Genomic DNA, 70,445 nt, shown 5'->3' with positions numbered 1-70,445 from the left:
AGGTGATTTAAGTGGTTCCTGCCGCTGTGGTTTCTGTGAGGTCCCCTTACTTGGCTTACAGTTATGGGGCACCCCTTTCCCCAAGTGTCTTTGAGGGCAGGTGAGAGCGAGCACCCTGACTGCCCATGCCAACCTCTGGCTGCCTCCTTGTGGCTGGAGGGCCTGAGGGTGAGCCGGGAGAGCCAGCCCTATGATGGAAAGGGACCCAGTTTATAGTTTGTCACCCCGGTGTCCTTCCATGACAAATGTTTTTTGGCAGACACGAGAACAAGACATGACTTCTGAAAGTCCTCCATGGCCTGAGAGAACATGGTCAAATCTGTGTGTGTTCTCAGCTGCTCTGTGGCCCACCCTTGTTGCCCTGGGTCACAGTGATCAGGAAGTAACTGGTCATTTCCAACCCCCTCAAGCTAATGACTTGAAGCACTAATGAATGGAAGTCCCAGTAATTAGAACTGGACCAGAGTAGGTGGTAAGGGTATGCATGAAGCCTCAGGCAAGCAGACCATTGTCTCCTCTAGGAGAACAAAGACTGGCCTTACCTGGAACCAGTCCATGGGATGCTGCACTCTGATGGAACAAGGACACTGGAACTGGTCCATGGGATGCTGCACTCTGATGGAATGAGGATGATGGAACCGGTCTATGGGATGCTGTGCTCTGATGGAACAAGGACACTGGAACTGGTCCATGGGATGCTGCACTCTGATGGAATGAGGACGATGGAACCGGTCCATGGGATGCTGTGCTCTGATGGAACAAGGAGGATGGAACCAGTCCATGGGATGCTGCAGTCTGATGGAATGAGGACGATGGAACCGGTCCATGGGATGCTGTGCTCTGATGGAACAAGGAGGATGGAACCAGCCCATGGGATGCTGCACTCTGATGGGGCAAGGACTCAGGAACTTGTCCATGGGATGCTGCACTCTGATGGAGCAAGGATGATGGAACTGGCCCATGGGATGCTGCACTCTGATGGAACAAGGATGATGGAATGGGTCCATGGGATGCTGCAGTCTGATGCAGCAAGGAGGATGGAACCAGTCCATGGGATGCTGCACTCTGATGGAAGGAGGACGATGGAACCAGTCCATGGGATGCTGCGCTCTGATGGAACAAGGACACTGGAACTGGTCCATGGGATGCTGCACTCTGATGGAAGGAGGACGATGGAACCAGTCCATGGGATGCTGCACTCTGATGGAGCAAGGATGATGGAACTGGCCCACGGGATGCTGCACTCTGATGGAGCAAGGACGATGGGGACGGGTCCATGGGATGCTGCAGTCTGATGGAAGGAGGATGATGAAACCAGTCCATGGGATGCTGCACTCTGATGGAACAAGGACACTGGAACTGGTCCATGGGATGCTGAACTCTGATGGAAGGAGGACGATGGAACCAGTCCATGGGATGCTGCACTCTGATGGAAGGAGGACAATGGAATGGGTCCATGGGATGCTGCACTCTGATGGAGCAGGGATGATGGAACAAGTCCATGGGATGCTGCACTCTGGTGGAGCAAGGGTGATAAAACATGTCCATGGGATGGTGCACTCTGATGGAGTAAGGACAATGGAACCAGTCCATGGGAGGCTACACTCTGGAGCAAGGACGATGGAACGAGTCCATGGGATGCTACGCTCTGATGGAGTAAGGACAATGGAACAGGGTCATGGGATGCTGCGGTCTGATGGAAGGAGGACGATGGAACAGGGTCCATGGGATGCTGCAGTCTGATGGAAGGAGGATGATGGAACAAGGTCACAGGATGCTGCGGTCTGATGGAAGGAGGACGATGGAACGGGTCCATGGGATGCTGCAGTCTGACGGAAGGAGGACGATGGAACGGGTCCATGGGATGCTGCAGTCTGAGCCCAGCCAGGGGCCACGTCAGAGCCTGCTGAAAAGATGAATGAGCACATGAGTGCCTCTTGACATATTAAGAGCCAGGGCTCTGGGAGGGCTGGGTGGGGGGAAGGCCAGGCCTGGGTTCACCTCCTCAGGAGTTATCCCCTTGTTGGCTCAGCTTGGGTTCTTATTTAATAAATACAGTGTATGCACGTGGAAGAAAAGGGAGAAAGAAGGAAGGACGGAGGGAAAGAGGGAAGGAAGGGGGGAAGGAAAGAGGAAAGGAGGGAAGGAAGGGGGGAAGGAAAGAGGAAAGGAGGGAATGAGGGAAGGAAGGAAAGAGAGAAGGAGGGAAGGGACTGAAAGCTGGAACGACGCACGCGGACTCTCAGAGTGCCTCCCACTTCAGCCCGCGGCTTCAGCCTGGCCCCAGGGAACCCGAAACCACCGCCCGATCTGTGTGTCTTGCAGGGAGATGTGGGTTTTCAGCATGCACACTGCAGTGCTACTGATATATGTCTAGACATCTCGAGCTTTTTGAAATCTATCGTATGGGGTCTTACTGTGCACGCTCTGCACCGGGTGGGTCTCGCATGCTCACACTCGCTGATCTGCAGATCTGCACTCGATGGGTCATCATTTATAAACTAGAGGCTCTGGAGAACATTTCCGGGACAACATTTGCATCACAAAAACACTGCAGTAAAGGCCTGAGATGCCAACCCCTCAGGTTTCTTCCACCTGAGAGGCTTTGGTGGCCGTGTTCCTGGGTGAAAGGGCACGTGCACTGGCGATTTTGGGGAGTGGCCAAGCCATTAGGATGGCTCTCCCAGAGGCTGTGCCCACAGACCCACGCGTGCCACAAGTGAGAGGCCGTTCTCGGGGCCTCAGGCTGGCTCACCCAGCTGGACCCTTTGCCAGGAGCATCGAGTGGTGCATTGTTACCTGACTCAGGTCTCTTTAATTCTGTGTGAAACTGACATTTTTATTTTCATATTTACTGTCTCTGGGCTGTTTCAATTCTCGTTTTTTTTCTGGACTGAGAAAGCCTCCCTCCGGGGCAGGACTATTTAATCAAGTTAATTACAGTGCCCAGAGACACAGCTTTCTGGGGTGAAGACCTGAGGGGCCTGTTTGTGGCAGGACCCCGGCGTCCCGCAGATGAGCTCCTCATGAACTTTCCTGGATGAGGCCTCAGCAGTTTATCTGGAATGAAAGTGCTCGGGGTCAAGGGCCAGCGCCTGGGCCTTCTGCTCAGACGCCATGGCTGTGTCCCCTCCTCTGGGGAACAAAGTCCCTCCTTGGTGTCCCCATGGGCCTTGCCTTTCAGGCTCCACCTCACCCCAGGGGGAACAGGAGACCCCTCCCCCATCCTTCACAACACCTCCACGCACTCCCATGGGGTGCTCGTGTGAAGGGTCGGGGCCCGGTCACCGAGGCTGGGGGCCACTCAGACCCCAGGAACGCACATCACTGCCTCACAGCAGCTCATCTCCAGGAACAGGAGGACAGGGGTGAGGCCTCCCTCTGGCTTTCTCTGCCTCCCACCTGCCCAGGCCCCACCCACCTGGACGGCTGGTGGAGAGACACCCCCCCTCACCCCCACCACTCCTGTTTGCTCAGGTCCCTCTACTTGGGTGGTGGGCCCCACCTCTGTCCCTGGCACTGGCTCGTCCCTCTGTGCAGACTCAGACCATGCGTGCCTGGCCTTCTTTTTCTTGGCCTCTTTGACGGCTGCCCTGCATTGCCCTTTGCCTGCCCTGTCCTTTCAGCAGCTCGCGCTCCCTGACGGGTATGAGTCCCTGATGGCGTCCCCGCTGGAACTAGGCTGTGCAGGGAGGCCTGGCGGTCTTGTGTCCTGTCCTCTGCAACATCCCAGGGCACAGAGAATGCCCAGGAGGCCGGGGCCAGGGTGAGGCCGACAGGGCGGCAGAAGGAGCAGAGGTGTCTGCCATGTGGGCTCCACACACGGGATCCAGGGCAGCAGGCTCGCAGCTGGATGGGGGGACTGTTATCACGGGAGCTCACGTGCACTGGGCGCTGCCGCGGGGCGTAGGCTGAGCACAACATGTGTGATCACGTTTAAAGGTGGCCAAGCCACCAGGAGAAGGACACGGCAGCCTGGTCTACGGAGGAGGAAACCGGGGCCAGGACAGAGGAAGCCCTGGGAGTCCCCCACTTCCGGCCCTGGAGTCCCCCACTTCCGGGCCCGGGATTCCTCCACTTCCAGTCAGCCCCGGGGCGTCCCTCACTTCCGACCCCGGGTGTCCCCCACTTCCGGCTCCCCACTCTGGCCCCAGGAGTCTCCCACTTCCGGCCATGGGGGTCCCCTACTTCTGGCCCTGGGATGTCCCCCACTTCCAGCCCCCCACTTCAGGTCCCGGGGCGTCCCCCACTTCGGGCCCCGGGTGTCCCCCACTTCTGGCCCGGGAGTCCCCCATTTCCGGCCCCGGGGTGTCCCCAGGGCCCACAGGCTGATTTCAGCAGAAACCAGGAGCTTTCTCCGTGGGCCAAGGCTCCCTCTCTTTGGAATCATGGAGGCGGCTTTCAGGCTGGCCTTCTGACGGAGGGGTGGGGTGAGGGTGGGAGGCGGGAGAGCTGCAGTTAGCCCCCCTACTCAGTGTTGAGCCCCTGGGCTCTGTCCTTTGCACTGGGCACCAGGGATGGTTCTAGAAGGCCAGGAATGCACAGGCCTGGGGAGGGAGGGGGTGCCCCCGCAGAGGGACACAAGACCTGCCCAGACCTGTGGGGGACGAGCAGCCCACCCCCTTCCAACATGGGAATGCGCCCCCCCCACCCCACACTGGAGGGCAGCCCTGCCGCCCCATTCATGAATATGCATCGGGAGCCTGCTCTTCCCAGCCCTCCCCCTTGTGCCACCCCTCCCCAGAGACGGCACTTATCTCTGCTGGTGAATAGGTTGCTATTGTGGACAGGGCTGCAGAATTTTAATGACTTGCAAAATATAGTTAATTATGTAAAAAGACATCTTCTGCACATTTTCATGTAAATGAGACAAATTAATTGGCGTGGTAGTTGTGAGAAGGCCCTAGTCCCAGGAGGGGCGGAGCAGGGGTCCCTGATGGTTCTGAAGTGGGTGCTTGCCAGAGAGCAAGGTAAAGAGGAGAAACAGAGAAGGGTAATTCTGACCCATCCAATTAATCCCATCCTGGGGCCACGCAGGCTGTAACCCAAACCGTGAGAAAGCGCGGCCCGCGGGTTCTCGCCGCTGCCACCATCACTGAGAAGCCAGGGGACCTCGGGGCTGCCAGGAAAGTGGCCTGGGGGCTCCCCAGGGCCCCGCGGAGGGCATCAGCTCCTCCCTCACCCCACTGCTCCTTAGCCAAGTTCTAGAAAGTGGCCCTAAGGGTTGGGGACGGCCTCGCCACTGTGGGGAGATGGGCAGTGTCCACACCAGCTCCAGGTCAGTCGGAACATTTTGAGTTGAAAAAATCTGCCACCTCAAAGGCCTGGAATAGACACGTCTCCAGAGAAGATACTCGAATGGCCCACAGCACGTGAGAAGTACGGGACAAGATGCTCAGCGTTGCTGATCATCGGGGAAATGCCAGTCAGAACCACAGCAACAGCACCTCATGCCCTTGAGGACAGCAGGAACCGAGCAAACAGGCCAGCGGGTGCTCAAGCCGGGCAGCTGGAGCCCGCAGGGTCCTTCGCGGAAGCCTGTAGAGAGCAGCTCTGTAGCTTCTCCGAAGGGAAAACACGGCCCCGCCGTGTGGCCCAGCGATTCCACCCCGGGCTATCTGCCCAAAAGAATCGAAAGCAGGTATTTGCACGCCCAAGCTCATAGCAGCATTACTCACAATAGGCGGTGGGTGGAGGCTGCCCAGTGTCCATGGTGGATGAAGGGATAAAGAAGACGTGGTCCGTCCACGTGGTGGGAGATGTAGTCCGTCCACACAGTGGAAGATGATCCAGCCATAATGACCAAGGAAATTCTGCACCAGCCACAGCACGGATGGACCTAGAGGACATCATGCTCAGTGACGAAGCCAGACACAGAAGGACAGATACTGTATGACGCCACTCATACGAGGTCCCTAGAGTAGCCAAATTCGTAGAGACAGGAAGATTAGAAGTTCCCAGGGACTGGAGGAGGGGACCTAGAGTTGGACGGCACATGGTTTCCGTTGGTGATGATGGGAAGGTTTGCAGTATAGACCCTGGTGAGGGTGGCATGACACGGTGAAGGTGTTTCTTGCCACTGGCCTGGACACTTACGACCGTGATCATAATTTTTATAAAAATATCTGCATTTGGTCAGCACTGGCAGAGATCATGTGTCCAGGCCTGTGGCCGGCCGGCCGTGCACGTGAGGGTGGACTCCTGGTCTGATTGTCCCATGGACGGCTTCTGGGTCCTCTCGGGGCCTCCGTCCAGGGCAGCTGGGCGTGAGCCTCCAGGAACCACACTGGCTGCAGGGGGCACCCTCGGTCTCAGCCCTTCCTCTTGGCTCTGCTTCCAGAAGCCACCAAGGGTCACTTAACCACATTCCCAGGCCTGAATCTAACCTGATCTGCCCCACTTGGCTCATCTTTCTGAGGCCCCCGTGGCTCCCCCAGATGAGCTGGGGAGCCCGGGCCCCCAGAAGCCTCGGCCCTCCCTGGGAAACGCCGTGGGAGAGCCACCAACAATGGGCTTCTATCTCCCGGGAGAAACCCGACCCGAGGCTCCACATCCACCAGCGCCACATTCTTATGGGGCCTGGCGGCCCAGCGAGCTCCACTTAGGAGGAAACCCGACCTTCCCTCGGCGGTCACCCGCCTGAGTCTCCCTGGCTTTGTAAACGAGAACGGGCCAACAACAGCCACCCCCTCAAGGCCTGACTGGCAGCGCGGCTCCCTGGATCTTTTCAGAAAGCGTCCGGAAGCCTCGGGGGCAGTGGTGGGGCCCCAAGGATCTGTGCGGTGGTTCATGCAGCTGATTCTGCCTCGCCTGGGGCACGCCACACCTGCTGCGGTCTCGGGTTTCCAGCCAGAGCTCCGGAGACCGCGTTCCTGAGCAGGAGGCCCTGCTGCCACCCAAACTCACAGACCTGAGCCCTGGACCAAAGCCGCAGTTGGCACCACGGCAACCAACGTGGACGGATGCAAAGAACCGCCCGGTGTGAGGAGCGGCCCCCAGCCAAGACCCAGGCCGCTGGACACGGGCCCTCCCCGAGGGGATGGCAGCTGCACCCCAGGACTGTCCTCTGTGCCTGGGTCCCGGCACCCAGCACCAAGCACTGCAGCCAGACCCGCTGAGGCCAGCAGGGCTCTACGTCGGGAGCTCAGGCCGCTGGAGGACCGCGCTGGCTGGGGCCTCCCGGGGCATGGCCCTGCAGCTCCAGGCTACCTGTGACTTGGTCTGTCCCAGCCCTTTCTGCTGCCCCAGGCTGGGGTCCCTCCTGCGCTGGGCAGCTCCCAGGGATGCTGAGAGACAATTGGAGGGGAGGCGCCTCCCCTGGCCGCAGCTGGCTCTGGGCACTGCAGCCCTGAAGACCATAGCTGTCCGTCCACCATCACAGCCTGCCCCGAGAGCCCGAAGGACGGACTGTGGGGAAGGGGCACCTCCTCTTCCCCCCCTTCCTTTCAAAGACCCCAAACGCATACCCAGACTGGCCGGGGGTGGGACACCTGAGCTCTGCAAGCCAAAGGGCTGCCGGGGCCAGAGGGGCCCACCCGGACCGAAGGTCCCCAGCGACAGGCCTGCTCTGCTCACATGGAGGGGTTTGCAAGTCTAGACGGTCATTAGCCATAATTGCACTAATTTCCTTCTGCATGATGCTCCTGGGTGTGAAATCACCAGCTCCAGGAGCCACAAATAGAGCATAATAAGGGACATTTACATATATGGAAGATGCTGGAAAGAAGTGCAGTTTCTGGAGTCCACCGTGCATAGAAACACAAGGACGTATTAGTGCGCTTCGTGAGGACAAGGAGGGGACCTCAGTGCCGCTGCTGAGGCCCATTTCTCCCCAAGATGCTCATTGGCCTCTTGCCCTTTCTCTTCTGTTAATGGTGGCCACAGATCCAAGGGGATTTGAATTCTGACCAATGTACAAAATATCATTCTTGGCTAAAAGTTAGCTTATTCCCGTTAAAAACAATTCCCACCAATGCCGATTACCTTCAGTGTGTTAATTAAAGGATAACTCGAGGTAGTTTGGATTTTGTTTTAAGCTTATGGAAAGCGGTGCTTGCCACAGAGATGGAGCTCTGGCCTGTGCACTCCCCGCCCCGCCCCCCTTAGGCACCCCTCCCCCCGTTGGTCCCCGTGGTCCTCCCTGGAGCACCTTGACCTGGAGGCTGAGGGGAGACAGCCCCTCCCTAGACAGACCCATAGCTTGGGGCGGGGGAGTCGTGGGCCTGTGTTCTGCAGGGGCCTGGGGCCCTCGGAAGCCTGCCTTGTGTCTGTTCATCCTGCTGTCACAGCCTGGCCCTGGGAGGCACCCTGGGAAAGGGAGAGGACGGGGGAGAGCTGTCTAGGAACACGTCTGGAGGGGTGTTGGGGTGCCCCGCCCACCCCCTTTCCAGCAAGGAGCAGCCTCTGGAAAGTCCCTGTGCTGCTCAGGCCGGGCCCCCTCCTCCAGGAAGGACGCTGGGCTGCCCCGGGTGCCTGTCCCAGCCCTGCCCGAGAGGGTAGCCGGTGGAGGTAAGAGGATGCAGACAATTGGGTCCCTGCAGAGCATGCTCCCCAACCCCAACTGCGGCTTGGTGGAAGTGAGAAGGCCTGCGAGTGAGCAGCCGCATTGATGGGGCCCACAGACACATGGTGCTGCCTTCAGCGCGGGGCCCCCGGTGTGAGCCCCAGCCGGCGCTGCAGTGGGCCATGTTGTCTAGCAGGTGGGATGCCTCCCAGAGCGTGCCAAGGGCTCACGCGGGGATGAGCAAAACCAACTGAAACGAGGGAGAAAAGGGAAGTGGGGTGCAGACCTGTGTGATATAAAGGGGGAGTGTCTCCCGCCCTGAGTTTCGGGTCCCAGGACGATGACGATACAAGTGTTGGGGGAGGGTCAGCCCCTGAGCCCCTGACCATCAGACTTTGGCCTGGAGGGCCTGACCTGCTCATCTGCCTGGGGCCACGGGGGGGGCCCACACACGGGGAGGCACAGGAGGGGCGCAGGGCTGCCCTGAGCCCCAGCCTCGGACCCAGACCCTATAGAGTGTGCATTCAGGAGGCCGTGGAAGGGCCTAGAAGCTGCCCCGAGGGCTGGGATAGGTGGGACGGTGATCCACCGTCCAGGTCAAAAACCAAGGCTCGGAGCCAGGCTGGAGGTCGTAGGGGCGCAGCTAAGAGGGGCGTGTGCTCACAGCAAGGTCCCTGCCCTGCAGGAGTGCGTGGGGTGGAACCCTGGGCCACCCCGGGGGCTCCCCGGCCCTCCTGCCCCGCGGAGGCTCCTTAAGAGGCCGGCTCCTTCTCTGCGGTGCATTTACTTACGTTTCAGGGTGTGCGCTCCTAAGTGTAACCTTAGTCTACGTCAACAGTCATGCAATGCCTACGTGTGTTGGCGCTCTTTACGCCACAGCGTCGGACAGGCCCGCTTTGTCAGGACAGACCTCGCTCATCCGTGTTGGCCCCCCACGGGCCGTGGCGCCCGTGCGCCCTGACTTCCTGCCGTGGGTGTTTGCCAGGAGGCGCCACGGGCACCCGTTCTCCGTCAGTCCTGGGGAGCAGCCTGGGACGTGAGCTCTGCCTGGTCGCCAGCCCCGCGGGGTGTCCCTGCTGCGTCCCCCACGCGTCGGGCACTGTCCATGATGGATTTGGCTAGAAGCTGCAGGCCGCGTCTCCCAGGCCGTAACTGGGCTCTGGGGGGGCCCGTGAGCACCTGCCCTGCACCTTGGCCCACAGCGGCCTGCACTCCAGCCAAGCCCCGGGCCTAGCAGGGTGGCTCCAGCTGCTTCTCCTGGCTCCCAGTGAGGTTCTGCATTTTTCCGGATGTTTCCGGGAGGGGGCCTTTCTCCCCTGTGAGTTGCGGCCTCATGTTCTTCGCCACTTTCTTTTGAGCAATTTGTCCTTTTCTCAGTGATTCGAGGGAGCTTGCGTCCTCCGGGTGCGGATCGTTTGTGTGTTGGCCCTGCCACTGACATTTCTCCCCCCACCGCACGAGGAAATACTCCTTTTCCATCCAAAATACTCACTTGCAGGGGTTTCTCGTCCTCTGGAGGCTGCTAATCTTCACGGGGCAGAAGTCTCCTGGCAGTGGGATGCCTCCTCCCAAGGTCACGCCTGTGCTCCCCACTGACCCCCACTCACCCCACGGCCTAGAGAAGACAAGGCACCCACCCCTTACCAGCCCAAGTCCACCGGGCTCCCCTCTGGTTCTGCACACCCTGACCCCCCTCAGCGACGGTCCTCCTCCCGGGCTGCCTGTTCCCGGCTCAGCCACCCTGCGAGCCCACCCAGGGCTGGAACAGCGCCCGGCCTTGTCAGGACTGGAACGCAGGCCTCCTGGCTCCCTTGCAGGACGCTTGCCACTAAACTACTCACAGAATTAAAATGAGCTTTTACGGAAGATTGAAAACACCGGCGGCCCACGCCAAGGTGATCCATCACCTAGACAAGGCTGCGGGCCGGCCGAAAGGAGGGCGCTCAACCACGTGCAAACAGGCACGTCCACGTAGGGAATCCTGACCCAGCCCTTAGGGGAGATGCTGTGCGGTCCCCGGTGTGGGAAGGGGCTTGAAGAAACAGCCACTGTGGTTCACTCTAAACATCTGGAACTCTCCCTGCGTTCTTGGATTCAGGAGCTGGTTGGTCGGGCCCAGCTGGGTCGGTGGCTGCACTGGGGGGTCTGTTTGCCTCCACGGAAGGTTCCCCAAGGGAACTTCCTCGCCCCTCTGAAAATCCTCGGTCGACTTTTGCTGGTGAGGTATGATCGACAGTTTTAGAATCGTCTATACTGAAGGCGAATGACTAGATGATCTCATGCAGGCGCAGCCCGTGAGCAGGTCGCCACCGTCAGGCTAAGTAACGTCTCCACCCCATCGAGCTATTGCTCTGACCCCCCCCCCCCGCCCCATCTCTCTCTCTCTCTCTTTTTCTTTTTTTGGGGTGATAACACTGAAGATCTACCCTCTCAGCAAACCTCAAGTACGCGGTGCCGTGTTTGAGCCGTGGTCACACGGCCGTGCGCTGGATCCCGCCCCCCCTTGTGGGGCTGTGACTCGGGGCCCCGTGGCCGGCAGCTCCCGCACCGGCTCCCAGCCTCTGCCAGCCAGCAGGCCGCTCTCCGCTTCTGTGAGTTTGCCTCCGATTCCACACGCGGAGTCTGTCTTTCCGTGTCTGGCTTATTTCCCTCAGCTTCGTGCCCTCCAGCTCCACCCGCGGCGTCCTGAGCAGCAGGATTTCCTTCGCTTGGCGGCTGGAAGACATTGCACTGTTCTTCCAGACCCCGTCTTCTTTCTCCGTCCCGCCCCCGGCCCCGCGCGCCTCACTGCAGCCTTACTCACAAGAGCCAGGATGTGCCGACGGCCGCACTGTCCCTGGCCAACGCTGACCCCTTTCCTGCACTTTTAACAGAGGTCCCGCCTTCCTCCCGATTGCGTCCATGCTCCGTTCTGCTTCCGCATCCTGGCGTGTTGTCTCTCTCCCCAGGCCTCAGAGCACAGGATGCCGGACACGCGGGGCTGCTCTGCAGCCCATCGCCTTGCTCTGGCAGCGGCCGGTTCCGGTTCGGGCTGGGCAGCGTTGGCTGGGCGGGGACAGAAGGGAGAGGCTGTGGCCGGGCCGGGCCGGGCCCGGAGCTGGAGGTTGTGGGTGAGGTGCTAGAATGTTCAAGTGGATGTCAGGGGAGGTGGGCAGATTCCCCTCCAATCCAGCAATGTCTGGGTCTTGTGTCAACCCAAGCAATGGGCTCTTTTCAAAACAAATGCATCCCCCAAAGCTGAGGGGTGGGGGCCCTCCAGGACTGCCCGGAGAGGCCCACCCAGAAAGCTCCCTTTGCCAACCTGACTGCCTTTGCTCAGACTGGATTCTTTCCGTCCCAGTGGCACGGCAGGTCGGTTCTCGATCACTGCGCTGCAGTCAAGCCCCAACGGTATTTCACGGAGGTTTTCAGTAACGACCCTCAGCTTGCCAGCCCGCCCCCACAAACGGGCCAGCAGCAGCCCCGCAGAGACTCTCCTGCACACAGGCCTGGAGGCCCCGAGCTGGTGCAGGCTGCAGGGGTGCGGCCGGCCGGGCAGGCCCCCCCCATCCTGTGGCGCATGCGTGCCCACATACAAGCTGGAAGCCACCTTCTTGGGTCTGAGGAAAATGGGCCCAGAGTCATGTCTTTATTGGTGACTTTGCCAGCTGCCAGATCCTTCGGGAGCTCAGTTCAAGCCATTTCCTATCTCCCTTCTCTCCCCACGTGCACCAGCACCACTAAACAGCTCCCCACCCCACCCCAGGCCCGCTGGGGCCTCGAGGACAGGGCGCCCAGGCCCCCTGCTCTGCTGGGGCAGCTCTGCCCTGTGGTTGAACGAAGTGCTAGGGACACAGCGTTGCTCAGGCTGTGGACAAATGCTGTTTTCTGTGTGTGCTGTTACAAACTCAAAAGGATGAGCCTGCCCTCTTTTCAAAGGGGAATTCTGTAGAGTCTTGCCCTGGTTTTAGTATAAATCAGTTGTTTCAAAATTGCTGGTAGGCTTTTCACTATACTTTTCCGAAGTAGATCATACATACAGAGAAGCGCACAAAATACAAGCGTTCAGCACAATGCAAGTTAACAAAGCGAACACGTCCACGTGAGCAGCCCCCAAGTCAACATACAGAACATCTCCCGTATTCTGGAAGGCTCCCTCCCACCTCCTGAAGGTAACCTCCATTCCAAGAGAGGAGTCCTGCCTGCTTTAAAACTTCTCATAAATGGAGTAACACGGGCCCGTACCATTTTGGGTGGGGCTTCCTTCGTACAACCCCGTGTGTGGGAGATCCATGCTTGGGTGGGGCTGGTGGTTGTGGTTTTTCATTGCTGTATGACCTTGCATCGTAGAGTAGATGGAGTCAGGCATCTGCTACCCACGGGCACTCGAATTATGAACAGTTTGGGGCCATTATGATTTGTGCTCCTGTGCCCCTGACTGACCGCCTCTCGGCGCACGTACGTACGCACGCGTATGGGGAACATCTACATATGTGTGCGTCAGATCGCGGAGTCAGAACATGCAAACGTTCAGCTTTAAGTGGATGCTGCCATGCTGTTTTCTAAAGCAGTTGTAACGGTTTCACTCCCATCAATGCTGTATGGAGATTCCAGTTGCTCAACATCTCCGCGTGGGTCTGTTTTAGCCTTTCCGTGGTGCTTGCGGCGAGCATGCTCTTCCCTGCGGGGAGCCGATGCCGAGCACCTGTTCGCGAGCCCGTGGGTCCGGTTAACGCCCCCGGGGCTCCGTGTCTGCAGGCCCTGTGCCCACGTGTCCACCCGCTCGTCCCCCTCTCCCTGACTGTGCGTTCTTACCCTGTTCGGAATGTGAGGCTTTGGTCCCGCGTGCGTTCTGTGAACACTCCACTCTGCACTTTGGTTTCTGCTCTTGCTGGTGTCTTGTGATGAAATAAACGTGATGTCTGAAGTAGCCAGGGCAGCTGAATCGCAGGGAAGGAAGTGGGGGCTCTGCAGCCAGAGGCAGCGTTGGGCCCCCAGGGCCTGTTCACAGGGTTGGGGCACCACCACCCCCAGGCCACGTGAAGATGAGGTCAGACTGGGTGTGAGCAGGAGGGAGCGGAGCCCCCGGGGCGGGTCCTCTGGGGCGGGAGGAGCTGCTGTGGAGCCCCGGGGAGGGGAAGTGAACGGGCAGGGCTGGGAGAGAAAGCGCATCAGAGTGCTGGCCTCCCTGCCACGTGTCGTGGCCCTGGGTAAGTGACCCCCTCTCTGGACCGCAGTCTCCCTGCCTGCAGCCAAGGCGTTGATGTAGAAGATTGCCGAGCGCCTCCTGGGCCCCCGGCCGGACTGTGACCCTCCTCCTCCAGCGTCTCCGGCCGCTGACAGCGCATCCTGGGGACTCCAGGCTCCCTGGGGCTGACTCCAGGTCCACCTCCTGCTGGCCCTGCAGGCCACTAACCCCTCCTTGCTTCGATGTTCTGAGCTGTAGCATGTAAGTGACAAGAGTCCAGCCCTGGGCTGTAAGTGTTCATCTTGGCAGCCGGGGGCCGTGTCATCACAGCTTAGGAGCCCCTCTGCTGGGTTAACACCCAGCTCTCTCGACATCTGCTGTGTGTCCTTGGGCAGGTTACTCAGCCTTTCTGGACCCCAGCCCCCTCACCTGTAAAACGCGGTAACGGTCACACCATCCTGAGCAGGTTAACGCACAGAAGGCCGTCGGCACCGCCCCAGCGCACATGTCCTCAGTAGCAGGTGGATCCACAGCAGGGGCAGGAGCCTCGTTCTCAACCCAGACTTCCCCGTGAGGCTGTCCCGCTCAGTGTTGATTGTAATGATCGATTTGTAACTTTAGTGAAATTCTTCATGAAATAACAGAAAACATAGAGGAGGTTTGTGGATGGGGTGTGGAAGGAGGCAGGGGGCTGCCTGCAGTGGGGAAGGTGGGGGGAGGAGTGGACCAGGCCTGGGGCGCAGCGCAAAGCCTGGCACCGGCCCGGCTCCTGCCTGGCTCCCGGAGCTGGGAATGCTCACGGCAACAGCCCCCCTTGGACTGGATGTGATGTTCTGGGGCCAGTGCCCCACCTGCCCCCACACTGAATGAGGGATCCTATGGCTCAGACTTCATCCAGATGGTGTAGGACTAAGAGTGGTTGCCTGCTCAGAGACACGTGGCTCTAGAAGATGGAGCTGGATTGAGCCACAGGATGGGGCTTATGGGCGTGGCCTAGGTGAGCAGGGGCAGATCTGGGGCGTGTCCAGGTGTGGTGGGGTGAGACTGGGTCCATGGCTGGGGGGACATGACCAGGTGTGGCTGGGGTGAGCAGGGGCAGATCCTGGGTGTGTCCAGGAGTGACGGGGTGAGCAGCCCAAGGCAGAGCAGCCCCTTCTCCAGGGTCTCCAGTTTCCAGGCCTGGCTGTCCTGTGGGGTCCACAGTGCAGCCCACTCCTCTGGGCTGCCATGGATTGCTCGAGGACACCTTCTATTCCCAGAGCCATACAAACGGCTCTTCAGTCTTTGCCAGTGTCCTGGTCACTCCATTTTCCATAGTGCTGTCAGCGGGGCCTTGGTTGATACCATCGGGGGACCCTCCTTGAGCCGTACCGGCTTCTCCTGGCCCCCGAAGGGTGACTCAGCTGTGCTCCTCAGTCCCAGGCCTTCGGAAGGCGCCTGGGCCTGGGCCTGTGGCAGGGTCTCCGTGGTCGATCCAGGGGTGGGCCTGGGTGCTGGTCAGAGGTACCCAGGACGGGGGACGGGAAAGCACCCCTCCCGGGCAGAGGTGCAAGGAGACGGGCAGGGGGAGGTCAGAGCTGGGAAAGCACCTGGTAGCCCTGAGGCTTCCTCCGAGTCAGTTTCGTGTCGTTGAGGTCCCTTTTCTCTTTGCACATGGTGAGATCCAGCCCCATCCCAACCGTGCTCAGGGAAGGGGGTAGGGGCGTGGATCAGGGCTGAGGCCAGCATGGCCAGGACCACGGCTAGCCTCCCAGGGTCAGGGGCCAGAGCTGCTGGGAAGATGCCTTCAGTAGGCCCCCTACCACCAGCCCGTGTCTCAGTGTTTTATCTGGTTGTCTGAGGTCGGTTGCTGCTTCAAAAGCCCGACTAAATAGTAGTGGTGATGAGGGGTAGCATTGCTTTATTCCTGACTTTGCAAAACTAAAACTTCATCTCTGTCATTACAGACCAGCATCACAGCTGAGCTTGGTGCGGGCATCAGTTTACCCCAGTCCAGCAGGTGCAGATCAATGCTTTGTTCTAAGGACTTAAAAATCAAGATCGATTTCATTGATCAGACCTCCATCACAGGTCTTTCAAGACACAAAGCCGTAAACCTCGTGCTCGCCACAAATATTCAACATTCGATATTCAACAAACGTGTTGAATAAAAGATTAACAGTTAGAAATGGATTTGACTGTAAGTAACAGAATAAAGAATGTTGGCTTATTAAAAAAAAGGGGTATATTTGTCTTGTGAAAATAAGACAAAATATAAATATTTAAAATATACAATATATAGTATGATACATGGTAAGAAATTATTAATGTAAAATTTACATATATTTAAATATAAATATACAAATAAGACAGAAAATAAGGTGGAGGGGACCACCCATGGTGACTCAGTGGTGTCATCAAGGACGCTGATTCTTTCTGGCTTATTTCTTCACTAGATTTAGCCTGTGGCACTTGTCCTCATTGTTACAATAGGGTTGCTGAACCACCTCTGAGTTCCAGGAAGGAAGAAGAAGAGGAAGAGAGAAGGACAAAAAGGGTGTGTTGTTTCTTATTATCGGGAAAATAAAAGATTTCCTTGGAAATCTCACTCAGAAGGGTTTCTGCTTACGTCTCATTAGTAGGAACCTGTCAAATGGCTGCCCCTTTCTAGAAGGGGGCTTGGAAAGTCAGAGGTGAGGGCAGGGCTTGGGGCAGCCAGTTCACAGGGCTGCCGTCCTCTCTTCATGTGATCGTTCATGGTAAGAAATATCACACTCCCAGAATCATTATCACTTGTTCAGAGAGCATAATTGTCCTAACAAACTGTTGAATTTCTATGGAGGATTTTCATATTTCTTCATAGGAAAATTTGTCTTTGGTTTTATTTTTTTGCATTCTGCCTGGTTTGGTATCACAATTACATTTGATTTGAAATCATGGACTTATCCGTAACTAGACAGAGAGTCTTTGGAGAATTTTTTTAATAACTCAGTATTTTAAGAGAATCTGTCTTTATGGGTCTCTTATTTCTTCAGGACTTACCTGTGGTAAGTTACATTTTCTGAGAAAATCATTTAGTTTATGGAGATTTTAAGATTGTTTTCTACAGAGTTACACACAGCATTCTCTTCTGATTAAAGACCAGTCTCTTCTGTATCTGTGGGTAAACCTGTTATCTTTCCTAACAGTATTAATCTATAATAGATTTTAGATTAATAGATAGATAATAGATAATATAATAGATTAATAGATAATAGATTAATCTATAATAGATTTCTGTTCTTTTCCGTATTTACCAGCCTTGCTGAGGCTTTACGCCTTCTGTTTGTTTATTTATTTATTTTTAATCTCTTGTTCTGTTTTTAAGGCGTCTGCTCTTGAATTTGTGTGTGCATTCTACCCATGTCCCTTCAGATTCTGTTTTATTAACATCTGCTCTTATCTTTACTGTGTAGATTCTTCCGTTCTCTCCTGATTAATTAGCTGCTCTCCTAAGCTGCCCACTCAGTCACTTTGACTTTTCTTGCTAACGCTTAACGCATTTAAAGGTACGAATCTTCTCCCGATGACAAAGTCAGCCTCATGTCACAGGTTCTGATGTGAGGCCTTGTGGCTGCTGTGATTTCATTGGTTTGTTACAATGTTTTATTTTCTCTTTCAGCATGGAGTTAAGAGTTTTGGAAAGCTCCCAACTGGTTTGATATTTTCCTGTTCTCCCCTTTTTGGGATCAATTTCTGATTTTATTACACCATGATCAGAGAACCTGGCCCAAGCGATTTAAACATTTAAAAATATGTGCTTTTCAAGATGTTCATTTTGGTCCGGGATCTGATTTAATGCCTCAACCCAACTCTCCCAGGCAGATATAATCAAATGATTCACAGGGGTTTGAAAAACTCCATGTGATGTGTTTGGGGGAGCAGTCTGCGCCACAGAGCCAAGCGTGTTAGTCACACCACTGGATTAGAACATTTCCTTCATTGTTCTCTTGCTCTTGATTACTCCGAGGCTCAGGGGGTGTTAACTGACGCTCCCCTCGGCTGCTCCTGAGCCCTGTCCCCTTGTTGTGGGATCTGTGCTGGGGGCGTTGGCGGGATGGACGCAGCCACCCGAGGCGAGAGGGTGTCCACACGGCCTAAACAGAAAGGGAGTTTGAAAGAGTTCTCCGGAAGATGAAATCATGCACCCCTCACCGCAGATCGCACACGACCACACACGGCACGGAGCAGGTGTTGGTTGTTGGCTGAAGTATAATTTTTCATATGAAGAAAACCCTTTGATGCGCTTTTCCACATTTCCAGGTGGTCTTGCGCTGTTTTCTGATGATCATATTTGCACCTGTGTTCTTCCTTTGTTGCGCTTCTACCTGGCTCATTCATTCATCCACACTGGGTGCCGGGGTGCTGCCCCCTCCAGGGTCCCCTGCTCACCGGCTTCGGGGTCCACCCTGTGGGCTTGGTTTCTTCTGTTCCTGCAACAACAGGGGACTTGGATTTCATCTTTGGGCCCATTCGATAGTTGGTTGCCCTAATCAGGTTTTGCTTTGTCTGTTTTTTATCTTTTAATATGCTTCCTGACGCCTAACATTCCCATGCTTTACTATTACTGCTATTGTGTTTCTTTTGTTACATTGCTCAGGTTTTTCTTGCTTACTCTTTTTCTTTATTTGAAAATGAAACATTTTTATTTGACCAGTGGCTACCTTATCAATGCACATATTTACGACGATTTCTCAGCCAGCATTAATACTACATCAGGAACTCGTTCACTCCCTATAGAATGGGACATGTTAGCGTACTGAATTTTCTCCTTCCTTGCTTCCAGCCCTCAAATTTTGCTTGAATAATGTGGGTGTTTCAAGCTCTGTTTTGTGAATATATGTCACGCATTATGCATTCTTTGCAATAATTATTTTGACACCTGAACTCTATTCTATAAACATACTAATTATCTAAACATTAATGTCTGACTTACTGGTCTGGATATCTACCATCATGCCTTTTGTTCTGTATTTTCTCTTACCTATAATCTTAATTTTCATCCATTTCCTATTGATTTGACCTTCCTACCTGAGCCGTATTTTCCAGGATGCTTTGAGAGTCCTGCTGTTCATGAACATACCTCTTTGTCACTCACATGTGAGCCCTGGCTTGAGAGGAGAGAGAACTCATGGGTCATGCATGCACTTTCCACTCCCCAAAAGTCCCAATTGCTACCTGGTCGAATGGCTATGTTTGGGGACCTGAATGAGAACTGTGGTGTTCACATTTTCCCCTCCATCATGAGCCACCGAGGGTTCTCCACTGACGTGGATGCCTGCAGGACTTCTTCCTCATTCCTGAAACGTGATCTCCTTGAGGTTACCTATCTGGACCTTGATCAGCCCGGTGTCTGTAGGAGGCCAGTGGCCATCCCCTCACTTTGCTGTGACACCGAAGTCATGGCTCCTCGAGGGGTGGGTCCTGTCTGCGTGGCATCTCTCTCACCCTTTCCTCCTCATGCCCATGATCCTTGGAAAGGTTCTTTGCCCCATGAACCTTTTCTTTCTGTTTTCCTACCCACCTCTTGGGAAGGAGCAGCTTAGCTTCTGAATATATCCTGTCTGTCTACATTCCCAAGTTATTTTGTCTTGCTCAGGGCCTGTGAGCACAGGCTGAGGCCTGGGGTGAAGGTGATGGTTCTCCACTTAGCCAGAATCATGCCTCCCTTTTCTTACCCTGGCCCCCTCCACACAGACCTTTTGAGGGCCCTCTCATCCACTGCTGTGATCTGGATCCTATACAGACCTCAACTCATTAGAAACATCTCTGCAGCTCAGAACCTCAATTCTGGACATGGTTGACCTTATTTCTTGCAGTGGTTCCAACCCCATAACTTAGAGACTGTGGTGTGAGTCTTGTGTGGTGTCCTGCGAATGTCTCATGAAGCTGTCCACAATGCTCCAGCTAACAGATGACCTGGGGGGATGATCTTGGGGGATGAGAGTCCAAGGGAGAATAGAAGGAGGTAGGGAAGAGGACTACCATGAAACTTGAGCAATAAATGTTTCTTGGGAAGTGACTCTTGCCTAATAAGTCTGTAGTCAGGACGTTCCATTCAACATACTTAACAAAAAAGTTATAAAGTCTGATAAAAGTCTGGTGAAATACCTTGTGTTGGACTAACTTTCCTTAAGACAACAATTATACACTTTGAACAAATAAGCACACAAAAACAACACTATCTTTTAAATATTGGAGCAGAACCTAAAATAGAAACTAAAGAAGACAGGATGTTTGAGGGCATCCTCGTCTGCCCATGCAGGCCAGGTGTAACTCAAGCAGTCTGCTTGGTGTCAAGTGTCAGAAGGTGGCATTCGGAGAACTGAGAAAGGAAGTCCAAGAAAACTGGGAGCCATGGAGGGAGAGGCCAAATCTTTGTATAAGCTCTCCTCCATCCTGGTGACACATGTAGGGGTTTGCTGGGAAATCACAGCTGGTAGAGGTGAGTGGAGATTTCAGCTGTGGCTCACCCACCATATGAGCCAGAATTTGGAGCTTCAATCCTGTCAAGTTACGGGGGGTTGGTAAAAACCTCAGATTTTCCACTGAAATTCCAGAAGGATCACAACTGAAGAGCAAAGACTACGTCCTAGGGCTAAGGATTTTCCCTAAAACTACAGGAAGAGTCAAAATAGATTCACCCCAAAAGAGTTTACTGAAGTCTCCACAAGTGCAAGGTGATTATCTAGTAAATAAACTGCTTATTATTATTAGAATTAAGTTTCATTATTAGAATGAAAGTTAATAGTTTTCAGAGAAAGATAATGGAACCCAGAGTCTGAACAATGTATCATCAATAATATTCTGTAAATAAAGATTCCTAGACATGTAAAGAAACAAGAAAATAAAAGCCATAAAAAGTGAACAGGTGGAAATAAATCTCAACAGAGAAAAGGAAGACATAAAAAGAACCAAATAGATATTTTAATACCGAAGTGTAAAATATCTAGGATGAAAAATGCACTGGAGAGGCTAACAAAAGATTAGAGGTGGCTGAAGAAAACATAAGTAAACCTGGAGACAGATTTTTTAAAAATGACCACATTTGAAAAATAAGAGAGAGGAATATTAAACAAAACAAAACAAAACAGTGCCTCAGTGACCTGCGGATGCTATTGAGCAGCTTCACATACTTGTAACTGGAGTTACAGAAAGAAAGAAAATACAGAGTGGGATAGACAAAATATTTTGGGAAAAAAAGAAAAGGCAGACATTCCCCTAAATTTGGTGAAAAGCACAGATTTATAGATTCAAGATCAATGAGCCCTAAACTGGGTAAAGGTAAAGAAAATCATCCATAAGCACACCACAATCAAATTGCTGAAGAGTAAATAAAAAGAGAAAATCCTGAATGCAGCCAGAGAGAATGAGCCGTGACCTCCAGGGGAAGATGGTACAAGTGACAGCTGACTTGTCGAAGTGATGGTGGCCAGAAGACGATGGAAGGGCTTACTCTTAAAAAAAACCTGTCAACCCCAAATTCTCTGTCCACCAAATCAGGTGACACAAACAATTCCTCCAAAATCTAACTTACCAACAGTGACACTAGAATACATAGAAAATCCTGGCAGCCATATACATATTAAAGAAATCGAATTTGCTATCAAAAACCTTTCCACAAAGAAAATCCCAGGCCCAGATGTTTTCATTGTTAAATTTTATCAAATATCTAAAAAAAAAAAATAATGATACCAACTTTACACAAACTATTTCAGAAAATCAAGGAGGAAGGATACATTTAAAGTTATTTTATGAGGGCCAGGATGACCCTAATGCCAAACCTGACAAGAAATGACAAATACAGACCCAAATCCTTATGAACACAGATGCAGAAATATCATTTTTTTAATTAGAAAATCAAATGCAGGAAGATGTACAAAGAATAATATATCAGGACCCAGTCAGGTTTATCCCAGGAATGTGAGGTTAGTTTGTCAGAAAACAGTCAATGCAATTCAGCACATTAAGAGAAAAAAGGGGGAAAAATGTGTTCACCGGAATCGATACAGAAGGAGCATTTGAAAACACTCAGCATTTATTTATGATAAAAATTCTCACAGACTGGGGTGCCTGGGTGGCTCAGTTAGTTAAGCGTCTGACTCTTGGTTTTGGCTCAGGTCATGAGATCGAGCCCCAAGTCTGGCTCCATGCTGGGCATGGAGTCTGCTTGAGATTCTCTCTCTCTCTCTCAAAAAAAAATTCTCATAGACTAACAATAGGAGGAAGTTTCCTCGAGTCGATAAAGGGTGTCTCTGGAAACTTACAGTTAACTTCATACGAACACTGTAACCCTGAGTGGTCTGCCCCTAATATCAGGAGTCATGCAAGGATGTGTGTCCTGCCCCTTCTATAAGCACTGTACTGTTGGTCCTGGCCAGTGTCACCGCACAAAGTCTGGAAAGAAAGAAGTAAAACTGTCCTATTCACAGACATCATTGCTGTTTACATGGGAAACCCTTAAAAAATCAACAACAAGAAGCTACTCTAGATATAATAAGTGAATTTATGAAACACACAGGGTACAAAGTCAACATAAATAATCAACAGTATTTCTAAATACAGTAGCAGATACTTGGAAAAATAAAATTTAAAACTCTGGGAGTGTAAAAAAAAAAAAAAACAAGTGTAAAAAAAACCCAAGTACTTAGGAATAAATTTAACCAAGCCCATGAAAACTTCTCTGCTAAAAACCTAAAATATTGCTGAGAAATTGAGGCAGATGTGAATAAGGGCAGAATACCCTGTTCCTGGATTGTAAGACTCCATATTGTGAAAATGTTAATTCTCTCCAAATTGATTCCTTCCTAATCAAAATCCTGAGTCATTTCATAGACATTCACTCTTAAGTCTGAGAAGTGTGTGCAAATGCAAAGAGTCCCAAATAGCCAAACAATCTTGAGGCACAACCAAGTTGGAGGGTTCACACTACCTGATCTCCAGACTAACTGTAGGGACGGCGATTGGGCTGGTGGGAAGTTGGTGTGAATACAGACATTTACATTAATGGAGCAGAACAGAAGCCCAGCTACACATACATGTGGTTGACTGGTTTTTTAAAATTGAGCTGAAATTCACATAACATAAAATTGATTGTTTTCCAAGTGTATTTAGTACATCCATACTGTGGTGAACCATGGTTAATTGATTTTTTACCAGGGTGATGAGGCGATTCAATCAGAAAAGGAAATTTTTTTCCAACAAATAATTGAACAAGCAGATAAACAGATGGAGGAAAAAAAAATGAACTTCAGCTCTTAACTCACCACACACAAAAAGTTAGAGATGGATCATAGACAAAACTGTAAAAGCAAAGGAAAACAGGAGATGGTTTTCTTAGGAAGGGTACAAAAAACAATACACATCAAAGGGAAAACAGATAAATTCGGCTTCACTAAGATTACAAACATCTGTTCGTGCAAAGACACTTGCTCAGAGAATACAGTGCAAACCACAGACTGGAAGAAAGGATTCAGTGCATCTCTCTAACATGGGACCTTTATCCTAAATATATAAAGACCCTACTACCAAAGATAAACACCTTTTGAAATCATCAGACATCATTAATCATCAGGGACATGCAGTAAAAACCACAAGGAGATAGCATTTCTCTCCAGTTGGCGGCTGGAATGAAAAATCCCTGACAACACCCAGTATTGGCAAGAACTCGGAGCAGGCGGAACTCTCGAACACGGTGGTGGGGCTATGAGGTCACACGGCCGGGTGGGAGAACTCTTCGACCGCTTCTTATAAAGCTCAATATACTTCTACTGTTCCACACAGAAATTCCATTTCTTGCTATTTACCCAAGAGAAATGAAAATACATGTCTGGGGAAAGACTTGTAAAAGCATGTTCATAGCAGCTCCGTTGATAATCGCTAAAAACCGAAAAGCAACTCAAGTTATTTCTGAACAGGAACTTGGGGAAAGGAGTTGGTGCTGTAGGAGCACAATGGAACCCAGCCTGGCAGTGAGAGGGGACAGGGGACGTCATGGGAGAGCCTCAAAAATTCAAGCAAAAGAAGCCAGACCTAAAATAATACCTCCATATAACTCTATTTCTACGAAGTCCAAGAAGAGGCGAAAGGAAACAACGGTGATAGAAATCCAAGCAGAGGTTGCCTGCAGGGTGGGGCCTGACTGGGAGGGGGCAGGAAAGAACTTTCCGGAGCCATGAAATACTCCATGTCGTGGCTGTGGGAGTGGTGGGTGCATCCAATTATTACGACTCATTGAAGTTGTGCCTGAAGGCGTGTGCCCTCTGCCCTTCCATGACAGCGATGAGGTCACCTGTGTATATAGACTGTCCTGTAACTTGACCCATCTCAGTGATATCTTGAGAGCGCTGGTCAACCACAGCACCAGCTTCATGGCTCCAGGGGACTCGGGCGTCCGGAGTAGCCATGGCTGATGTCAGCAGCCTCGAGAACTCTCCAGAAGCAGAGTGGGCACGGCCCCCCCTGACAGGTGCCTCACCTGCCTTCCAGGCTCACCTTTGCAGACCACCTGGCTGTGTTTGTGGAATGGGCCCCCATCCTGCCCGTGGCCCCAACTGATTCACCGGAAGCTGCAGACCAGACGAGGACCCGAGGAGGAGGGGTCCAGAGATGAGCCCCATGTCAGGCTTTGCTCTGAGGAGCACAAAGCCCCTGGCGGGAGCACAGTGGCCAGGCGTGGCCGGTGTTGTCTGCGGGGGGATCCATGACCCCAGCATGGAACTTGGGGTGGGCTCAGCTGCACCGTGTGGGCTCGGCCCCTGGGACCAGCCTGGGGACGCTGCAGGCAGGGAAGTGGCAGCCGAGAGCCCGCAGACCAGCAATCTGAGACCTCAGTCCACGTCATCGAGGTCCTCTGGGGTCGCGGGGGCTGCGGCCAGGCGTCTGTCCCCAGCCCTGCCCAGCCTCGCAGGGGCCTGTCCACTCCAGTCTGGCTGTGGGGGGAAGGTGACCATGTCTTCAGGTGGGGGGGAGCCAGGCTGTCTCCTGGGTCCTGACGTTTGCTGCAGGCTTGAGCCGGGCTTGCGGGGTGTGGCGACGTTACGGGAGAGGACGCTGCTGGCCCCAGAGGGCCGTCAGGTCCACCCTCACGTCCAGCAGTGCTGCCCCGTGTCTGGCTCAGCCCGGACTCCTCCAAGTCTGTGTGCCACAGTCCAGACCAGCCCGGCCTGAGTGGGGGCAGGCAGGGCCATTGTCCTCTCCAGCGGCAGGGGTGGAGAGGGTGAGGGGCTCCGGTTTGTGGTCCCTGAGACCCTGACTCCAGGCCCTCTGATACTGGGGTGCGGTGGGGGTCTTGGGTGACCCTGGCCGGAGAGGCTAGCCCTGCCTGGGGCTGGAGAGGACCCCCCCAAAAAGCAGTGGGCCATGCTGCCTGCAGAGTGGGGGCCCCGCGTGGGCTGGTGGGGACCTCTCCAGGGCCGGCGCGGGGGCGCAGGGGGCGATCTGGGAGGCGCTGACTCACACAGACGGGGGCCGGCGGCCCGAGGGCCTTCAGGGGCCTCATTGGGGCCCTCCCCCACCCACCCTGTCTCTGGCTGGGACTGTGGGGGGTGGGGGGCTGCGGAGCCCCGGGGCACAAAGCCGCCTCTGTGGCCACGCCCGTGGGTGGCAGAGATAAGTCACAGCGGCTGCTTCTGTTGTGTTGTCAGCCAGCAAAAATAGACCGTGTCTCGTTTCCCAGAAGGGCCCTGGTGTGGGTCTGGGCCAGGCTGCTGTCTGCCCTTGGCCTTGAGAGGGACGAGGCGGGCTGTGTGGTCGGGACCAGGAGTGGGGCCCTCCCTCCTGCAGCCACTGGCTCATAGAGGGTCTCATCCGGGAGGCCCGCCCCGTCTGTCCTCCCTTGGGGTTTCGGGGTGTGAGGGCTGGGGACCCCTGTGCCCCACGGCCACCTCCATGGGGTCTCTCGGACGGGGCTCCCCGCGAGTGCTGAGCTGCAGGGCCCCAGGGCCTGGAGCGGGGTGGTCAGTGCTGTGGGCGCAGGCCTGGGCTTACCTGGCACTCAGGTCAGGCCCTTGAGGTGAGCCTGGTCACAAGCCTGGGGCGGCAGGGAGCATGTGGCTACTGGAACGAGGTGGGTGTCCCGTCATAGGAACGGTCTACAACTGCCCGGCCTTGGCCTTAGCTCTGAATGCCACCGTCTGCGGTCTCCCTGCCACGGGCCTTCCCACCCTGTCCCAGCTGCTGCAGGCTCGTGCAGGTCCTGATTAACCCCCAGAGCCCCCACCTGGCTCAGGATGCAGGACCCTGCATGTCCACCAGGCCTGCCCCAGCCTCGGCCCCCAGAAGGCAGGGTGTGGGCCAGGACGCGAGACCAGACAGGCCTGCGTCTCAGACACGGCAGCTCCCCTCGCAGGGCTCTTTCCTCGTTTGCCCAGGCCAGGAGCTCTGCGGGGCTCCCCTGGGCAGCGGGCACAGCTGGGGTGCTTGGGGCTGGACCTGGGAGCCGTCCTGCTGCTGGCTGGCGAGGGCCTGCCCCCAGGGCCCCCAGCAGAGCACACACTGCTCTCTCCAGGCCATGGGCCCTCACCAGGCCATCAAGGGTCACCCCAAGGGGTTCTGGAACCCCCACTCCCCGAGGTAAAGGAGTAGGTGGGTGGGAGCAGGTGCTCACTGTCCATCTTCGGGCCACCGGAGCCAGTGTGACCACATGGCAGGGGGCACGTGATGGGGACAGGCCTGGCCACTTGGCCTGCATGCAGCTCCGTGTCCTGCTGCCCCAGGGGAGGGGGCTCCCAGCCCGGTCTGCTCCAAGAACATTTCACCTGTAGGTGGGAGTTGTCTTCCAACGGCCCTCGCACGCGGGTTCACCAAGCGCCGATGGCATCCCTGCTGTGTGCTCCTTGAGCTGCCCCCATCCCAGGCAGCAAGGCTTCCCTGGGGCGCGGGGGCTGGGTTTGGGGAGGCGGGGGGGCGGGTCTAAGAGGACAAGCTTGGGCGCATCCAGAGGCCTTGAGGGGTGAGCTGGGAGCTTCACGGGCTAGCCAACACAGTGGGCCTGCTGTTGACGAGCCTGGACTCAAACAGCAGGGACTGCAAGTATTAAAGGAGAAGGGTAAGCCATGTGCACGCGCGCGCGTGTGTCGTGGACAGAGGTTGTAGGTGGGCACGAGCAGTCCTAATTCCAGAGGGTGACATTACCGTGCTGTGGAGTTACCCTGAAGGGCTTCTTGAAAGAGGCAGGCCTGGGGAGGAAGGAAGGAGTCTAGGTGCGGATTTGACCACAGGTGAGGGTGCACAAGTCCCCGAGACTCAGGACCCTAGCAGAGTCTAGGGCTTGGGGCGCTGGGGTGGGCCCTTTCCAGCAGGCCAGGCCAAGGTGGCTCCTTGTCCAGCAGGAAACTGAGGCACTAGCTGGATGGACTGAGCCACGTGACAGGGGGAGGGCCCAGGGGGGCTTGGTCATCTCTGGGACTCCAGAACATAAGCTAAGCAGGATGCTCCAGGCCGAGGCTGCAGGGACAGCCAGCCGGTGGGTGGTCAGCCTGGTGGGGCGTGGTCTGGCGGGAACAGATGGGCTCCCTCCTCCCCTCCCCAGAGCCTCCTTAGAAGAGCAGCACCAGGGGTTCTGAGGGGGGTCTCAGTGCACCCCTGCATTGGGATGTCAGCCCTTTCACTTGCGAGCTCTGAGCAGGAAGAGGCCAGGCCCGGGCAGGACCCCAGGCTAATTAGCTGGGGTGACCAGCACCGGGGTGCACGAGGACGTGGGACCTGCTGCCTTCCCTCCTGCACCTGAGTTCCCTTTAGGCATCATGGATGGGATGAAGGGGTGGGGGCTGCATCACGTACTCCCCAGCCAAGATGTCATCCTGGGATGCCAGCTAGACCAGATGGGGGGACCCTAGCGGGACTCTCAGGTGGAGGACAAGGCCACACTGACCAGCAACTTCTTGGGGGCCACCACGCTGCCATCATCCAGTCCTTTGGACAGAGCTGCCTTGGGCCCCTCCCCAGGTTGACTTCAACAGCCTTCCGTGGGTTCTTCGAGCCTCTAGGTGTCCGGGCAGCTCCCCTCAGTAGGCTGGAATTCTCCTGACCGAGGTTTCTGCCCCTGTGGGGCAGTGAGTAGGGCTGTGGCTGGGCTGGGCTGTGGGCTCACACCTGGCAGGATCCCAGACAGGGAGGTGGGACCCAAGCCCAAGTGGAGAGCCGAGGGACACACCGAGTCCCCCACTGTTCTCCCGATCGGCTCCCTCGGCTGGGCTTCAGGGTGAGCGGGGCAGGCCGGGGTCCAAGCGCAGGGGGGAACACACAGATGCCGGGCTCCACCCCCTCGCTGTCTCCGCCCACAGCCCCGCCCCGGTCTCAGGCCCAAGCCCCTAGGGAAGTCCATGAGGAGACAGAGACGGGTGGGGGTCCTGACAGAGCCGTGGGGTCCGACCCCAGCGTGCTGCAGTATTGCCATCACCCCGGGGGGACAGAGGTGCTTGACTAACCAGACCCCACCCGGGACTGCAGGTGCCCCCGCTTCTCCTGCCGCCCCGCCCCACCCCCGTCTGTTTGTGTCCCACTTACCTCCCGCAGCACAGTTTGGAGGTGGATGTAAAGAAAATTCTGATCTTTTAAAATAGATCTCACAGAGGAGGTGGAGGAAGAGAGAGGAAAAGATGAATTCATCGAGCGTTTGCTGTTAAAATAGGCCAGCCTGAGCCCGGGGTGTCTACGGGTGGCTGGTGGTGTCTCCACGCCTTCCGCCCCAGCCCCTGCGATGGTCACTTCTCCGAAGCCTACACACTATTTCTAGGCTTTTTGGCCGCTGCTGGAGTAATATCTGTGGTTGGCTGTGTGTGGTCGGGGTGGTGAGCGGGAGGGAACTGCGGAGCTCAGCGGCAGCCTGCGTCCTCACACGAGCGTGAGCGGGAGAGGGCGGCCTGCAGGTGCTGCTGCGGGTGTGGCTGGAGGTGAGCAGGAGGGGCTGGCCAGCATCTGGGGGCCTCGGTGCTTGTCAGCAGACCCGCCGCGGTGGCTGCGGGCCACGCTGTCCCTCCCACACATCAGGCGCTCCCACGGCCCACAGAACCTCCCGAGGAGCGTGTCCCATGAAGGCTGTGACCTGTTCGCAGGCCTCACACGTACAGACCCTAGTTTATAAGGGCACTGCTTCCCAGACTCGGTCAGGCTGGGGCTCAGGCGGGGGCTCCTGAGGTTTTCCTCCCTGGGGACGCCCCGCCTGTCGTGGGCTCTGAGCCATGACCCCTCCCTGTAGCACGAGGACCCCAGTGTGGACATTGTAGGGCATGGCGCAGCCCTCCCAAAGACCAGGCCCCTGGCTGAGGGAGCTTCCGACAGCCCTGAGGAGAGCTCCTTGCACCGTGCTGCCGTGTCACCAGGAGGCCAGCGGCCAGCTGTCCCGTTCCCGTCTAGTCTCTGCAAGGAGGCGTGGTTTAGTGGTCTGCTGTCTTGTGTGCCAGTGACAGACACCCTTCTCAAAACTTGGTCAAAGAAACAGGATGCTTGATTGGACTATAGAATTGGAAGATGTAAGGGGCTTCAGGCACAGCTGGATCCAGGAGGTTAGACAAAGTTATCAGAGTCTTTCTCTCCCTTTCTCTCTGCTTGGCTTTCCCTGTGTAGCTTTATTCTCAGGTAGACTGTCTCTCCTGGTCATAAAAAGCTCCAGACATAGAGCAACCCTCTCTTTTCACTATACTTCTAAATCTCCCATAGGACTCACTGGCAGCCGGGATCATGGGCCTGTCCCTGGGCTGGTCCAGCAGTCAGCAGCTGGGCAGTGCTGACGGGCCAGCCTGGGTCACGTGCCTGTCCCCGGGCGGGTCTGGGGCTCCGCGGCTCTGCTGTGCTGAGTGGCTGGCCTGGGTCATGTGCCCACTGCCACATTTATAGTCCCTCCAGGGTCACTGGACTGGGGAGAGGGTCATTGTCAGAGGAAACTCAGGAGTGAAGGGTGGGCACGCAGACATCACGCACACACACGACATGTGGCCAGGGTGGTTAGCAAGTGCTCCATGGAGAAGAGTCTACAAGGGTAAAGGCCCTCTGAGGAAACCCTGGGGCTCCACCTGTCAGCCTCTGCATTTGGAGCCAAATGCTGTGGCCACCGGGACCTGCACCTCGGGAAGCCCCAGCCAACTCCAAAGGGGCCTGTCCCCCTCGCCAGCTTTGATCGCAGAAGGGGACTTGCTAAGAGTCACGGTCAAAAGGAACCTGTAGGATTCCAGGTATGGACAGACGCTGTCTCGGGGTGCAAATCAAGGTTCTCCCCTCTCAGACTGCAAGAGTCACCGTCTGAAGAGACTTACATGTCCCTAAAAGCATTTTTCTTTTTATCATGTTAGAGACACAGCAACAAGAACTGCTCCTGTGTCTTATCTGGAAGTTGTGGGGGATGAGAAGGCAGGATGCTGTCATGGACACTGGCCGAGGTTGGAGACACGAGAACAGGGTCAGAACAGCACTGATCAGGATGGATCAGGACTACAGTTGCCGAGTCCCAGCGCAGCCAAGCCGCGGTGTGTCTCTGGGCCCCAGTGCGAGCGTCTGTAGGAATGAGCACCATTACCCCCTCTTACTACATACACGCTGTGGTGTTTGGGGGCAGGCGATCCCTGCAGGTCCCTCTTGCCCAAGATTTCAAGGTTCTAAGCTCTGGCACAAGATTACCAGTTGAGATCCTTGGATCAAATAGAATACACATTTTCTAGTCCTCTGTAAAAGGCAGCTTTCCAAATTCCAGATTCTAGCCTGGAGCAGAGAAAAGCAAGTGTTTCTTAAGCACGTCTGAGACAGGCATGTTTCCTAGAGAGGATGGGGAGGCCCGGTCACCTGTCCCGAGTGGCCTCGGCAAGTGGTCACCAGGTAGGAGGGAAGGAGAGGTTCCTTTACAGAGTTTGGCCGTGGGGACTGACAGAGGGGCCCACAGCTCGTGGGAGGCAGGGCCGAGGGAGGGTGCAGAGAAAGGGGACACCTGGGGCAGCCTCATGCCAAGGGCAGAGGGCGCTGGAAGAACAGTGGGGCTGTGACTGGGGAGGAGGAGATTGGCCCTGGGGGGAGGATGGGCCCCTTCTCTGCTGCCTGAGGGACATGGAGCAGGTGCAGCTGAGCCTTGATTTTCTCGTGGAGTGGAGGTCAAGGTTGCAGCTACGGAGGGGAGAGGAGGAGGATGTCTGAGCCCTGCCGGGGGCTCAGGCCTGGAGGGATCATGGGTCTGCAGGTTTAGGTAACGCCTGCATTGTGTTCCACAGTCGGCCCCGTGGGGGACACTAGGGCAGGGAAGAAGGGGATGAAGGAGAGCCAGGCCTGCCATCACAGGGCCTGTCTTGGAGGGGGCCGGCCTGTCCTTGGGCACACGGTGACTGGCTAATGGGATTTAGGCTGAGGACCAGGAAGGGGACCCTGGTGCTGTGGGGTCTTCATGGCCCAGGCTCCCTCTCGAGCACGGATGCATACTCACTTCTGGGCACTCCCAAAACACGCCTCTGATTCCAAGGCTTCCTCAAAGTCAAACTTGACTTCTCAAAGTCATGAGACTAGTCAGCATCTAAGATTCCGGCCCAAGAATCTCTCAGCCCGTGGATTTGAATTTGTGCCCTCCTCCAAAAACAGGGCAGTCTTGCTCCTGAGGAAGTGCCCAAGTTGGGGACGTTCTGTGTCCCACCTAGATGGGGGAGAAACCATCCACACGCCTGTTTCAGAATTTGCTGTGACTCACTCTGGTTTCGAGACTCTGAGTTCAGGAGAATATTTATTAGAGAATGTGAGAAGACACAAGGTTGGAATAAAAGAAGAAATTAGGTTTTGGAGGTTAAGCTCAGTAATCAGCGGGAGACAATAGGAGAAGCTGACCTCGTCAGGAGCAGACCGCGTGGGGCAGAGATTTAGATCAGATACAATTCTCAGGGCCATCAGGAAACAGGTCTCATTCTACTGTCCTTTCATCAGGGGGAGAGAGCACTCAAAGGGCTTTAAATTAAAATCAATTCCTGTGAAGTCTTTGGCTAATTTGGTTTGCAGTCTCTTTCAGCTTGGATGAAGGTGCAGTAGAAGGGGGTGTTTGGGTTGGAGATCTGGAAGGACCCTTGGAAGTGACCTTGTCCTGCCTCCCTCCAGGGGTTGGGGGGACACCGTACCTTGCCCAGTGATGGACAAGGCACCTCTGCCCAGGGCAGTTCCCGGGGCGCTTCGGGCACTAACTCAGCAGCATCTCTTCCCATCCAGTGGGACCCGACTCTGCCTGATTCTGCCTCCCGGGACCCCAGCCCCCAGTGAACCCTGGCATCTACATGTAGGGGGCACCTGCTGTGAACAAGCACCACGTTGGGCATGTGACTCCCTTGGTCCGTCCAGCATCCCCCTGTCGCCCCCCCACCCTGAGGAAGACTCAGGGATGAGTAAGGAGGCTCAGAGAGGAGCAGGGATGTGTGTCACAGCGTAGGGCTGCATAGTGGGTTAAAGTGTCCCCCCCCAGATGACAGGACCCCGTCACAATCCCTGCGGACTGCATGTGGCTTTACTTGATATTTGCAGACGTAATTGAGGGTCTCAGGGTCTGATCATCGTGGGTTAGGGTGGGCTCTAAATCCAATGACAGGTGTCCTTAGAAGCAGAGGGAGATCTGAGGCACAGACACACACAGGGAGAGGCTGGAGTGATGCTGCCACAGCCAAGGGAACAGGGGCCCCAGAAGCCAGAAGAGGCAGGAAGTACCCTCCCCTCGAGCCCCTGGAGGGAGCACAGCCCTGCCGGCTCCTTGGTTCTGACTTCTGGCCTCCACCAAGCTGGTGGTCATTTGTTACAGCAGCCCCAGGACACTAATACAGGCCACGTGACTCCTCGGCTCTGCGTCTCCGGGGCTCATGGCTGCCACGGAGATGGCCATGTCATAGGGTTTGAAGGTTCCAGACAGGCGATTCCAATAACAGAAGCTTCCGGCATCTCTGATGACAGAGGTGGGATCAGGCCTGGCCTTAGGGTTGACAGGGCTGCACTGTTTCCCAACAGATGACCCCCGATCCTGAAGCTGGGACTGTGGGTGGGTCCCTGGACCCCAGTGCTGACCATTGCCTGGTGCCCCCACGTTTGCAGGGGTCCCTCCTGGATTTGAGCTGCAAGCACCAGATTGTCTCCTACCTGGAGCAGCTCCCAGAGCCCCAGACCCAGACAGGCACTCCACCTGGGCGTGGACCCCGGGCGTGGTGGGCTCCGATGGGGTCTCTGGGGCACTTCTAGCCATGACCACGTGGAGCCTGAGGGGCAGAGGACGTTTGGGCAGAGCTTCCCCTGCCCGTGCTTCGTCAGACTCGGTGATGCTCAGGAGCGAACGGCCCGCGGGCCTGGAGCTGCCCTGGCCTCTGCCACTGCTCACGTCCAGGCCCAGCGAGTCCTCTGGCCCCAAGCCTAGGGCCAAGCATCCACCATGTGCCGGAACTGGTGGAGGCCTGAACCCAGGACGAAGGCCCTGAGCTCACAGAGCCAGAGATCCAACAGCAGGGGTGAAGGTGCTGTGACTCCAGGCACCTGTAAGCGCTAAGAGGAAAAGCATGTCTGGCAAGGGGACCTGGGGGTCTCTGCCAGGAGACACACGCCGTTCCAGCCCAGAGGCTTGCTGCCAGGAGCAGCTGTGACAGGGCCCCTTGGTCCTCTGGGTCCTCAGGCTCCCCAGGGTTTGGTGGGGACTCCCAGGCCAGGCTAATGGCTCCGGTGCCCCTCTGTCCACTCCCTGTCAGCCTCCTGGGGGCCTTCGCGGGGCTGAGAACGAGCTGTGGGCCTGGAACAGAGCCACTGCTCATTCCGTGAGGACAGGCCCGGTGACAGGGTGGTTCCTGCAGCACAGAGAGCAGGAGCCCCTGCCCGAAGCACGTTGCCAGTTGGACCCCAGAACAGATGGCCCCCGGCGCTCGGCCCCACCCACACCCCAATCCACAGCCCGGGCTGTTCCCACTCGGGCTTCCGCACCTCCTAACCCGGGCTAGCCTGCGAAGCCGCCAGTGTGGAGGCCCCAGTACTCCCCGTTCCCACGCCCCTCAGCTCCCAGGCGCACGGCTGCCCGCCCCCATCCCCCTCTCAGTGGTGTCCGTCCAGAGCGCTTAGGTCAGGGGCCACCTCTCACTCATTTCCGGAGCTCCCACCCTGGGAACCGGGGCGGCCGCAGGGTGCACTCCATGCATGGCTGTGGGCCGCACCCGCTGCTCCCTGGGCGGGCCTGGCAACTTGGAAATGCCGTGTCTTGTTCCAGGTTTTAAGGATGTTCCCATGGTGTCAGCAGCACGTCCAGGCTCGGGCCCTTCTGAGCGAGGCCCAGTGACCACACGGGTGGCATTCTGGGAGGCCAGCTTTAGGTGGTGCCTTCTGCCTCGTGCTGGAGGCCAGATTTGGGGGTACACCGCCTCCCTTTCCTGACCTCACCTCGGCAGCGCCCACCCCCCCCCACCCCAGTCTTGGAATGTTCTAATCTCTCAGGCTTTCCAAACAGGGAAGTGCGAATGGTACCCATTCGGGTCGTTGACTCACCCAAGTGTTGTCAGCTGCTAATTATAATTGAATCTTCGATGAGCTGTGTCTTATCCTCCTAATTAAATAATTCTGATTAATGGAGTGGATGGCACCTAACTCTGACATGTCTCCTGGAAAGTTCTGTGCAGCTCAGTCCCCCTTCTGCTGTGGGAGGCAGCCAGCTGAGAGGCCGGCCAGCCGTCCCAGGGCCCGGGGCTGTGTGGGGGGTGGAGGGAGAGGGCAGAGCCCTGCCTCTTCCCAGAGTTGGCTCCAGCTGCTGAGCAGTAAGCCTAGTCCTTGAACCAGACGGGAAGTGTGCGAGTGGGAGGGAGCCCTGTGGGCACGGGACCTCGCATCCCTGACCGGGGGGCCTGCTCCCAGCCCGCTGAGTGGCACAAACCACTGGGCCTCCCAGCTCCTGGGTGCTCTCCCTGCAGGCCGGCGGGTGCGGGGGGGGGGGGGGGCGGCTCGTTCACCGTGTGGTGAGTCAGGCCAGCAGGAGCCCAGCAGGCCACCCACTCTGTCCTGGACCCAGACTCACGCGGGAGGGAGACGGAAGGAGACTCCAGGATCGGCCACAGTGAGGACTAGTGGGGCCCCATGGGGGCCTTGGTTTCCTTCTGTGTGAGGCGAGGGCCATGAGGAGACCTCTGAGGCCATTCAAGAGGGACCATGAAAGCAAAGATCTCCGAGGGGGTGTAACTGGCCCTGGCCTGTACTCAGATCTCTGCATGACCCCAGGGACAGCTGCGCATGAGTCATGGTCTCTGGCTGGCTGACCCTCTCTCCGTGGCTGAGGGTCACGTCCCGCCTACCCCCAGGCCTACCCCCTGCCCGGCATCCCCCACCCCGGGAAGCCGAGCTCTGTCCATCTGTGGCTGCTGGTCCTGTCCTCCCTGCAGCCTCTCGTCCGTCTGACAGGCCGCCGTGACCCGCCCGCACCCTGAGAGCCACGGGAGCGAAGGCCCTTCTCTAGCCTCACCCTCGCGGGCGGCGAGCGCTGGTGGCCTCGCCCTACCGTGGGAGCTCTCTTGGCCTCCCCCCCACACTTGGGGCTCCCCCACCCCCAATCTTCCTTCCACGGCTCCCCGCTTCCCCGGAAAGCTCCTTCATGTGGAGACAGAGGGGGTCCAGGCTGCTGGGGGTGCTCTGTCTTCACAGGTTCCCGAGACGGAGGGAGGACTGCTTGCTTGTCTGCGCAGCATCCCTATCAGCATTTCACCCCCAAACTGGGCTGACTCCCTCACCGATCATGTTCGGGGGTCCCTGGGAGATGGGGTGGGAAGGGGACATCGTGGGCTGGCCAGCCCTGGGGGAGGTAGGAGGGCAGGGAGTGGGACTGACAGGTGGGCCCAGCGGCACGCACAGCGGTGCCGGGGGCAGGTCCCCCACGGCTGCTCTGCCAGGAGCCCCAGCCAGAACCGCCCGTTGCAGCTCCCCTTCACTGTCGAGGGGGACCCCGCCCCACCCCAGGGGTCAGCCGGCTGCACCAGGGCTGTAGGCTCTGTTCTAGAACCTTCCTGGGGTCCCCAAAGTCGAGGTCTGGAACTGCCTCCAGAGAAAACCTGCTCCAGCCACGGGTTTGCCGACGGTGCGGGAGGCCCAGGGAGGGGAAGCTGGGCAGCTGGTGAGGGGCTCAGCGGAAACAAGAGCCCTCTTCTCCTCCCGGGCTGGGCCCTGTTTGGCTCTGTCCCAACTCACAGACCAAATGTGAGACAGTAAATGCATTCAGTGTAGGACAAATGGCCCCAGCCCCCGCTCAGAGGTCAGGGGGGCCGGGAGGGGCGGGGCTGGGGGTGTCCTGAGAAGGCACACAGGTGGAGCCGGCGGGAGAGACCCTCCGGGCCAGGTCAGCTGAGCCGGGTGGGGAGGGGGTCTTCCCAGGATTGGGGTACCAGTGCATGCCCAGCGGGAGTGCAGCCTGGGGGGGCTCCTCCGCGGGAGGGTCCTCCTTGCAGACCCAACTCCTGGGCTCCGAAAAGGGGCTGGGATCCTAAAACAGGCCAAGAACACAGTCCAGGGGGGCAGTGGGTCAGAGAAAGCAGTCCGTCACGGTGCGGCAGACCCTCGGACTGCCCGTGACCCTGCCCCCACGACCCTGGACCGTCCCTTCCCCTTGAGCGGGCAGCTTCCGAGACTTGCAAGAGAACATGTGGGGGTGGTGGACGTGAGCCTCTGTGGTCTGAGCAGACGGGAGCCAGAGCCCGGAGGAGGAAGTGGCCGTGCTGGGAACGTCAGGGGGCAGGGAGCCGCGGGCGCTGCAGGTCGCGGCCAGCAGATGTCTGGGGCCCTCAGTCCTGCGGACACACCGGGAAATGATCTCTGCCAGCCCGGAAGCCAGCCGGGTGACTCCAGGTGAGTCACCTGGGCCGCTCACCCACGGGCCCCTCTGCGGCCCTGCTGGCAGCTGGGAGCGGCCGTACTGCCCCTGCGCTGCTGCCGAGGGTGACCCGGGAAAGGCACGGGCAGCTCAGCGCCACGCTGGACGTGTAGGGAGAGGGGCCCAGGGTCCTTGTCGTCACGCCCGTGCTGCTGAGGAAACCCGGCCCACCGCCTCCCCTCCTCGGTGCACGAGGTGTGAGCCCGGCATCCCGTGCAGGATGGCGGCTGGGGTGGGGAGACATCCTAAGGTGGCGGGCACTGGCCGGGGGGGGGCGGGGAGACAGAAACAGCTCTGTGGGGACAAACGGCAGGCCACCCAGGGACCAATTCCAGCTCGGACACAGCCCTGGCTATGCCCCCAGCCCCATTTGCTCCAGGGAGGTGGGGTGAGGGCTGCTGGGGTGGGAAGGCTCTAAACACCCAAGAGAGGGCTCGCTGTTCAGGTACATGGGGCAGCTGGGGATGGGAGCTGGCTGGCAGCCCCCGGGAGACGGGGGTGTCTGTGGGGAGAACGGAGGGGCCGCAGGGAACAGGCAGAGCCCTGGCCTGGGGTGCAGCACACAGGGGCTCCTCCTCATAGCTCCTGGATCCTGGCCGCTGGATGGCGTGGTCCACCCTCCCGGGGAGGAGCAGGGATGGAGGCAGGAGCCAAGGCCCCCACAGAAGCTCTGGGTCTTTCCTCTTGCTGGTCCTGAAGCTGAGGCAGCAGTGGCCTGTTTCCAGGTGGCAGGAGATGGGAGCCCAAGCTGGCCACCAGCATGACCCCTGCCCCCAGCAGAGATCCTGAGGAGCGTTGATGGGGGACTGGGCCTGTCCTCTGGGCAGCAGGCCCAGGGCTTGTCCAGTTTCTAAAAGCCCAGAGAGGCATACCTTGGGGCAGCGTGCCAAAAGCCAGCGTCATCATACTTCTGAAGGGACAGAGGGTCTGGAGAGGGTGGCCCAGGGCCAGGCCTGGAGCCTCTAGGAGGAACAGTTCACAGCCCAGGCAGATCCACCACGGCCTGCCCCTGACCACCGCTCAGCCTTGTCCAGGCGGAGCCAGGGACACCAGGCCACCACTGTGCAGATGGGCAGAGGAGGGCCAAGCTGGAGGCTGACCCCCTGGGGTGTCTCCATGTCCTTCTTGCAACCATTGTTTGTTTTGGCTTCTGGAGCCCCCCTGGGCCCCCATTTGTAGCCTCCCCAGGTAGGGTCCTCATTGACGTGCTCCAGGGTGGATTGCTTCTGGAATCTGTAAAGATTCTGCCTTCGGTGCCAACAAGTAAGTGAAACCACATGGGATGGTTTGAAGCTTCTAGAAGCTTTTACACCATAATAAAAACAGACGAGCTAAGCCCCCGGAGAGCAGCAGGCACAGAGCTGGGCCTAATTAGCCCCCAGCAGGAAGACGTGGGGAGCCACAGTGGGGTCAGGGGACGGGGACAAGGGGCTAGGGCCTGGGGAGTCGGCCCTCAGAGGGAAGCCAGAAATACTTTTTCCTCAGCAGCCGGCTGTCGAGGTCTAGCCCATCCACCAAGCCCAGCTTCCAGGCCACCACCTCCAGACAGCTCACCAGGGTTCTTGCTGTCCCCACAGCCTCCCATCATGGCCAGGCGTGTATGCTTTGGGACATGCTCACGTGGGTCTCGCCGTGGGAGAAGGGGGAAGGGCAGGTGCCCCCCGCCGCTGGCTGAGCCCAGCCCCGTCCATACTCCCAGTCCCAGAGCCTGCTTGTGTTGGGTACGGGGCCTCCAGAGAGCCACGGCCCCATGGTCGCAGCGTGTCTGGGGTCCACACAGTGCCAAGTGCTGACACAGTGGAAGCTGGGCGGGTCAGCAGGCATTGGCTTCATTCTAAAGACCAGGGTCTGCCTCTCACGGAGGGGAGCAGCCCCCCCACCCGCCGGTCACTGCCTGAGCGGGAGCAACCACTGGGCTTGGGCCTGGCCTCTGGGCCACTGACCACCCTCTGCCCTCTGGCTTAGAGAAATGCTGTGTCTGATGTTGTGAAGTAGACAGGTCACATGGCCCAGTGGTGGGTCTAAGTTACCCTGCCTTGCAGTTAGGGGCGGTGGGGGGAGAGTTTCTCCTAGACTTGGGGTCTGGCTTCTTCCTGAACCCTTCCAAGGGGGGCCCACTGTGAGGGGGCCTCGCATTCTGCTCCTGCACAGAGAGGACAGGGGATGTCTGCTCATGCCCAGGAGAGGCTCTGCCCCACCAAACTCTTCAGCTGCCTCCCTCCTCCCCTTCTCCCCTCTGCTCACAAGAGGAGAAGTGACTCATATGACCAGGGGCTCTGAGGACCCTGGCAGACCTGGGTTGAGGTCAGTCAGGGCTCTTGTGCCCAGAGGGATCAAACCCACCTCTTTCCGTCTCCCTCCCTCCCTGTCCCCTCCCTTTCATTCTCCCTCCTGCCTTCCTCCCTTCCTTCCCTTCCTTCCCTTTCTCCCCCTCCCCCTTCCCTCTCTCCCTCTTCCTCTCCCCCCTTCATTCTCTCTCCCCCTCCCTCCCTCTCTCCTCCTCTCTAGCTGGCCCAATGGCCTATGTAGTGAGCTGTCCTCTCCACCCTGCCCCCACTCTGGCTGCCCCCACATCAGGGTGGCCTCTCTCCCGGGTAGACAAGTTTGGCCATGGCCTGGTTCTTTCTGCTGGCCAAGGGTGGTGGGGAGAGAAGCGCAAGGGCTGCAGCAGGCTGGCTGCAGCTCCTCTTGGTCTCTGTCCAGCTTTGCAAAGAATAGGGCTGAAGTTCACATAACAAGTGTTCAGTGGCATTGTTGCCATTCTGGGTGCTAAGGATGCAGCCAGAAGGAGCATCATCCTTGCCCTGGAGGTGCGGGCAGAAGGGTTTGCTGCTCTGCACCCTGCCCCTCTGATTAGGCAGGAGCTCGGAGCCAGTTCTGACTGAGGGACATGAGCAGAAGTGATCCGTGTCTGAAGCATGTATGACAGGCCTGGCCTGTGTCTGTCTCTGCAGCAGCCATGGGTGGGGTGTTGAGGTGGTGGGGCCTTCATGAGCCTGGGTTTCAGAGTGGAGCAAAGCACCCCATAGCACCTACCCCCACTAGGATTGTAACCTGTGCAAAAATACATCTTTTTCTATCCCCAGGATGCAAGGGTGGTTCAAAAGTCACAAGATAATCAATGTGATATGTCACAATAATAAGAGAAAAGATAAAAACCATATGATCACTTAAATATGCAGATAAAGCATTTGACAAAGCACAGCATCCATTCATGATAAACCCTCAACAAAGTAGGTCTAGAGGGAACATACATCAACATAATAAAGACCATATGTGAAAAACCTACAGTGAACATCATACTCAATGGGGAAAAACAGAGAGCTTTTCCCCTAAGATTAGGAACAAGAAGAGGATGTCCTCTCTCACCATTTTTATTCAACATAGTACTGGAAGTCCTAGCCACAGCAATCAGACAAGAAAAAGAAATAAAAGGCATCCAAATTGGTAAGGAAGAAGTAAAACTTTCATTCTTTGCAGATGACATGATACTACATATAGAAAACCTGAATCTTTAGAAAAAAAAAAACATATATATAGAAAACCCTAAAGACTCCATCAAAACCTACTAGAACCGATCAATGAAATCATTAAAGTAGCAGGATATAAAATCAATATACAGAAATCTGTTGCATTCCTATACACGAATAATGAAGCAGCAGAATTGTGAAATTAAGGAACAGTCTCATTTACAGTTGCACCAAAAACAATAAAATATCTATGAATAAACTTAACCAAAGAAGTGAAAGACCTATACTCTGAAAACTATAAAACACTGATGAAAGAAATTGAAGATGACCTAGAAATGGAAACACATTCCATGCTGATGGTTTGGAAGAGCAAATATTGTTAAAATGTCTATCCCAAAGCAATCTACAATTCAATGCAGTCTTTATCAAAATAGTAACCGCATATTTTATAGAACTAGAATAAATAATCCTAAAATTTGTATGGAGCCACAAAAGACCTCGAAGAGCCAAAGCAATCTTGAAAAAGAAAAACAAAACTGGAGGCATCACAATTCCAGACTTCAAGTTGTATTACAAAGCTGTAGTCATCAAAACAGTATGGTACTGGCACAAAAATAGACACATAGATCAAAGGAACAGAACAGAGAGCCCAGAAATACACCCATGATTATATGGTCAATCAATCTATACCAAAGGAAGCAAGAATATCCAATGGGAAAAAACCAGTCTCTTCAACAAATGGTGTTGGGAAAACAGACAGCAACATGCAAAAGAATGAAACCAGACTACTTTCTTCACCATATAGAACAATAAACTCAAAATGGTTTAAAGACCTAAATGTGAGACCTAAAACCATAAAAATCCTTGAAGAGAGCACAGGTAGTAATCTCTTTGACATCGACCATAGGAACGTTTTTCTAGATACGTCTCCAGAGGCAAGGGAAATAAAAGCAAAAATAAACTATTAGAACTACATCAAAATAAAGAGCTTCTGCACAGGGAAGAAACAATCAACAAAACTAAAAGACAACCTATGGAATGGGAGAGGATATTTGCAAATGACCTATCCCATAAAGGGTTAGTATCCAAAATATATAAAGAACTGATACAACTCAACACCAAAATAACAAATAATCTAGTTTAAAAATGGGCAGAAGATGGGGCACCTGAGTGGCTCAGTCAGTTAAGCATCTGACTTTGGCTCAAGTCATGATCTTGGGGTGCTGGGATTGAGCCCTACATCGGACTCTGTGCTCAGTGGGGAGTCTGCTTGTCCCTCTCCCTCTCCCTGCTCATGCTCACTCTCTCTCTCTTTCAAATAAATAAATAAATAAATAAATAAATAAAATCTTTTAAAAAAAATGGGCAGGAGATGTGAACATTTTTCCAAAGAAGACATCCAGATGGCCAACAGATGAAAAGATGCTCAATATCCCTCATCATCAGGGAAATATAAATCAAAACCACATGAGATACCACCTCACACCAGTCAGAATGGCTAGAATCAACAACACAAGAAAAAACAGGTGTTGGTGAGGATGCGGAGAAAGGGAACCCTCTTGCCCTGTTGGTGGGAATGCAAGCTGGTGCAGCCACTCTGGAAAACAGTATGGCAGTTCCTCAGAAACTTAAAAATAGAGCTACCCTATGACCCAGCAATCACAGTACTAGGTATTTACCCAGAGAATACAAAATACTAATTCGAAGGGATACATGGACCCCTATGCTTATGGCAGCATTACCAACAATAGCAAAGATATGGAAGCAGCCCAAGATGAATGGATAAAGAAGATGTGGTGCACATGCACACGATGGAATATTACTCAACCATAAAAAGAATGAAATCTTACCATTTGCAATGATGAGGATGGGACTAGAGGGTATGGTGCTAGGCTAAATAAGTCAGTCAGAGAAAGATAAATACCATCTGATTTCACTCATAAGTGTAACTTAAGGAATGAAACAGAAGAACATGGGGGAATAAAAAAGAGGCAAACCACAGAACAGACCCTTAACTGTAGAGAACAAACCGATGGTTACCAGAGGGGAACGAGATGGGAGGATGGCTGAAGTAAGGGATGGGGGATAAGAGCACACTTATGATAAAAAAAAGAAAGAAAGAAAGAAATCCATCTTTGGTGGGCAAAGCGGCTGGGATCTCATGGGATAATCTGCAGCGTAACCCTGGGAGACCTAACACTCAGAGTCTCCCTGCAGCTGGAGGGGGGGGTTGTCAGTAAACACATAGCAAGTAATCCCACCTACTGGGGTGGGAAGATGGGGGAGTGTCGCCTACTGGGAGATTCGGGCTCCTGGTGTTGGCTCCTGAAGGGTGAGATCCTGAGAAGAGATGTCCATGTGATTCGCACCCTGTCTGTGGAGGGAGTAAGGCCCTGAGTGTGGTGTGTGTGTGTGTGTGTGTGCGTGGGTGCGTGGAACTGCCTTGGGACCCTGCTGCCCCAGGCTTGGGGAGCAGCCAAATGGGCACCCAGGTCCCCAACCCAGATGTGGGGAGAAAGGGATGTTTGCAGAGACTGAGGTAGGACAGAAAAAGTGAGTTCTCTACCCCCTGTGTGGTGTGGTGTGTGTGTGTGTGTTTTGTTTGTGCATTTGTGTGTGAGTGTGTGTTTGTTGGCGAGGGTGCTCACAGTCATCCAGAGGCCCCATCCAGTCTGTCTGCGGCACCAGCCGGAGGTCAGGCTCCACTCCCCAGGAGAGCAGCGTGGCCCACCCCCCACTGCCCTGCTTGTGGGCCACCGCAGCCTGCAGGGGTGAGGAGAGGGGCCCACTCGGGAGGCTAAGTGACAAGCTCGCATGTGGCAGCTGAGCGGCCGGTTCCCAGGCAGTGCTCCACATGTGTGCGTCCCTGTGGTCACCGCTAACTGGGGATCCGCAGCCCTTCCCGCACACACCCTGTTATCCGCTGCTCGGGAGGTGTCTTCCCGGAGCCGCCGCCGAGCCAGGCCCCCGGAGAGCCTGCGGACACGTTTGTGCAGCGGGAGAGCTGATGTTGTTTGCAACAACACTTTGCGGGAAAGGTTGCCCTGGACGAGACTGGCTGCAAGGAACATGGAGATTCAGGTTACCGGCTTGCAGCTGCTCAGCTGGACGCTCCCTCGAAGCGCCTAGAACCCACTCCAGGCTCAAGAAAGAACCTAGTCCAGCTCCCCCTTCTCAGGCCATGAAGCCGCAGCTCCGAGAACATAGGCATGGCTGTAATGTACAGTCTAATCCCAGCGCATAAAACCCATCACACCAAAAATCACATAGGAAAGAATGTAAGGAAATACACTGATATTTGAACAATGGTGTCTGCGGTGGGGGGTGTGTTGGATTATTCTTTCCATGATTCTGCGGCTTCCAAGGTGTATAAGCAGGAATACTTTTTTTTTTAAAGATTTTATTTATTCATCTGAGAGAGAGAGAGAGAGGCAGAGAGAGCACAAACAGGGGGAGAGGCAGAGGGAGAGGGAGAAGCAGACTCCCCGCTGAGCTGGGAGCCCGACATGGGGCTCGATCCCAGGACCTGGAGATCATGACCCGAGCCGAAGGCAGATGCTTAACCATCTGAGCCATCCAGGTGCCCCAAGCAATAATACTTTTATAATTTTAAAAACTAGAAGTTATTTATTTTATTTATTTTAAAATTAGTTTATTTTTTAGAGAGAGAGAAGTGGGGGAGGGACACAGGGAGAGGGAGAGAGAGAATCCCAAGTGGGCTCCCTGCCCAGCACAGAGCCCAACATGGGACTCGCCCTCATAACCCTAAGATCATGACCTGAGCTGAAATCAAGAGTCAGATGCTCAACCGACTGAGCCATGCAGGCACCCCTGAATGTTATTTATTTTAAATGAGTTTATCAAGTTGCCCTAGTTTAATTGCCTTGTCATTTTACAGGACATGTTTGGTCTGGTAATAACAGCATTGATTATAATAACAATATATTAAAAACAACCCAAATTTTCAATAACGCAGGAGTGAATATATGGCAAATCCAGCCACTAGACTACTATGGAGCCTTTTAAAATGACCAAAACTAGTCCAGCAATGTAAGAAATCTCATTTTCTTTATTTTTTTAAAAGATTTTATTTATTTATTTGACAGAGAGAGAGACAGCAAGAGAGGGAACACAAGCAGGGAGAGTGGGAGAGGGAGAAGCAGGCTTCCCACGGAGCAGGGAGCCCGATGCGGGGCTCGATCCCAGGACCCCGGGATCATGACCTGAGCTGAAGGCAGACATTTAACGACTGAGCCACCCAGGTGCCCCAAGAAATCTCATTTCCATACAAAAACCTTTATATAAAACCTTCTAAGGTGAAGTGCTCTGAAGTATCTCTTGATGGCAGTTGGATAGTAACTTTTATCTTCTTTGTGTTGTTCAAAACATCCAAGTTTTTAATTAAAAAGCACATATTCCATTCAGAATCAGGGGAGAGAAAACCTCACTTCAGAACAATAAGAATGTTTCCGCAAGCGTGCTCGGACAACTGGATGTCCACCTGGGTGAGAGTGAAGCTTCCTTACGTTGGGCAGAAAATTTAAGTCAAAGTGAACCACACACCTAATAAAAGAGCTGAAGCCACAGAACTCTTGGACAAAAATACAACGAGTAGAACTTTGTGCCCTTGAGTCGGCAATAATTCCTTAGATAAGACACCAAAAGCACAAGGGGCAAAAGGAAAAAAATAGATACATTGGACTTTATAAAAAAAAAAAAAATTCTTCTGTTCGGCAAACACCACCAATTAGAAAGTAAAAAGACAACCCACAGGATGGAGGGAAGTAATTTTCAAATCATGTATCTGAGGAAGAACTTGTGCCCAGGATATTTAAGTAACACTCACAACTCAACAATAAAAAGATGAATAACCCAACTAAAAACTGGGCAAAGAATCGGAATAAACATTTTGCCAAAGAAGGTGCACAAGTGACTAATAAACACATGAAAAGGTGCTCAACGTCACTAGTCATTAAAGAAATGCTAATCAAAACCACAGTAGGATGCCACTTATCAGCCAACCGCAGGGCTACAAAAGAGACAGGCAGTAACAAGTGTTGGCAGTTATGCGACCAAACTGGACCTGGAAGATATTGCTGATAAGGAGGTAAAACGTTGTAGCTGCTTTGGAAAATTTGTATGTTCTTCCAAATCTTAAACATAGGGTTATCGTGTGACCCAGCGTGTCTACTCCTAGGGATACACCCCCAAAAATATACCTCCACATAGACTTGCACAGAATGTTTATAGCAGTGGTATTCGTAATATCCCAAAAGTGGAAACAACCCAGTTGTCCACAACCAATGAATGAGTAAATAGAATGTGCTATCAAACAACAAATATTATTATTTGGCAATAAAACAGGGATGACTTACTGACATATCTTCAACAAGAACGAACCTTGAAAACATACTAAAGAAAGAAGACAGTCACGAAGAACCACAGATTGCCTGATTTCATTTATATGTAATGTCCAAAATAAGAGAATCTTTGGAGTCAGAAGGTGCATTCATAGGTGAAGTGTATAGTATGTTGGTCCTATCTCAGCTGTTAGATATATACAGAAATAAGGCATAAAAGAGCAAAGAGACAGAAGGGGAGGGAAGGAGTGACACCCACCCGTGAGTCACTACTATGCTCCAAATACGAGCCGGAGTTCTTACTATACTGGCTTATTTAGGCCTTGGCACACCTCTGAGAGTGGGCATGACAACCTCATTTTCATTCTCATCTCAGTATCCAGAGAAGTAGGATCTCATAATCCACAGTGGCTGAGCCTATGAAGCCCAGGTCTGTCTGACCTCTCAGCCCACTCACGACTTTGTCCATGACTTCTGCAGCTGACCTGGTATCAGGACGGGGGAGGTGATGTCAGAACCCATGCTTAGTACACAACCTGGGCTCCTCCAGCCAGAGTCACTGCAAGAGAACATCTCAGGGCTCCAGATAGAACAGGCTGGGACCACAGGCTCCAGAGAGCCTGACTATGGCAGACCTATGGCCCTGGGGTCCCATATATCACCTTGTAGTTTCCCAGGCACCACTATAGCCCCTCGAAGCCTTGAACCAAAGATGCTCCTTTGTGCTATGGCATGTGGTCTTGTCACTCTCACCTGCGTTCATTACCGACTACCTCCTCTGGGCTGGGACAGAGACAACCAGAGAGAGCTTTAGCCCTCACAAATCTTACATCCAAGTAGGCTGGGGACAGTGCCAAACACCTTTCATAGGCTATAATGATGAGGTGTTCATAGTGCTCTGGGAGCACAGAGGAAGGGTGACTAACTGTTTGGGAAGTCAGAGCAGGCTCCATCTACCAATCTGTTTACCTATCTGTCCACTCATTCACTCATCTGTCCATCCTTCTATCCACTAATCCATCCACCCATCCACCCAATAAACCATCCATCCATCCATCCACCCATTCATCCATCGACAAATCCATCCATCCATTCTTCTACCAATCCATCCATCCATCCATCCACCCACTAATCCATCCACCCATCTGCCCACCAAACCATCCATCCATTCATCCATCCATCCATCCATCCATCCATCCATCCATCCATCCACGAATCCATCCTTCCATTCTTCTACCAATCCATCCATCCATCCATCCATCCATCCATCCATCCATCCATCCACGAATCCATCCACCCATCCGCCCACCAAACCATCCATCCATCCATCCATCCATCCATCCATCCATCCATATGTCCAACTATCCTTCATCCAAAACTGTTTATAGTGCTCCTTCCACCCCCACTGCTCTTGATGCTGAGGATTCATCACAGAATAAGACAAATTAAGTCGATTCTCTTCTAGATCTTACCTTCTAGTGCATATAACATAAAGCAAACATGTAAAATAATTTTACATACAGAAAATCACCATGAAGAAAATAAAACAGAATAACAAATGGGAAAATCTGGCAGGCAAGGATGGTTTCTCTGGGGAAGTGGTCTTTGGGCTGAGGTCCAAATGAGGAGGAGCCATCCATATGAACGTCTGAGGGAGGGGAGGTTCCAGGCAGAAGAGCCAACATATACAGAGGCCAAAGGCAGGAATGGACTTGGCCTGTTCAAGAGACAGGACAAAGGTCAATGTGCCTGGAGCTTAGTGATTTTGAGCAAAGGGGATGTTTGTGCTGAGTCTCAAAGAACAAGAGCTTGCTAGGCAGAGAAAGGTGTGGGGCCAGCATATGTGGAAACCGGGAGACGTGAAGGGAACCTGTGTTTGTCCAGTAAGACCAGGCACTTCTAAATGTTTTTCTTTCACAGAGGGGAATACACAGCCGGGAAATCCCTGGGAAAGAAGATGGAGGTCTGGGGTAGTTGACCAGATATAATACACTTTATGAAGCTTCTTAGATTAGAGAGTGTGGCATTAGTTCATTTGTAGAAGAATAGATTAGAAAACCCAGAAATGGGTCCACCACATGTGAAATGTGGTCAGTGTGGCTTCTCAAGTGAGTGGGGAGAAGAGCTTTTTAATCAATGGCTTAGGGACACCTGGAGAGCCACACTGGACCTCCTCCTCACAACAGGGACCAGCGGATCTGAGAGGAGACCATGCAAGTGTTGGGAAAAAACCACAGAACTCCTTTTACAACGAAAATCAGAGAAACGCTTTTATAGCTATGACTCCAAACCCAAAAGCAATCAAGCAAAGATGAATAAATTTGCCTACATAAAATTAGAATGTTTATATGGCAAAATACACCATAAGCAAGGTCAAAAGACACAAAATACTTGAAACTAATATCACAGATGCAGGACTCCAAACCCTCGAAGTTCCTGACAACAAAGAAAAAGTCCAGTGACCTGTAGGAAAATGGGCGAAAGTTACCAGCAGTTTGTGGAGATGAACAAGCACATGTGTCTTTTATTTTATTTTTTTGAAGATTTTATTTATTTATTTCAGAGGGTGAGAAAGAGCATGAATGGGGAAAGGGGCAGAGGGAGAGGGAGAAGCAGGCTCCCCGCTGAGCAGGGAGCCCGATGCAGGGCTCAATCCCAGGACCCTGGGATCATGACCTGAGCAGACGCTTCATCGACTGAGACACCCAGGTGCCCCCACATGTGTCCTAAATACAGGGACAGGTGCTCCTCCTGGTCACGTGCAGAAAACGTGAAACAAAGCCGTGCTGATATCCCATGGCTCAATCACCAGAGTGCAGCCCAGGGATGTAACAGCTTACTGTGTTGGTGAGACTGGGAGAGCTGGGGCTCCTTTCTGATGGCAGGTGGGAATGCAGACCCCAGCCACTCCTGCAGGGCCATGAGGTTCATGGAGCTGAGGCCAGGACGCATTTGACCCTCAACCACAGTACACATGTGCCCGGGACACGCTGGGGGAAACCCCCCCCACACACACCCGAGGCCATCGCGGTGCTTGCGCTCAGCGGCAGGAGACTGAGCACTCCCAGATGCCCATCACAGGAGGTTGGCTGACTACATCCTGGCCACCTCCACAGGAGTGGGGTGCGGCCATGGGGGGCGCCAGGGACAGCATGAGGGCCCGTGTGCAGTAGCATTTGAACAAAGTGGGGCGCAGGACGGTACAGAGAGGGTTTGTGGGCGTGCTTGTGCTTCTTGTGTTTTCTAAGGGAACAAGTGCACAGATAAAGTCAAAAGAATGGAAATGGCTGCTGGGGGGTGGGGAGGGAGGGTGCGTGGGGTGGGGAGGGGTGAGGCTTCCGTGAACCCCTGCACGCAGGCCCCTCTCACTCCGGAGCCCTGTCAACGTTGGCTAAATGAGACCACAAAGAAGGTGTCCCTGCAAATGAACCTGGCTGCTAATCAGATGGGTGGCAAGAAATCCTCACGTTGCCGTAGAAAAGCAGTATTTAGAGTGTGGAATTATAGTGAACTATATTCTAAGGCCCCCCCCAAAAATCTTAAATAGTCTTCTAAGAAAAAAGAATAATAGAAGGAGAAAAGTAAGGAAATGCTATCTTCTCTGATGGAAAACAGGAATAACATCAGAAGACCCCCACGTCCCCCATTTATCTGATTCTCTCCAAGGCTGAGTGCAGAGAAGACAGGAGCTGGGACAGTCCCAGGGGTCTCCCCGGCAACCGAGAAGCAGGCCAGGAGAGCACAGTGGCCTCTGCTCACCAGGCATCCAGCTGGAGGCTCCCTGCCAGCTCTGCCATCCTTCCCCGGGGGCTTCGGGCCTCTGGGTGGGGTGAACCAAGAGGCGGCCAGACACTCGAAGGGGTCCAGGACCAGCAGAAAAACCCCACAGTGCTTCCTGGCTCGGGGTCCTCGCCGAGGCTGGAGCCTCAGGCTGGTCCTCCCCGCCAGTCCCAGAACCCAGCCTGGTCTAGACTACGGGGGGAGCACCTCTGGGGCACCTGCAAGGGGCAGGGGAAGGCTGGAGGCCATGCGGGGGGGAGGAAGAAAGAAAAACAGCTGATGCGTTCAGTAGGTCTGTGCTGAGGACTCCACGTCAACGACATATGCCCATTTTCCAGATGTGGAAACAGAGGGTCTGCCTTGGTGATTCAGCGGAGGCTGCAAAACTAGTGAGCCCATGATTGGGGGACACCTGATCCACGGCATGCCCGGAGAATGGGGGGCTGAGAGTGTGTAGACCCATGTTCACAATCCTCCCCGCTCAGGCCTGGGTGCCAGGGGACCCCCAGCTTGGGGGAGTGAGACAATGGGAATGCCATGTCCCTGGGAGCCCCTGGCGTCTGCTGCAGGCCAGCTCTTCCCAAACACAGCAGATGCCTCCGAGGCTCTGCACGGGAGGGCGGGAACGGTGACAGGTGCTGCCGCCTCCAGGCGGCCTGTCACTGACCAGCTGCCTCCCGTCAGCATCCCTGCCCAGAGCTCCCGTTCCAGCCCAGCCCCTCCCAGCAGGCCCCCTTCCCTGGTGGTCGGGCTCCCAACTCCCGCTGGGGTGGGGCTGCTGCTGGCCCCAGGTGTCTGTGTTGGACAAGAGCCCGCTGGGAGTGGGGGGCCAGGGCTCAGGAATGGGATGAATTACCCCGGGAGAGCACAAGTGTTGTTGGTGCCAGGGAGGCCCGGGGAGGGGAAATCGCTCCTGGTGGGGAGGTACCAAGGCTTCATGGAGGAGACTGTGTGGGGATGGACGGGGTCCGCTAGCTGGGAGCCACGGAGGTGCAGACCGGAGGACGATGGGAGCGTCAGGCCAGCTGGAGGCCAGGGTGAGGCTGGACGGCAGACCCGCAGCAGGTCATTCCGGGAGACCTTCTTGGGAGGCCAAGGGGCTGGGACCGCACCAGCCCTGGTGGGGGGAGGGGTCCCTGAAGGTTCTGAGCCGGGAATGGCCCCATCGGAGCTGGGTCAGGAGCACGGTGAGCATGAGGATGGGAGGGAGCCTGGAGCAGGCGGGTTGGGGTGGGGACTCTCCCCTGGACCTGCCTGGACCCGTGAACGTGGGTGGGAAGAGAGGACATCCTCCCGTCACTAACCTCTGACTGATGTGGGGCTTCCTTCTGAGCAAGGTCCCAGGAGGCCCGATAAGGCCGCTGAATCTCCCTGCCACACAGCCGGGGCCAGAATCCCGGGCGGGGGTGGGGGCATAGCTCTTTCCACGTGGCTCGTTAGCAGAAGGGCCCACAGACCCCCGCAGGGCAAATTTAGCTCTCGAATATTTGCTAACAGTGTCAATGCTGTGTTTCCTTTGAGACCCCCGCATTGGACGTTGTGCGCGGACGCCACTAGTCTGGGAGGGGCTGTCAGTCTCCCCGGCGGCCAGGGGGCCGTGCTGCATAGAGGGTCAGGAACGCCTGCGCTGGGGGTTAACCCAGCCCCGCAGGCGGCCAGAGGATGCTCCTTGGGGACAGAGGGACAGTCACCAGGAAGAGCCAAGCGCCTGGGTCAGAGGCCAAGCCCTCGCCCACACCCAGGGCTGGCCTCCCTGGCTGGCAGGAGCCGCTTTTAGCCCCGTTCAAGGCCAGCCAGGGTTGGGGCCAGGCAGCATGGTGACCTCATCAGGGGTCACCCCCTGCTCACAAGGGCCCAAGTGCAATGAGAGGCCCAGTCCTGGCCAGGGCCGGTGGGGTTACAGGGATGGGGGTGGCGGGCTGACCCTGGGGCTGACACATCAGCCCTGTCCTCCGCTGCCCTCCCAGGCCTGGTCCCCAGGAACCAGCCCTGTGGGGTGCATAGCAGGGCCTGAGGGTGACAGTTCCACATTTACTCTCACCGCAGGCTGGGGGGCCGGAGGGTGAAGGGGGAGGAAGGTGCGGGGTGTCTGCCTCCTTCCTGCTGCTGGTGGCATGTGCCGCCCCGTGTCTCCCCAGCACCGTGCTCTTGGGTCCTGTCTGTTCCGTGGCTGGTAGGCACCCGCAGGTGGCCTCACAACTCACAGAGACCAGAAGCTCCAAGGCATCATTTGAAAAACAAAGCTCAACCACGAAGCCCTTGGGCAGTGTAGGGCCGCCCAGATTTCCCCATGTGTAGAGAATTCCCAAGCATTTTGTGTTCAGGGGTGACGTCCAGCGGGACTCCTTCTGGCTGCAGGATTTGGCTTCTGTTTCCGGGGCGTGGGAGAGGTGCCTGCCTGTTCAGAGGCCTGGGTCCTGTGGGTCATCCCCTAAGAGTGGGCATGCTGGGTATGACCCAGTCCTCACTGGTTTGCCCAGTGTTTGCACTTCCAGGGTCTGTACCCACACGGCTGCCCTGAGGGCTCGGCACTGCAGGGCGGGTCAGTGTGGCCTTCCAGAAAGGGGAGCCAGCTGGAGCCGCAGGTGCCCCTCTTCCTTGGAACGGTGGCCGCTGACTCAGCCCCCCTCATGCTGTCAGAGCGGTGGACACAGGTGTGGGCGTGGGACACTCCTGGACGGCTCTGTCCCTGCTGGGCTCTGTGGCCGGAGCAGGACATTTCACAGCTCTGGGGCCCTGCGTCCTCTCCGGGATCCATGACGGTGTGTCCTGCGCCCCACCGGGCAGATGCTAAGTGAGAGCGCTGCACAAATCGTGGGCGCAAGGCCTGACTCAGGGGGCTCCTGTCTGCACTGTGCTCTGGCCAGGGGACCAGGCAGCGGCCGGGAGCCACACCCGCATCCCGTGGACACAGAGTCATCAGCACTGGGCGAGCGCCCGCAGGTGGATCCTCAGTCTGAGGGCAGGGGGGCAGCCCGGGGTGCCAGCACGCATTGGGAAAGACTCCATACTTGTCTCGTGCCTTCCACGGGCCACGGAGCCAAAGGTTTTCTTTCCCTGCTCGGGCCTGCTCTGGGACCACGGAGTCCCCACTCTCAGGGGCAGCCCAGGCCAACTGCAGGGTGGAGCCCTGCCCCGCAGGGCTGTGCGGTGACCGCGCATCCCACCCCGACGCAGGCCTGCACCTCCCCGCCAAGCCCGGGACAGTCGGGCGGTCAGGCAGCCGGCGCGCCCGCTGAGGCCACGGCCAGCGCCGAGGGGCGGGGGCTGGGCCTTAGCTTTATTCCAGACGCTTGGTTGGGCAGGAGGCCCCACGGGTACTTCTTTGAGCTTGAGCGCCCCCTGCTGCTGGCGCTCCGAGGGTCCCGCCTCCCCCAGCCTCTTTTCTTGGAACTCCCACATCCAGGAAGGACATGGAGAGCCGGGGGGGATGGGGGGGAAAGAGCCTGCGGGCCTGGGGTCGGAAATGGAGGGGTGCTGGCCGCTGCCCAGGCACCTGCGTCTGGGATGGAGGACAAATCTGGCCCCTGAGCCTTCCTCACCCACCAGCTCCTTTCTGGGAGCCGGCATCTGGCTTCCGCTCAGAACTGCTCAGGGTGGTGAGGGCTGTCCCCAGGGAGGGGCTGATGTGGCCCCGCTGGGGTCAGATGCGCCCCTGCTCTGGCCCCAGAGCCCACGTGTGTGCGGCATAACGGGCCCACTCCTAGTCATAGAAGCCGCTCAGCATCCACGGAGAGACAGCTCCGCCCCTCGGAGCGTGCCGAGGCCCACGACCTCCCGGGGAAACCACTCGGACACGTGGCCTGTAGCGCACGTCCCCCCCGTCAGCAGGTGGGTCAGAGCGCGGCCATTGGGTCTGACCTGAACTGTGAAGGACCCGGCCGAGGGCGATGCACCAGTGTCTTAACAGACGGGGCCACACTTGGGACCACACTGGGGCTCATGCTTCGAATAAGGGACCTATGCCCTGGGGGCAGGAGGAGCTGAGGGGCCACACAGGGCCTTTCCCCACTCCTGCCGTCTCCCGACTCTCCTTGCCAGCCCGCCACGCAAGGACCCGCCACCCCCAAGGGCTGTCTGTGTCTGTCCCTCCGATCTTCTCAGAAAGCAACAGTAAAATCCCCTAGACACCGCCGTGTGATGGGGAGGAGGTGTGCTCTCTCTAGCTGGAGGCATAAGCCGGGGGAGGAGGAGCTATGGGTCTGTGCGGGGGCCAGGCGCCCATGGGCGGAGGCCTGGCTCACCTGTAGGACAGGCATCCGGCTCTCCACGCCTCACCTCCATGCAGCTGCTGCCTCGTAACCCCCAGGCAGGTGGCACCCAGGAAAGGGACTTTGGGCTTGGCTGGTGACGTGCACCAAGGGTCCCTGGCTCCCTGGGAGATGATGAGCTCCTCCAGGGCAGGGCGCTTTGGTTCGTTCAGTGATGTACCTGGCGGGGACCGCGCCTGACACCAGGAAGTGTCTTGTCAGTCCCGACTCATGTCGGAGGAATGGCTGGCTCACGTGTCTGCAGGGCCGGGGTCTCCATCCCAAAGCCTCGGCTCTTGCCATTGCTCTGAGCACCCACCCTCCACAGGGAGGGGGCCACGGGCAGCAGAGGAGACTGGGGAGCCCCTCTGAGTGCCCAGCCCTCATTGGCCCCCGGAGGGCTTGGATGTGGCAGGGAGACTGGGCACAAGGCTCCCCCAGAGCGTCCTCTTCCTTTCCCGAGTGCCAAGGTTGTCACCTCTTCCTCTGGAGGCCACCTTGCTAGGACGAGAGGCAGCGTGGCCACGGGGAGCTTGGGAGCATGGGGCTCTTCCAACAGAGACCAACCCTTCCACGAGGGACTCCCAGGACGTGTCCTGGGGGCCCCGCTGGCAGCCATGGGCCAACCCCACCGTGCCAGCATCCTGCTGTCCCCCTTATCCAGTCCTCCGCCCGAGCAGAGCGAGACCGGCTCAGCTACCACCCACGCTTTCCCTGGATGCTCCAGGCACGCGGTTTCCGTGGAGAACGCACCGCCTTCCTTCTGATCCATTCACCACCCTTGTTGGAAGAGAAGCCCCTCTCCCACCCCCGCAGGTTTCGGAACCAGGGGGGTCTGGCTTGCTCCCAAGGCCGCTCCTCATCCGCACTTCTCCACACTTGAATGAATGAAGCCAGCAGTTCCTTGCGGCTCCTGCCATCTGGCCACGTCGCACCCCGTCCAATCGGACACCTTCCAGGTCTGCTCACCACGGCCTCCTCCCTGGGCCCTGGGGCACCTGCTTCTAGTCCTCCTCCGCACCCTGCCTCCTCCTGCCGCCCCAAAAGGCCGTCACACTTCTGAGAATGCTTGGCACCCCAGCCTCTTGGGGCCTGACCCCTGACCTCCAGCAACCTCACTTCTGTTCTGCTCTCCCTCCCTAGAACCTGCTGCCACCTGGGGATGCCCATCGCTGACGCGGCGCTCTGCCTGGGAAGCCGGGCCCTTACGGCTCACTGGTTGCTTCCTGTCTGTGGCCTCCTGCCTGGCCGGCATGTCCCCCTCACCCCGGCCACTCCTGCTCAGCCAAGCTTCATGTCTCTCTCCTCGGGTCCACTGGGAAAAATCATTCCAACCGTTTGCCTGGGAAAAATACCCACCAACTCTTGCGGTGGATTCCCCTTGTCATCCCTGCTGCCAGTAGCCCGGGTTACCCTTGAGCCGGTGGCCTCATGGCCACCCCTGAGGACCCAGCTACCCCTCTTCGATAGGTTGTCACAGACTCCGACGCTCCCCTACCTGCAGCCGCTGACCACTAGGCCCACTTCGCCATCTCAGACCTGGGCAGGTGGGCTTTGGGGGGATCTGGATCCTCTGCCTGGACCCTCACTGCAAGGGGTTAGGATGGAGGAAGATATATTAACATTTGGTCATACGAGGGAGCCACGGGTGTTTATTTAGTAAGGAATGGAACAGCCCGGGTCCGAGGTGAGCTGTTATCACACGACCGCAGGAAACATCTCTGTCCTTGTTTCTCTGCGCCCACGTGCGAAACTCTAGGCCCGGGAGCACAATTGCTGGCCTTATCTCTCCACACCCTCACTGCTGTCCCGTGGGCCTGGGAGCTGAGCTCTGGTCACAGGCGTCTGGAAGCTGGACTAGAAACTCTGCACGCACCAGCCCCGCGAGGCAGTGGGCCTTCTCCTGTGCACCGGGACCCCAGGGGGAAAACCAGACCCCAGGCCCATCCCTTGAGCATTTGGGGGAATACAGATTTATGCCACATGGAATTTGAAGCTAAGAAGTTACCGTTTAATGAGTCCCCGGCCAGTCCTGAGTGTGCAGCACAAACAGGGGAAGAACCGTGCCCGGGGCAGCTCCCGCAGCCCTGGCCCAGGGCTTCCCACGGCACGTGCCCGTGAACCTTCTGACTGTGAGCTCAGGCAGCGAGCATTTCCCCGGATGGGGCTGGTTAACACTCCTAAGAACTTCATCTACTGAAACAACCTGAAAGGAAAGATAACGCTTGAAATGAATAAGTGAGAAATGGATAAACTGAAATCCCAAGTAAAGAGCAAGATTTGAAGGGAACCAAAACAAAGTTCTAGAAATGATTATGTAGGTATTTGGAATGTAAACCTCATGTGACACTTAAAAAGCAAATCAGATTCAGCTGAAGAGAGAATTCATGAACTGGAAGATAGAATTGTCCCCCCCAAATTCCTGTTGAAGTCTTAACTCCCAGGACCTCAGATGGTGGCTGTATTTTTATACAGGGTCTTTAAAGGGTCAGTAAGTGAAAATGAGGTCCTTCGGGTGCGTCCTACTCACATAGGACTGGTGTCCTTATTGGGAGAGGGGATCAGGACACAGACACGCACAGAGGGACACTCACGTGAGGACCCAGGGACGGGACAGCCACCTGCGAGCCTAGGAGAGGGGCCTCGGGAGGAACCAGCCCTGCCGATGACAGCCTGGCCTGGCGGCCTCCGGCATCCAAGCCTCCGGGGACGGAGACCATTAATTTCTGCTGTTTAAGCTGCTGGGGCTGTGGTGCATTATGTGGCAGCCCTAGCAGACGACCGCAACAGATGCAAGGGAGAAAGAGGACGAGCTAGAAGAAAGGAATATGGTCACAGGGCTGGAGCGGAGTCTGGAAGGCCCAGAGGGAGCGCTGACGGCCGGGGGAGGGGAGGTGTGTGCAGAGGCGGCACCCACGGGTCTCCAGGAACGGATAACCAGGAATCCTCAGAGGCGCACGGGGTCCAGAGCAGAGCACGTAAACCTCAGTCCCCGCCCAGCACACCCCATGAGCCGCCCGGTGCGGCCCCCGCCCTCACCTCTCAGCCTTTCTCCCCCTTCCTTGTCCGCACGCGGGCATACAGGAGCGAGCACGGAGACGCGCTGCGCAGTGGTGTGCAGGACCACGGGAATCGGGCCTGTGGGGCTGCACGGCCTCCCGAGAGAGCCCCCTGCTGCGGCTGACATGGCAACAGGTCAGCCCACGCCGAGTCTGGGTGCGCGTGTGGGTCCGCGACGTGTTGCGGGTTTTATCGTCTCATCTCCAAGTGAATAAACGCAGTAGGCGATTTGCACCCCGACTCACTGCGGCACCCTAGCGCTTGCAGCTTCTCCTTCCTGGGCCTGCCGTGGGTTCCCCTCCCTGCGGACACGCCTCCCCCCTTCTCCCCTCGCTAACTGCTGGAGCAGGGGGGCCGCGTCCTGACAAGAAGAGGACCAGCCTTGCGTCTGTTACTGCTGTTAGGGTGCTGACAGCTCGGGGGGCACACAGGCCCATCCCTGGCCACCCTCCTGAGCCCCAGCCGCTCTGAGGGGCGCCCCCCTCAAAGACTAGTTCTCCACTGTGTCCTGTGCCCCCGGCCAGAGCAACAAAATCCTAGATCCCCCGGCCAGGAGCCGGGCCTGTTTGCCAGCAGTCCCTCGGGCACCACCCGCCCCGGGGCCCCGTGGAACTCGATGGAACTTTCAAAGCCCCTGTCCCTTGGTTCCCCAAAAGCAGGGCTTGTGAAGGACCCCATTCCCTCAGAGGGACACCCTCCAAGGCTGGCGACATGAGCCTTCCAGACACGGAGTTCTGGCTAAAGAGTCAGACTGATTCAGGGGGGAGATCTTGGCTTGCCGCCACGGCCCCAGCCCCCACGGGCCGCGGTGTGGGGCCCTCCGAGTACCGTGGGGTCCGGCGCAAATGCTGGGGGCAGGACAGCCCTGTGGAGGGCAGAGGTTTTTAATTATTTCGGCTTTGTAAAAAAAAAAAAAAATGCATACACATTACTGTGAGGAAATGGAACAAAATGAAAAAAATATCACTAGGAGGTGGGATTATGGTTGATAGTTATTTTCTTTTAAAAATATTTCTGTATTATCTATTTATTCAATAATAAATATACATGGCTTTCACAAGGGAAACAAATATTTTCCCCAAAGGCGTCTGTTTGTAGATGAGGTGACTTCCCAGCTCTGCTCCTCAGAAACACTGGGAAAGGTGTGGGAGGAGCCTCAGTCCTGCCTGGTGCCCCCTCCGCCACCACCCTGTAGCACTTCTCCGACAAGCCACACTCTTCCTGAAGTCGCCGTGGCCGGAGCCACGTGGTGCTGGGTGTTGTCCCACCACGTGGGCCTCACAGAGCTCCAGCCCCTGCTGCCCATGCCCCCAGCCCTCACCCCCTCTGCAGCCGACCACCCAGCCCACCACCTCCACAGGTCTGGAAACTCTAAGGGGTGGAGGTGAGCCCTGGCTGGTGTCTCTTGCTGCCACCTCTCGGGAGACTTGGGGGCTCCCCGTCTGGAGACACAGCTTAGGGCCTGGGTCAGGACCACACAGTGGCGGGAGGCGCCTGCACCCGGCCGGCCCTGAATTAGGTGCTCACTACACGTGCTTGTGATGGCCCCCGCCCTTCCTAGATGTGGGGCCTTGGGCTAATCCCACAACCCCGGGGCACGCACAGCCTCCCCTGTAAAGCTAAGCAAAGCTACTTTGGAGGGCTCAGCTGGCCTCAGGGTTGTGACTCTGTGCGGTGGCCCTGCGGACCCGTGGCTCTCAAGGCCACTGCCTTTCATGCAGGGACGTCTCAGGCCATAGGTCCCTGCAGAACAATTCCTTCATCTTGCTCTTGTGACTTTATCCCACTTGAAGGGGCACGTGAACAGGGCTTAGAGAAGGGAGGGGCTGCAGAGATCTAAGCCCCGGGCTGAGACTCCCGGAGGCCCCATCTTCTCAGGAAACATTCCCGCTGTGCTCACCGTGCCTTCCTGTGGGTCCTTCCCCATCTCCTGCCTTTTCTGGGCATCCCCATCTGTGGTGTGTCTTGTAGGGTCTGCGAAATTAGACTCACATGACTTCAGACCTGGGGTCTGTCCCTCACAAAGGGACTTCAGCCTCCTGTGATGAAACTGAGCATATCCACCTCAGCCCCCACCTGCCCTCAACCCCATCTGAGCAGATCCTGTGATGTCCTAACTCCCCCATCTGAGCAGGTCCTCTGATGCCCTAACTCCCCTATCTGAGCAGATCCTGTGATGCCCTAACTCCCCCATCTGAGCAGATCCTGTGATGCTCCCCTCCCCCAACTGAGCAGGTCCTGTGATGCTCCCCTCCCTCATCTGAGCAGATCCTGTGATGCCCTAACTCCCCCATCTGAGCAGATCCTGTGATGCCCTAACTCCCCCATCTGAGCAGATCCTGTGATGCCCTAACTCCCCCATCTGAGCAGATCCTGTGATGCTCCCCTCCCTCATCTGAGCAGATCCTGTGATGCCCTAACTCCCCCATCTGAGCAGATCCTGTGATGCCCTAACTCCCCCATCTGAGCAGATCCTGTGATGCCCTAACTCCCCCATCTGAGCAGATCCTGTGATGCTCCCCTCCCCCAACTGAGCAGATCCTGTGATGCTCCCCTCCCTCATCTGAGCAGGTCCTCTGATGCCCTAACTCCCCAATCTGAGCAGGTCTTGTGATGCTCCCCTCCCTCAACTGAACAGATCCTGTGATGCCCTAACTCCCCCATCTGAGCAGATCCTGTGATGCCCTAACTCCCCCATCTGAGCAGATCCTGTGATGCTCCCCTCCCCCAACTGAGCAGGTCCTGTGATGCTCCCCTCCCTCATCTGAGCAGATCCTGTGATGCCCTAACTCCCCCATCTGAGCGGATCCTGTGATGCTCCCCTCCCCCAACTGAGCAGGTCCTGTGATGCCCTAACTCCTCCATCTGAGCAGATCCTGTGATGCTCCCCTCCCTCACCTGAGCAGATCCTGTAATGCCCTCCCCTCCCTCATCTGAGCAGATCCTGTGATGCCCTCACTCCCCATCTGAGCAGGTCCTGTGATGCTCCCCTCCCCCCATTTGAGCAAGTCCTGTGATGCCCTCACCCCCCATCTGAGCAGATCTTGTGATGCTCCCCCCATCTGAGCAGGTCCTGTGATGCTCCCCTCTCCCAACTGAACAGATCCTGTGATGCCCTAACTCCCCCATCTGAGCAGGTCCTGTGATGCTCTCCCCATCTGAGCAGGTCCTATGATGCTCCCCCTATGTGAGCAAGTCCTATGATGCTCCCCTCATCTGAGCAGGTCCTGTGATGCTCCCCTCCCCCCATCTGAGCAGGTCCTGTGATGCTCCCCCCCATCTGAGCAGGTCCTGTGATGCTCCCCTCCCCCCATCTGAGCAGGTCCTGTAATGCCCTCACCCCCCATCTGAGCAGGTCCTGTGATGCTCCCCTCCCCCCATCTGAGCAGGTCCTGTGATGCCCTCACCCCCCATCTGAGCAGGTCCTGTGATGCTCCCCCCCATCTGAGCAAGTCCTATGATGCTCCCCCCATCTGAGCAAGTCCTGTGATGCTCCCCTCCCCCCATCTGAGCAGGTTCTGTGATGCTCCCCCCCATCTGAGCAAGTCCTGTGATGCTCCCCTTCCCCCATCTGAGCAGGTCCTGTGATGCTCCCCTCCCCCCATCTGAGCAGGTCCTGTGATGCTCCCCTCCCCCCATCTGAGCAGGTCCTGTGATGCTCCCCCCCATCTGAGCAGGTCCTGTGATGCTCCCCTCCCCCCATCTGAGCAGGTCCTGTGATGCCCTCACCCCCCATCTGAGCAGGTCCTGCCCATGCCCACGGCTGCCCTCCACCATCTGCGCACATCAGGTGATGCCGCGTGCTCTCCTCCCTCTGGATGCCTGCCGTGCCCTGGCCCGAGGCTCTGTCCGGCAGCACCTGTTCGGCTGGGGCTGTGAGGCGTCAGGGAGGAGCAGTCTGGTCATCGGCCCTGCGTTCTCCGCCCCCCGCCCGCAGCCCTGGGAGCTGCCCTGCAGACTCAGCACATTCACAGCTGAGTGCCTGCACGCGGCCGGCAGAATCTCCGTGCTGCTCGGGGCCCGGCCAAGGGCTCAGAGGCCGCTGCTTCCATCGCACGGTCTACTTCGTGGCCCACCCAGCTGCCTGTACTGGGGGTCTCAGGACCGGAGGGGGCCACTCAGGGTCAGGCCTGCCTTCCAGCCACACAGTCTCAGGCTTGGTGGCCCCAGGAGGGCCTGCTCCTGTGTGCTGATACCCTCCCTGAAGTGTGTGCAGACACCCACAGGCCTCTGTGTGTCCCCCGCCCCACCACACAGCATTCCTGTCCTGCGGAGGCCGGCCTCGCTCCTCCCCAGGTGGGAAATTGGCCCACGTCGGAAGCAGGAAGCTTCCCTGGAGCCTGCCCTTACTGTTCGTCTCTCGGGACCTACACCCTCCGGGGGCCGGCGGGCTGGCAGGTGCGGTGTAGTAGTGGGGGGCCAGAGGACGTGCAGTCTTCCCAGGCCCCTGCAGTCAGGCTGCTGGGGAGAACGAGCCAGCTCTCTACCAGCCCAGCCCACGCCTAGAGGGTCGGGGCAGCCTGGACAAGAAGTGCAGGGCTGGGCTTCGGGTCATTTCAGGTGCTTACTGATTCAGGCCGCTTCCTAGTGCCGAGCTCAGCCTCCAGTCCAAGCAGGAACCTTCACAGCCCTGCGGAGAGAAACTCACAATCCCACAGTCACTGTCCGCATGCCCGTCATCTCCATGGGCCCCTCTGGTGACTGGGCCCGAGTTCCTGAGAAATGACTGGCTGCTCACCACCGCTCACCACCGCTCACCACCGCCAACACTGCTCACCATCGCTCACCATCGCTCACCACTGCCATTGCTCACCACCGCCAACACTGCTCACCATCGTTCACCATCGCTCACCATCGCTCACCATTGCCAACACTGCTCACCGTCACTCACCATCACCAGCCTACGAACCCCTGCCAGCCACTGGGATTGCATGATGAAGCACCTCTTGATTTGCACTCCTGGGAAGAAGGCTTGCAGAGATGCAAAGGGAACACCCAGGTGCAGGGTCTGAGGAGCCCGGTGCGTTGTTCTCACCAGTTCTCTGTGTGCTTGGAGGCCCCTCTCCCCTCTAGGAGGGGAGTGTCCAGGTGACCCCCAATGGCCTTCCTGTTCTCCATGACACTTTCCTCCGGCAGCCAGGACAGTGGATCCTGGTGCTGACTGCAAGGCCATTCAACAAATACAGCCCGTCCCCCTGAGCATGGACATGGAGGTGCTGGCGGGACTCAGCACCGTCCGGATGTCCACACTCCCCCACCCTGCCTCAGCAAGCCCAGCACATGCATGTCATTTAACTTGTAAGGTTGTCCTAGGAATCTTAGTTGGGAAATGCATGGCCATGTCTTGAGCAGAACAGAATACTGAGTTGTTGGAAAGGCATTCACAGTCATGATTTGATGCTTATTCATGAGCTCTCTGAGTGGTGTGAGAGGGATGGGGTGGGGTACAGCAATTAAATGTCATTCCTTCTATTCTGGAATCTGAATTTCCCATTACTTATTTTTATGTGTTGCAAGCAGGGATCGCTAAGGGCAGTAGGAAGGTCTCCAGATTTTGAAGGGCAATAATCCCTCACATAGAGAGAATTCTAACATTTTAAAAGTGCTTTTATAGTGAAGTGCCACCTCTGTGTTCAGAATGATTCCATTTCGATAAAAAGCAAAACCCATACAGGGGAATATGTATGTATACTTTTTATGAACACAGAGAAAGTGAGCAAGGATAAGCAACAAGAAATAAACTTTGGTTATCTCTGGGGAGAAGTGTGGGAGGTAGGGGCAAGGACGTTGCTAACTTTTTCTTTATACACTTCTGTATTGTTTCAGTTTTGGGGATTTTAAAGATTCCATAAAATAGAAAGAAAGAAAGAAGAAAGAAAGAAAGAAAGAAAGAAAGAAAGAAAGAAAGAAAGAAAGAAAGAAAGAAAGAAAGAAAGAAAAAGGAAGGAAGGAAGGAAGGAAGGAAGAACAACAAAACCCCATATTTTCATCACCTTCTCTTTGGAGGGCTACAATTTTTTGCCCAGTGTTACAGGGAGAGGCAAAGCAGGTCATCTTCCTGTTCTTTGCTCATGGCATGTATCAAGGTCCTACTGTGTGCACATCACAAAGCAAGGCATCAGGGACATGCCCTGCCCTCAAGTGGCAGAGATGCCCGAGAGCCAGGGCTTTGTGCAGGGCTTTGCTGTCCCTGAGATGCCCTGTTCGGGCTCTTCTTTCTCCCAGACCACCTCACGATGTCTGGCACACAGCAAGAATTCGGTAGATGCTTTTTTTGAGAAGCCGTTTTACAGATTCACTTATTTATTCACTATGTATTTATTATTTTAGCAAACATTCACTGAGCTCCTGCTATACACCGTGCTGCAGGCCAGACCAGTAATGAAGAGCCTGCAAGCCAGAGACGGTGCCAGCCGTGCCGCGAGCTGAGGGGCCCCTGAGGGGGCATCTAAGTCTGGCCGGGGGTCTCAGAAGTTCTGAGGCAAGTGTCGTTCGAGGTGAGTTTTACAGCTAGAAGGAACCTGCCAGATGAAGAGGAAAGAACAGCACAGGCAGAAAGAACAGAATGTACGGAGGCTCAGAGGCACGTGTGACTGAGCAGAGCATCCGTGAAGATCCGCGTGGTTTGGCCCCAGAGAGGCCGGTAAAGACCACATCACGGAGATAGGTGGGTGCCGGGGGACTTTGGCCCTGGCCGCAAGGTGAGACATGAAGAAATCTGCCATCAGCAGCCCTGCCCCGAGAAGAGAAGCGTCTGAGTAAAAATGGCAGATGGACATGTGCACCTCCTTCCTTTTGCTCCCTTGGGAAGCCCAGTGAGGTGACAGCAAGGAGATTCTCAAAAGGCGTAAGCCCACAGCCATGAGGAATGTAGGAGACAGACCACAGCGACATTTCCAAAGCAGGAAGCGACCTGGGTAAGTCGTCCCTGAGAAAGTGGAGGCCGGGACATCGGGGAGTGAGTCACGGAAGCTTCCAGTTGCCCAGCACAACAGGCGAGAAGATATTTGCCTCGGGGCAGAGCCCTGGGCAAAGCAAAGACCCCTGAGGCTTGCGACGGCAGCCTCCCCGCTCCTTCTCTCCAGCAGCGTCCCAGCTCAACGCAGGCCGAGTCCGTCCCAGCTGCGGGGGCTCTGGCCACCCCGCTGCAGGTCCCTGTCGTGACCTGGCTCCCTACAGTGAAAAGCCCCTGCAGACGCCGGTTCTCCACTTCACGCCCACGGGGAGGAAGAGGCCAGCGTCGGAGGGTAACAAGTGTTGGTGGGGACCAGCACCCGCATGCGCGGCGGGCGCAGTACAAAATGGTGCCGGAACCACGGGAAGTGATCTGAGAGTCCCAAAATGATGAAACACAGACTTACCATGGGATCCGGCCACCCCGTTTCTAGGTATAGGCCCAAGAGAAAAGATAACACGTTCACACGAAAACTCATGCACGGACGTTTATAGCAGCATGTTCAAAATCGCCAAGAAGTGGAAACAACCCAAGGGCCCACCTGCTGATGCCTGAATTCACAGCATGTGGTCCGTCCACACAGCGGAGTATTATTCAGCCGCAAGAAAGGAATGATGTGCTCGTTCATGCTACCTCACGGAGGAATCTTGAAAACACGGTGCTCGGTGAGAGAAGCCGGACGCCTAAGGGCATGTACTGGATGATTCCATTTATATGGAATGTTAAAAACAAGGACATCTGTAGACAGAAAACAGTTTGGGGTTGCCTAGGGCTGGCTGGGGGGCAGAGAATGGGGGTGCTAGGGAAAGCACCCAGGGAGGGGGTGGATGCTCAGAGCACGGCACCTTTCCCTTTATCAGCTCCGCAGCCCTGCTGAGCAGGGCAGTCCAGGTGTTGAGTGGATGGACGGATGGACGACAAAAGGAATGAGCTCCCGTTTCGCAGGGAAGGGAACAGGTTCAGAAAACGCACAGGACTTACCCCAAGTTCCCTGGTGAGCCAGGGGTAGGAGAAAGAACTTTAAACTTGGCCATCTGGCTCCAAGCCGTGCCCACCGACCACTGCCCACCGCCCACCTGGATTAGGAGCAACCGAGCTGGGTTTGCGCAGCCTCACCTGGAGTGAACCCACCTTCCCTGGAGGTTGAGGTCTGCTTTGCAACACTGTTTTATTTTTCTAGAATTAAAAAGAAGTCCAGTGAAAGTGCATCTAATTGTGTGTGCTTTGTCAAGGGAGGAATTTATCAGCGCGTGAGGATGAGCGCACTTCCTCCGTGGGTCTGCTCCGTCCGTGGAGGTGAAAGGAGCTTTGTGCAGGTGGGTTAATGTCCCCGTTTCTGGTAGGACAGAAAGGAAGAGCTGGGTGCAAACACCCCACCTGGAGCTGGGGGTCCCCGGAGGAGCCCACGCGCCTTCCTACAGCCCAGATTCTATTTTAGTGGGGAGATTGCTGACGGTCGTGCCTGCCTGGTTTAGATCTGTGGCCCACGGAGCTCGGAAGTCAATGTGCACTTGAATAAAGGGGAAAACAAACCGTAAACCATTTCCCAAGTGCTGTCTTTGAGCAGAAGAGAAGGGCCTGGAAGTGCCCGCCACACTGGGAGCCACGGAGCACAGTTCTCACCGTCTTGCCTCCCTCGTGGTGCCCCTGCCTTCAGGTGAGTCACCCACCCGGCACTTTGGACTCACAGACCATGACCAAGCTGCAGCTCCGGGAAAACCCCCCTGGCAGGTGCACCAAATATTTGCCCGGGTGCAGAGCGGTGGGAGCGTCTCAGCCGTGACTTCACGTCTAATGACAGATCATTCCAGGCAAAGACAAGCACCTGTCTCTGTCCTGTGTCTGCGCCCACACCAGACGTTGCTGATCAGTCTGGGGGCGCTTCCCCTTGGGGTCTGAATGCAGCCTCGGCCCAGCACACAGGGCAGCCTCCCCAGGCGGGCCACGGGGCCATTCTGGCTCTAGAACAAGGCAGTTGGGAGCCCTTGTGCTAAGGGACATCTTGTGGGGCCTCTGCCCCTCCCCAATGCCCAGGGCCAGCCCTGCTCCTGCCGCTCCTCCACAGACCCAGGGATGATGGCGGAGCTGGGGGCACCCTTCGCTGCAAAACACCCCCTCCGGCCACCACACCCCAGGGACCACTAGCTGTGGGAAGAGGAGGAAGGGTCTTTTGGCTCCTCGGCTGCAGCCCAGGGCAGGTGTCCCCGGCCCCTCCTCCGCGGCCTTGTCCAGCCAGCTTCAGGGTCCTCTCCTGTCCAGTCCGCTCCAGCTCAAGGATCACACACGGTGCCTGCAGCATCTCCTGTGTTCTCAAAATCCAGTCGGATCTTCAGACGGTGGTAACCCCCGTGGGCATTCTGACTCCCTCCCGAGGACCTGAAGTGCCAAAGGCCGTCCAAGGGGAGACGGCCCAGGGCTGCCCAAGTCATGCTCAGAGGAGGCTGCCGGCCAGCCTCCCGCCTGCAGGGCCCTCATTAGCACAGACTCGTGACAGGAGGAGCAAACCCCTGATGGGCTGCGGCGGCCGCCCAGACAGAGTTGGGCGGTACGGACGTCCTGGCTGTCCCCGGCCTGCTGTGCTGGGCCCTCCCCGCCTGTCCCTCAGGGTAGCTGCCCGAGGCACCCGCTGGGAGAAGTGGGGTCCAGGGAGAGAAGCAGGTCCCGCCCCCCGGAAGGAAGAGCCCTGCAGTCTCTCCAGCGGGGCCTGGGCTGCCGGGGCCCCTGCCCTGGGCCACCACCCAGGGGCTGGAGAGACGAGTCCCAGAGACGGCTGCGCCTGGTGCTGTGGACTGAAGGTGCCCCGCCTCCGCCCCCCCCCACAGTCATATATTGAAGCCCTCACCTCAAAGTGATGGTGTTAGGAGGTGGGGACTTTGGGAGGTGTTTGGGGGGCCATGAGGCCATGAGGTGGGGCCCCAGGGTGGGATTTGTGCCCTCATAAGAAGAAGAGAAGCCAGAGTGCTCTCTCTCCCTCCCTCCCCACCGCAAGAGGAGGCAGTGAGCTCTCATCAGGGCTGGAATCTTCCAGCACCTTGACCTTGGACTCCCAGCTCCAGACCGGGAGACAAGCGCATGTTGTGTGAGCCCCAGTCTGTGGTGTTTGGTCCTGGCCGCCCTGGACCAGCAGGCAGGGGGAGCCAGGGAGGGCTCTGCCAGGGTCTGGAGGGCGATGAGGCCCCGGGACCTCACGAGCCTCTCTCCAGAGGACAGAGCTGCTTGCTTCCTCTGCTGAGGCCCTGCCTTAGGGACGCCAGCTCCAGCCCCAGCCCGTCTGGCGGGGAAGCCGGCTCCCTCCGGCTCTGCAGTCAGTGCCAGGCAGTAGGTCGTGTCTGCACCGGGCTTCTCCTTCCCGTCTGGGCCGAGGGAGATGCGGGCACGGGGCTCTGCTGCACGCCCAGCTCCCAGCCTGTGCTCACAGCCTCGCCAGCCGGCCCGGCAGGCTGACTGCAGGCCTGGGGTTCTGCCCCGAGCACAGGGCTCCAGGCCCGGACCTGAGCTCTCTCTCCTCTGGGTCTGGGCAGCCCCGGCTGGGCTCCCTGCCCTGGTCTTGTTCCCATGGCATCCGTGCCCATGGGCGTGACTCGCTGCTTTGCCTCTAGCAAGTTCCCGGGTCCCTGCCCCGCCCCGAGCAGTACCCAGCGCCCGGCACCCAGCGCTTAGCCAGACGCCCCACCCCACACACACTTCCCCGTCCTGCCAGACTCGACCAGCGGCGCGCAGCACAGCACAGGGCTGTGGCCGAGGTACAGCGACTCTGTGGGGCCTATGCCAGCATGAGAGCTGCCCCCTGACAGCCTTGGGCTGGCACGACTCACACCCCACCTTTCACGTGAGGGCACTGAAGGCCCAGACCACGATGTGCCACGTCCCGTGTCAGGTCCGGGGTTTGTCTGCTGGACCCCTCCTCCGCTCCATCTGGCTCCTTGGTGGAAATGTGGTGCTGGGGGCTGGGTGAATGGTGTGAAGGGAAGGAGGCCAGCACTGGGGTGGGGGTCGGGGCAGCAGGTCTGAGCTGGAGGAAGAAGACAGCACCCCGACATCCCTGCCCATGGCCGTGCCTGCTTGTTCAACCTGCTGTGGGCTCCACACGAGTGGCCAGGCAGGGGGCCAAGGCCAGGGGCCAGCCAGCCTCTCCGAGCCCAGCATCCCTGCAGGCGGATCTGGCATGGCTGCTGAGCCTGGGGGCTAAGTGCTGGGCCGGGTGGGGACCAGCGGGGAGACAGGCCTGGCGCTCGGGGCGGCGCAGGGCTTGGCCGGCCTACAGACCAGGAGACGCAGGAGCTGGTTGCAGCGAGTTCTCCTAAAGACAGACAGCCCTCCACACAGAGGGAGCCTGTTTCCAGGCCCTCGCGAGGGGGCACCCTGGGTCAGCACCCGGGCAGTGCGTGGACCCTGCGACACCCTGCTGGAAGGCCACCAGGGAAACGCACCTGTCCACACCAGTGTGCCCTTGCACTCACTTTGACCACGACCTGGGCAACATTCTCTGCTCTCCTGACTTCTCAGTGGGGCTCGGGGTGATCAAGGTGAATCAGACCTAGTGACGAGGCAGGGAGCCCTGGACACCCCTAAAGTGGGACCCATGCAGGGAACGGGGAGCAGGGAGCCCTTGGCTCCATGGAGTGGGGTGCTGAGGGGCCTCCAGGTGTCCCCAGGGGTCTGGAGGCTCAGAGCTATAGGGGCCTGGCTCGAGGAGCACCTGCAATGGCCCCTTTGCTGCCCTCTGCACGCCCCCAGCATCCTCACAATCCCTGTGTTGGGGGAAGATCTGGATGTATGGATTCTGACCCCCCTCCGGCCCCTCTGTAAACCCCAGGCTTCTGTCAGGAAGCCCGCCAACGACTCGAGGCCATTAGCTCCGGTGAGGCATGTGGGTCACGCACAGCCTCCTCCTGGGAGGCAGCCCAGTGCTCTCTCCTGGAACTTTTCCATGAGTTTCAGAGCGAGGCCTGAAGGTTCAAGGATGAGAGCTCCTCTACCTTAGAGCCCTGGGGCCGGCCCCCCCAGAGCTCGGCCTGCAGCAGGGTGCTTGGACACAGAGCTGGGAGCCGCTTCCCTCTCCTGGCCAGGCAGGACCCTGGGGCAGGATCTCATGGGCAGGACCCCTGGAGCAGGACCCCTGGAGCAGGACCCCAGTGCAATGGGGACAAGGCTGCTGGTTACTAGTTACTCAACATGGGAGCAAGACTGCAGAGCAGAACCTTCTAAGACCAAGCTGGAATGGGCTGGGGCATGTTTTTCTGGCCTCGGGGATGGGTGGAAGGGAGGATCATTCATTCAGATGTTGAGACCCAGTGGCCAGGCTCCAGGTGGCCCCAGGGATCTCCGGGGGTCTCACAGACCTGACATCCCCTTCCAGGCACACCCCTCCATGCCCCCACCCCACCCACACCAGCCCCTCCCATCCTCCAGAAACCTGAATCCGCGGGGAGGTCTAAGTAGGCCCCGCAGGAGTCCCTCCCCCTCCCCCAGCTGGCCCCAGGCAGGGCCACGGGCACAGCCACCTTTAGTCTGTGGAGGATCCTCCTGCTCGGCTCCTGCCTGTTGCCCACAGCAGGGAGGATGGGAATGCCCCCCTTGCTGAGCTGAGCCCTGGCCTGTCCTGTTTCAGCTGGGTCGCCGGCGATGCCCTGCAAGAGATAGGAGCACACAGGCCCACCCGTCACTCACCGAGGCGGAGAGCGTCCGCAGGCGGGGCGGGGGTGCCCCAGGACATCGCCGTCGGGAATGCTTCACGCAGAGGTCACCATGCGAGGACAGACCCTGCATGCGGGGCTGGGGGGGGTCCCTGTGGAGCTGCAGAGGGTGGCCAGGCGGCTGGGGGGGACATGCCTCATCCATGGTCTTAGTGCTCTCCCCCTGCTTCTTGGTCTCCCTTCTGGGGGGCACCCAAGGACTCCCGTACCTCCTCCCCTGCACAGGCTCCCGCGTTAGAGGGAGAGGCACCAGGCAGAAAGTGGCCCCGTGCGGGGAGTGTTGGGTGGCGCCCCTGGACCCTGCACCTTGGACCTCGCAGTCTGACTCAGCTTCCCCTCAGGATCCCAGCCCACCCCGAGAGCAGCGCCTTGCAGAGGGCCCGAGCTCCACACCCCACCCCGCCCATGCAGGGGGACAGGGACCCCCATCACTGCCCTCTCATCCTCCTGGCCTGGGCACCACATCCCAGATCCTTGCTCCCCCCGCCCCCCAACTCCTCATCCCTCCCTGCAGTCTGTTCTCCCGAGTGGAACCACCTTGGAGGAGAGCTGGTCTCGGCTGGCGCTTGCCAGGTGTCCCCAGGTCACCCCGCGGCCGTGGTCACGGGGTCCCTCACTCCCGCCCCCCCCCCCCCCGCGCCCGCCCACCTTGGCACACGCCGGGGAGACCTGCTGCATCCCAGGCTCCCAGCCTTGAGGGGACACGGGAAGCAGCCGCCCGCACTCGGCGGCCCGGGATGACGGCCCGAGACGGCACACAGGGCCAGGAGCGCGTGATGGGAACACGCCTTCCTGGAGGCGGGCGGGCGGTGGTGGGCAGGCGGCATGGGCTGGAGAAGCCAACGCTGGCCGGGGCTGGGCCGTCGTGGGGCGGGGGGAAGGCGGTCCTGCCTGGCGTGGGGCACAAGCTCCCCCAGCAGCCGTTTCCGGCGTCCGCATACGAGATGCCCGTGAGCCCACTCACTGCCCCTGTGTCCCCCGACCTCGGCAGCCTGTGTCTGGGTCCCACCCCTCTGCTCTGGGTCACCACCATGGGGTGCTGAACACCCACATGGCCCCCATCACGCGGCCCCTCGCTCGGCCCCATGGGAGGCGGAGGGGACAGGGCGGGGGGACGGGCTCCCGAGGAGTGGGGTGCTGGGGAGGGGCAACCGAGTGGGGACATGGGGACCCTCACAGGGATGCACAATTACGCTGAGCGTGGAGGCCAGTGGTCAGGGCTGCACCGAGTGCCGAGCGGCGTTGGGGAGTGGGGTCTGTGCGAGGCCTCGGCCGGATGGCAGAGCCGTACAGACTTGGGGGCCATGTGGGAGCAGTAGGAACCCCAAAGAAGATCGGGGAGGGCTGTGCTGGAGCGTCCTGGC

At 56.7% G+C, this 70,445-nt stretch overlaps 1 long non-coding RNA gene across 2 annotated transcripts; it reads right to left on the bottom strand.

Moving 5' to 3' along the window:
* Nucleotides 1-62,512: 62,512 nt before the first annotated feature.
* On the bottom strand, nt 62,513-69,826 carry LOC118551689 (uncharacterized). Of its 2 annotated transcripts, none has more exons than XR_004925197.2 (4): nt 69,730-69,826; nt 68,890-69,015; nt 63,927-64,123; nt 62,513-63,757 (listed from the first exon to the last, which is right to left on the bottom strand). It is a non-coding gene; the product is annotated as an uncharacterized LOC118551689 (long non-coding RNA). The 2 variants fall into 2 exon arrangements; XR_013446813.1 differs by having other exon boundaries at nt 62,513-62,951.
* Between the last annotated feature and the right edge of the window lie 619 nt (nt 69,827-70,445).

Source organism: Halichoerus grypus, chromosome 4, assembly GCF_964656455.1.
Source record: "Halichoerus grypus chromosome 4, mHalGry1.hap1.1, whole genome shotgun sequence".
Classification (NCBI taxonomy): Eukaryota; Metazoa; Chordata; class Mammalia; order Carnivora; family Phocidae; genus Halichoerus; species Halichoerus grypus.
This window is presented reverse-complemented; position numbering and strand designations above follow the sequence as displayed.